At 44.7% G+C, this 72,089-nt stretch overlaps 2 protein-coding genes across 2 annotated transcripts; both read right to left on the minus strand.

Annotated features, from left to right (window-relative positions):
- Nucleotides 1–33,547: 33,547 nt before the first annotated feature.
- LOC139383872 (empty spiracles homeobox 1) lies at nucleotides 33,548–40,133 on the minus strand. Its single transcript, XM_071128462.1, has 3 exons — nucleotides 39,591–40,133; nucleotides 36,694–36,878; nucleotides 33,548–33,715 (listed from the first exon to the last, which is right to left on the minus strand). Exons 1-3 carry the CDS (start codon nucleotides 39,934–39,936, stop codon nucleotides 33,548–33,550), a joined length of 699 nt encoding a protein of 232 aa, XP_070984563.1. The 5' UTR covers nucleotides 39,937–40,133.
- A 12,681-nt stretch (nucleotides 40,134–52,814) lies between these two features.
- Nucleotides 52,815–53,822, minus strand: LOC139384219 (notochord homeobox). Its single transcript, XM_071128947.1, has 4 exons — nucleotides 53,453–53,822; nucleotides 53,354–53,375; nucleotides 53,148–53,322; nucleotides 52,815–53,024 (listed from the first exon to the last, which is right to left on the minus strand). The coding sequence occupies exons 1-4, from the start codon at nucleotides 53,820–53,822 to the stop codon at nucleotides 52,815–52,817; spliced, it is 777 nt and encodes a 258-aa protein (XP_070985048.1).
- Nucleotides 53,823–72,089: the final 18,267 nt, after the last annotated feature.

Below are 72,089 nucleotides of genomic sequence, written 5' to 3' on the forward strand. Positions count from 1 at the left end.
CTACCTAGTCCTCTTGTCTCTGTTTCTCCTACCTAGTCCTCTTGTCTCTGTCTCTCCTACCTTGTCCTCTTGTCTCTGTGTCACCTACCTAGTCCTCTTGTCTAGTCTCCTTTTCTCCTACCTAGTCCTCTTGTCTCTGTTTCTCCTACCTAGTCCTCTTGTCTCTGTCTCTCCTACCTTGTCCTCTTGTCTCTGTTTCACCTACCTAGTCCTCTTGTCTAGTCTCTGTTTCTCCAACCTAGTCCTCTTGTCTCTGTTTCTCCTACCTAGTCCTCTTGTCTCTGTTTCTCCAACCTACTCCTTCCTCTTGTCTAGTCTCTGTTTTTCCAATCTACTCCTTCCTCTTCTCTAGTCTCTGTTTCTCCAACCTTCTCCTTCCTCGTGTCAAGTCTCTGTTTCTCCAACCTACTCCTTCCTCTTGTCTAGTCTCTGTTTCTCCAACCTAGTCCTCTTATCTCTGTTCCTCCTACCTAGTCCTCTTGTCTCTGTTTCTCCTACCTAGTCCTCTAGTCTCTGTTTCTCCAACCTACTCCTTCCTCTTGTCTAGTCTCTGTTTCTCCAACCTACTCCTTCCTCGTGTCTAGTCTCTGTTTCTCCAATCTACTCCTTCCTCTTGTCTATTATCTTTTCTCCTATGTAGTCCTCTTGTCTCTGTTAATCCTACCTTGTCCTCTTGTCTAGTCTCTGTTTCTCCTACGTTGTCCTCTTGTCTAGTCTCTGTTTCTCCTACGTAGTCCTCTTGTCTAGTCTCTGTTTCTCCTACCTAGTCCTCTTGTCTCTGTTTCTCCTACCTAGTCCTCTTGTCTCTGTCTCTCCTACCTAGTCCTCTTGTCTCTGTTTCACCTACCTAGTCCTCTTGTGTCTGTTCCTCCTACCTAGTCCTCTTATCTTTGTTTCTCCTACCTAGTCCTCTTGTCTCTGTTTCTCCTACCTAGTCCTCTTGTCTCTGTGTATCCTACCTATTCCTCTTGTCTCTGTTTCTCCTACCTAGTCTATTCTCTGTTTTCTCCTACCTAGTCCTCTTGTCTAGTCTCTGTTTCTCCTACCTAGTCCTCTTGTCTAGTCTCTGTTTATCCTACCTAGTCCTATTGTCTCTGTCTCTCCTACCTAGTCCTCTTGTCTAGTTTCTGTTTCTCCTACCTAGTCCTCTTGTCTCTGTTTCTCCTACCTAGTACTCTTGTCTAGTCTCTGTTTCTCCTACCTAGTCCTCTTGTCTCTGTTTCTCCTACTTAGTCCTCTTGTCTAGTCTCTGTTTCTCCTATGTAGTCCTCTTGTTTAGTCTCTGTAACTCCTACCTAGTCCTCTTGTCTAGTCTCTGTTCCCCTACCTAGTCCTCTTGTCTAGTCTCAGTTTCTCCTATGTAGTCCTCTTGTTTAGTCTCTGTCTCTCCTACCTAGTCCTCTTGTCTAGTTTCTGTTTCTCCTACCTAGTCCTCTTGTCTCTGTTTCTCCAACCTAGTCCTCTTGTCTAGTCTCTGTTTCTCCTACCTAGTCCTCTTGTCTCTGTTTCTCCTACCTAGTCCTCTTGTCTAGTCTCTGTTTCTCCTACCTAGTCCTCTTGTCTATTCTCTGTTTCTCCTACGTAGTCCTCTTGTCTAGTCTCAGTTTCTCAGTCCTCTTGTCTCTGTTACTCCTACCTAGTCCTCTTGTCTAGTCTCTGTTTCTCCTACCTAGTCCTCTTGTCTATTCTCTGTTTCTCCTACCTAGTCCTCTTGTCTCTGTCTCTCCTACCTAGTCCTCTTTTCTCTGTTTCACCTACCTAGTCCTCTTGTGTCTGTTCCTCCTGCCTAGTCCTCTTATCTCTGTTTCTCCTACCTAGTCCTCTTGTCTCTGTGTATCCTACCTAGTCCTCTTGTCTCTGTTTCTCCTACCTAGTCTATTCTCTCGTTCTCCTACCTAGTCCTCTTGTCTAGTCTCTGTTTCTCCTACCTAGTCCTCTTGTCTAGTCTCTGTTTATCCTACCTAGTCCTATTGTCTCTGTCTCTCCTACCTAGTCCTCTTGTCTAGTCTCTGTTTCTCCTACCTAGTCCTCTTGTCTCTGTGTCTCCTACCTAGTCCTCTTGTCTCTGTTTCACCTACCTAGTCCTCGTGTGTCTGTTCCTCCTACCTAGTCCTCTTATCTCTGTTTCTCCCACCTAGTCCTCTTGTCTCTGTTTCTCCTACCTAGTCTATTCTCTGTTTCTCCTACCTAGTCCTCTTGTCTAGTCTCTGTTTCTCCTACCTAGTCCTCTTGTCTAGTCTCTGTTTATCCTACCTAGTCCTATTGTCTCTGTCTCTCCTACCTAGTCCTCTTGTCTAGTCTCTGTTTCTCCTACCTAGTCATCTTGTCTCTGTTTCTCCTACCTAGTCCTCTTGTCTAGTCTCTGTTTCTCCTACCTAGTCCTCTTGTCTCTGTTTCTCCTATGTAGTCATCTTGTTTAGTCTCTGTAACTCCTACCTAGTCCTCTTGTCTAGTCTCTGTTCCCCTACCTAGTCCTCTTGTCTAGTCTCAGTTTCTCCTACCTAGACCTCTTGTCTCTGTTTCTTCTTCCTAGTCCTATTGTCTCTGTTTCTCCTACCTAGTCCTCTTGTCTAGTCTCTGTTTCTCCTACCTAGTCCTCTTGTCTCTGTTTCTCCTACCTAGTCCTCTTGTCTAGTCTCTGTTTCTCCTACCTAGTCCTCTTGTCTATTCTCTGTTTCTCCTACGTAGTCCTCTTGTCTAGTCTCTGTTTCTCCTACCTAGTCCTCTTGTCTCTGTTGCTCCTACCTAGTCCTCTTGTCTTTTCTCTGTTCCTCCTATGTAGTCGTCTTGTCTAGTCTCTGTTTCTCCTATCTAGTCCTCTTGTCTATTCTCTGTGTCTCCTACCTAGTCCTCTTGTCTAGTCTCTGTTTCTCCTACCTAGTCCTCTTGTCTAGTCTCTGTTTCTCCTACGTAGTCCTCTTGTCTCCCAATCTCTCCTCCATCTCTCCCCATCTCTCCTCCATCTCTCCCCATCTCTCCTCCATCTCTCCTCTGTCCTGTCTCCTCCATCTCTCCTCCATCTCTCCCCATCTCTCCTCCATCTCTCCTCCATCTCTCCCCATCTCTCCCCATCTCTCCTCCGTCTCTCATCCATCTCTCCCCATCTCTCCTCTGTGCTGTCTCCTCCATCTCTCCTCCATTTCTCCCCATCTCTACCAATCTCTCCTCCATCTCCCCCCATATCTCCTCCATCTCTCCCCATCTCTCCTCCGTCTCTCCTCCATCTCTCCCCATCTCTCCTCTGTGCTGTCTCCTCCATCTCTCCCCATCTCTACCAATCTCTCCTCCATCTCTCCCCATCTCTCCCCATCTCTCCTCCATTTCTCCCCCATATCTCCTACATCTCTACACCATCTCTCCTCCATCTCTCCCCATCTCTCTTCTGTGCTGTCTCCTCCATCTCTCCTCTATCTCTCCCGATCTCTCCCCATCTCTCCCATCTCTCCTCCATCCCTCCTCCATCTCCCATCCATCTCTCCTCCATCTCTCCTCCATCTCTCATCATCTCTCCTCCATCTCTCCTCTTTCACTCGCCATCTCTCCTCCATCTCTCCCCATCTCTCCTCTGTGCTCTCTCCTCCATCTCTCCTCCATCTCTCCCCATCTCTCCTCTGCTCTCTCCTCCATCTCTCCCAATCTCTCCTCCATCTCTCCTCTGTGCTGTTTCCTCCATCTCTCCTCCATCTCTCCTCCATCTCTCCCCATCTCTCCTCCATCTCTCCTCTGTGCTGTCTCCTCCATCTCTCCCCCATCTCTTCCCATCTCTCCTCCATCTCTCCTTCATATCTCTCCATCTCTCCCCATCTCTCCTCTTTGCTCTCTCCTCCATCTCTAATCCATCTCTCCTCCATCTCTCCCCATCTCTCCTCCATATCTCCTCTGTGATGTCTCCTCCATCTCCCCTCCATCTCCCCTCCATCTCTCTTCCATCTCCCCTCTGTGTTGTCTCCTTCATCTTTCCTCTGTGCTGTCTCCTCCATCTCTCCTCTGTGCTGTCTCCTCCATCTCTCCATCTTTCCCCATCGCTCCTCCATCTCTCCCCCATATCTCCTACATCTCTCCCCCATCTCTCCCCATCTCTCCTCCATCTCTCCTCCATCTCCATGTTTCTCCTATGTAGTCCTCTTATCTGGTCTCTTTTTCTCCGACCCAGTCCTCTTGTATATTCTCTGTTTCTCCTACATAGTCCTCTTGTCCAGTCTCTGTTTCTCCTACCTAGTCCTTTTGTGCTATCTAGGCCTCTGTGCTGTCTCCTCCATCTCTCCTCCATCTCTCCTCCATCTCACCTCCATCTCACCACCATCTCTCCTCCATCTCTCCTCTCTCCTCCATCTCTCCATCTCTCCTCCATCTCTCCATCTCTCCCCATCTCTCCTCCATCTCTCCATCTCTCCTCCATCTCTCCATCTCTCCTCCATCTCTCCATCTCTCCTCTGTTCTGACTACTCCCTCAATAGTATCCCTCATTATCTGCTATTCGATAGGGAAGATCTCAATTGCATATTCCTCGCATCTCTCCCCCATCTCTCCCCATCTCTCCTCCATCTCTCCTTCATATCTCTCCATCTCTCCCCATCTCTCCTCTTTGCTAATCCATATCTAATCCATCTCTCCTTCCTTCTCAAAATCCATTGGATGAGAAAGCCAGAGGACCCTCCCCTCTGACCTTCTCCAATGGGTTCTGTTCTCTCTGCTCTCTGCTCTCTCTGTCCTCTCTGTCTCTCTGTCTCTCTGTTTTCTTTGCCAATCAATTCAATTCAATTCAAGGGCTTTATTGGCATGGGAAACATGTGTTAACATTGCCAAAGCAAGTGAGGTAGATAATATATAAAGTGAAAAACAATAAAAATTAACAGTAAACATTACACATACATAAGTTTCAAAACAATAAAGACATTACACATGTCATATTATATATATACAGTGTTTTAACAATGTACAAATGGTTAAAGGACACAAGATAAAATAAATAAGCATAAATATGGGTTGTATTTACAATGGTGTGTGTTCTTCACTGGTTGCCCTTTTCTTGTGGCAACAGGTCCCAAATCTTGCTGCTGTGATGGCACACTGTGGAATTTCACCCAGTAGATATTGGATTGCATTATTTGTTGTTCTACGTTGTACACGGAGGATATTTTTGCAGAATTCTGCATGCAGAGTCTCAATTTGGTGTTTCTCCCATTTTGTGAAGTCTTGGTTGGTGAGCGGACCCCAGACCTCACAACCATAAAGGGCAATGGGCTCTATGATTGATTCAAGTATTTTTAGCCAGATCCTAATTGGTATGTTGAAATGTATGTTATTTTTGATGGCATAGAATGCCCTTCTTGCCTTGTCTCTCAGATCGTTCACAGCTTTGTGGAAGTTACCTGTGGCGCTGATGTTTCGCTCTCTCTATTCTCTTTGCTCTCTCTGTTCTCTCTGTTCTCTCTGCTCTCTCTGTCCTCTCTGCTCTCTGCTCTCTCTGTCCTCTCTGCTCTCTCTGTTCTCTCTCCTCTCTCTGTTCTCTCTGTCCTCTGTCCTCTCTGCTCTCTCTGTCCTCTCTGTCTCTCTGTCTCTCTGTTTTCTTTGCTCTCTCTTTGCTCACTCTGCTCTCTCTGTTCTCTCTGTTCTCTCTCCTTTCTCTGCTCTCTCTGTCCTCTCTGTCTCTCTGTTTTATTTTCTCTCTCTTTGCTCACTCTGCTCTCTCTGTCCTCTCTGTTCTCTCTGTCCTCTCTGCTCTCTCTGTTCTCTCTGCTCTCTGCTCTCTCTGCTCTCTCTGTCCTCTCTGCTCTCTCTGTCATCTCTGCTCTCTCTGTTCTCTCTGCTCTCTCTGTCCTCTCTGCTCTCTCTGTCTTCTCTGCTCTCTCTGTTCTCTCTGTCCTCTCTATTCTCTTTGCTCTCTCTGCTCTCTCTGTTCTCTCTGTCCTCTCTATTCTCTTTGCTCTCTCTGCTCTCTCTGTTCTCTCTGTTCTCTCTGCTCTCTTTGCTCTCTCTGCTCTCTCTGCTCTCTCTGTTCTCTCTGCTCCCTCTGCTCTCTCTGTCCTCTCTTCTCTCTCTGTTCTCTCTGTCTCTCGTTCACTACTGCCCATCTCTCCTCCACTCCTCCCTAGTCCTCTTATCATCTCTCTATTAGTCTCCCTGGTCTCTCTGTACCCCCACTCTCTCCTTTATTTGTCCCCATCTAAATCTCTCCTCTATGCTGGCTGCACTCCCTACAGGCTCTCTAGACGTCTCCCTAGTCTATTTCCCCGTATACAGTCCCTCTCTCCTCTCTAGCCTGTCTGTTCTCTCCTCTGTGCTAACGCGGGTGCCGGGGGACCCAGAATGCAGGGTACGAAGTGTGAGTGTGGTGCTGGGGGAGGGGGATCCTACATGCAGGGTGCAGAGTGTGATTGTGGGTAATTGTTTTTAACCGAGCTACTCCGAAAGGTGTGGCTCTCGTTAGGCTTGTTGCCAAGTTGCCAAGCACGCTCTTATAACTGCTAGTGGAGGTGTCAGGAGGGTCTCAGTGCTGCTGTGGGGACTGGCTGCCTCTTACCTGGTATCATCTGGCTGCCTCTTACCTGGTATCATCTGGGGTGTCGGGGTAGGCTAGTGGAGGTGTCGGAGGATCTCAGTGCTGCTGTGGGGACTGGCTGCCTCTTACCTGGTATCATCTGGCTGCCTCTTACCTGGTATCATCTGGGGTAGCAGGGTAGGCTAGTGGAGGTGTCAGGAGGGTCTCAGTGCTGCTGTGGGGACTGGATGCCTCTTACCTGGTATCATCTGGGGTGGCGGGGTAGGCTAGCGGAGGTGTCAGGAGGGTCTCAGTGCTGCTGTGGGTACTGGCTGCCTCTTACCTGGTATCATCTGGCTGCCTCTCACCTGGTATCATCTGGCTACCTCTTACCTGGTATCATCTGGTTTCCTCTTACCTGGTATCATCTGGTTTCCTCTTACCTGGTATCATCTGGCTACCTCTTACCTGGTATCATCTGGTTTCCTCTTACCTGGTATCATCTGGTTTCCTCTTACCTGTTATCATCTGGCTACCTCTTAGCTGGTATCATCTGGTTTCCTCTTACCTGGTATCATCTGGTTTCCTCTTACCTGGTATCATCTGGTTTCCTCTTACCTGTTATCATCTGGCTACCTCTTAGCTGGTATCATCTGGTTTCCTCTTACCTGGTATCATCTGGTTTCCTCTTACCTGGTATCATCTGGCTACCTCTTACCTGGTATCATCTGGCTACCTCTTACCTGGTATCATCTGGTTTCCTCTTACCTGGTATCATCTGGCTACCTCTTACCTGGTATCATTTGGCTACCTCTTACCTGGTATCATCTGGCAGCCTCTTACCTGGTATCATCTGGCTGCCTCTTACCTGGTATCATCTGGTTTCCTCTTACCTGGTATCATCTAGCTACCTCTTACCTGGTATCATTTGGGGTGGCGGGGTAGTCTAGTGGTTAGAGCGTTGGACTAGGATCTGGTCTGTCCAGATCCTGGCTAGTACCTACACTATCACGCATGTCTGTCCAGATCCTGGCTAGTACCTACACTTTCACGCATGTCAGTCCAGATCCTGGCTAGTACCTACACTATCACACCTGTGTGTCCAGATCCTGGCTAGTACCTACACTGTCACACCTGTCTGTCTAGATCCTGGCTAGTACCTACACTATCACACCTGTCTGTCCAGATCCTGGCTAGTACCTACACTATCACACCTGTCTGTCCTGATCCTGGCTAGTCCTTACACTATCATACCTGTCTGTCCAGATCCTGGCTAGTACCTACACTATCACACCTGTCTGTCCAGATCCAGGCTAGTACCTACACCATTACACCTGTCTGTCTAGAGACTGGTTAGTCCCTACACTATCATACCTGTCTGTCCAGATCCTGGCAAGTCCCTACACTATCACACATGTCTGTAAAGATCCTGGCTCGTCCCTACACTATCACACCTGTCTGTCCAGAGACTGGCTAGTCCCTACACTATCACACCTGTCTGTCCAGATCCTGGATAGTACCTACACTATCACACCTGTCTGTCCAGATCCTGGCTAGTACCTACACTGTCACGCCTGTCTGTCCAGATCCTGGATAGTACCTACACTATCACAACTGTCTGTCCAGATCCTGGCTAGTACCTACACTATCACACCTGTCTGTCCAGATCCAGGCTAGTACCTACAACATCACAACTGTCTGTCTAGAGACTGGCTAGTCTCTACACTATCATACCTGTCTGTCCAGATCCTGGCTAGTCCCAACACTATCACACCTGTCTGTCCAGATCCTGGCTTGTACCTACACTACCACACCTGTTTGTCCAGATCATGGCTAGTCCCTACACTATCACACCTGTCTGTCCAGATCCTGGCTAGTACCTACACTATCACACCTGTCTGTCCTGATCCTGGCTAGTACCTACACTATCATACCTGTCTGTCCAGATCCTGGCTAGTACCTACACTATCACACCTGTCTGTCCAGATCCAGGCTAGTACCTACACCATTACACCTGTCTGTCTTGAGACTGGTTAGTCCCTACACTATCACACCTGTCTGTCCAGAGACTGGCTAGTCCCTACACTATCACACCTGTCTGTCCAGATCCTGGATAGTACCTACACTTTCACGCATGTCAGTCCAGATCCTGGCTAGTACCTACACTGTCACACCTGTCTGTGCAGATCCTGGCTAGTACCTACACTATCACGCATGTCTGTCCAGATCCTGGCTAGTACCTACACTATCACGCATGTCAGTCCAGATCCTGGCTAGTACCTACACTGTCACACCTGTCTGTCCTGATCCTGGCTAGTCCTTACACTATCATACCTGTCTGTCCAGATCCTGGCTAGTACCTACACTATCACACCTGTCTGTCCAGATCCAGGCTAGTACCTACACCATCACAACTGTCTGTCTAGAGACTGGCTAGTCCCAACACTATCACACCTGTCTGTCCAGATCCTGGCTTGTACCTACACTACCACACCTGTTTGTCCAGATCATGGCTAGTCCCTACACTATCACACCTGTCTGTCCAGATCCTGGCTAGTACCTACACTGTCACACCTGTCTGTGCAGATCCTGGCTAGTACCTACACTATCACGCATGTCTGTCCAGATCCTGGCTAGTACCTACACTATCACGCATGTCAGTCCAGATCCTGGCTAGTACCTACACTGTCACACCTGTCTGTCCAGATCCTGGCTAGCACCTACACTATCACACCTGTCTGTCCAGATCCTGGCTAGTACCTACACTATCACACCTGTCTGTCCTGATCCTGGCTAGTCCTTACACTATCATACCTGTCTGTCCAGATCCTGGCTAGTACCTACACTATCACACCTGTCTGTCCAGATCCAGGCTAGTACCTACACCATTACACCTGTCTGTCCAGATCCTGGCTAGTCCCTACACTATCACACATGTCTGTCCAGATCCTGGCTCGTCCCTACACTATCACACCTGTCTGTCCAGAGACTGGCTAGTCCCTACACTATCACACCTGTCTGTCCAGATCCTGGATAGTACCTACACTGTCACGCCTGTCTGTCCAGATCCTGGATAGTACCTACACTATCACAACTGTCTGTCCAGATCCTGGCTAGTACCTACACTATCACACATGTCTGTCCAGATCCAGGCTAGTACCTACACCATCACAACTGTCTGTCTAGAGACTGGCTAGTCCCTACACTATCACACCTGTCTGTCCAGATCCTGGCTAGTACCTACACTATCACACCTGTCTGTCCAGATCCTGGCTAGTACCTACACTATCACACCTGTCTGTCCAGATCCTGGCTAGTACCTACACTATCACACCTGTCTGTCCAGATCCTGGCTAGTACCTACACTATCACACCTGTCTGTCCAGATCCTGGCTAGTACCTACACTATCACACCTGTCTGTCCTGATCCTGGCTAGTCCTTACACTATCATACCTGTCTGTCCAGATCCTGGCTAGTACCTACACTATCACACCTGTCTGTCCAGATCCTGGCTAGTACCTACACTATCACACCTGTCTGTCCAGATCCAGGCTAGTACCTACACCACTACACCTGTCTGTCTAGAGACTGGTTAGTCCCTACACTATCATACCTGTCTCTCCAGATCCTGGCTAGTCCCTACACTATCACACATGTCTGTCCAGATCCTGGCTCGTCCCTACACTATCACATATGTCTGTCCAGAGACTGGCTAGTACCTACACTATCACACCTGTCTGTCCAGATCCTGGCTAGTACCTACACTATCACACCTGTCTGTCCAGATCCAGGCTAGTACCTACACTATCACGCATGTCTGTCCTGATCCAGGCTAGTATCTACACCATCACACCTGTCTGTCTAGAGACTGGCTAGTCCCTACACTATCACACCTGTCTGTCCAGATCCTGGCTAGTACCTACACTATCACACCTGTCTGTCCAGATCCAGGCTAGTACCTACACTATCACGCATGTCTGTCCTGATCCTGGCTAGTACCTACACTGTCACGCCTGTCTGTCCAGATCCTGGCTAGTACCTACACTATCACACCTGTCTGTCCAGATCCTGGCTAGTACCTACACTATCACACCTGTCTGTCCTGATCCTGGCTAGTCCTTACACTATCATACCTGTCTGTCCAGATCCTGGCTAGTACCTACACTATCACACCTGTCTGTCCAGATCCAGGCTAGTACCTACACCATTACACCTGTCTGTCTAGAGACTGGTTAGTCCCTACACTATCATACCATGTCTGTCCAGATCCTGGCTCGTCCCTACACTATCACACCTGTCTGTCCAGAGACTGGCTAGTCCCTACACTATCACACCTGTCTGTCCAGATCCTGGATAGTACCTACACTGTCACGCCTGTCTGTCCAGATCCTGGCTAGTCCCTACACTATCACACCTGTCTGTCCAGATCCTGGATAGTACCTACACTATCACACCTGTCTGTCCAGATCCTGGCTAGTACCTACACTATCACACCTGTCTGTCCAGATCCTGGCTAGTACCTACACTATCACACCTGTTTGTCCAGATCCAGGCTAGTACCTACACCATCACAACTGTCTGTCTAGAGACTGGCTAGTCCCTACACTATCATACCTGTCTGTCCAGATCCTGGCTAGTCCCAACACTATCACACCTGTCTGTCCAGATCCTGGCTTGTACCTACACTACCACACCTGTTTGTCCAGATCATGGCTAGTCCCTACACTATCACACCTGTCTGTCCAGATCCTGGCTAGTACCTACACTGTCACACCTGTCTGTGCAGATCCTGGCTAGTACCTACACTATCACGCATGTCTGTCCAGATCCTGGCTAGTACCTACACTATCACGCATGTCAGTCCAGATCCTGGCTAGTACCTACACTACCACACCTGTTTGTCCAGATCATGGCTAGTACCTACATTGTCACACCTGTCTGTCCAGATCCTGGCTAGCACCTACACTATCACACCTGTCTGTCCAGATCCTGGCTAGTACCTACACTATCACACCTGTCTGTCCTGATCCTGGCTAGTCCTTACACTATCATACCTGTCTGTCCAGATCCTGGCTAGTACCTACACTATCACACCTGTCTGTCCAGATCCAGGCTAGTACCTACACTATCACACCTGTCTGTCCAGATCCAGGCTAGTACCTACACCATTACACCTGTCTGTCTAGAGACTGGTTAGTCCCTACACTATCATACCTGTCTGTCCAGATCCTGGCAAGTCCCTACACTATCACACATGTCTGTCCAGATCCTGGCTCGTCCCTACACTATCACACCTGTCTGTCCAGAGACTGGCTAGTCCCTACACTATCACACCTGTCTGTCCAGATCCTGGATAGTACCTACACTATCACACCTGTCTGTCCAGATCCTGGCTAGTACCTACACTATCACACCTGTCTGTCCAGATCCAGGCTAGTATCTACACCATCACACCTGTCTGTCTAGAGACTGGCTAGTCCCTACACTATCATACCTGTCTGTCCAGATCCTGGCTAGTCCCAACACTATCATACCTGTCTGTCCAGATCCTAGCTAGTACCTACACTATCACGCATGTCAGTCCAGATCCTGGCTAGTACCTACACTGTCACACCTGTCTGTCCAGATCCTGGCTAGCACCTACACTGTCACACCTGTCTGTCCAGATCCTGGCTAGTACCTACACTATCACACCTGTCTGTCCTGATCCTGGCTAGTCCTTACACTATCATACCTGTCTGTCCAGATCCTGGCTAGTACCTACACTATCAAACCTGTCTGTCCAGATCCAGGCTAGTACCTACACCATTACACCTGTCTGTCTAGAGACTGGTTAGTCCCTACACTATCATACCTGTCTGTCCAGATCCTGGCTCGTCCCTACACTATCACACCTGTCTGTCCAGAGACTGGCTAGTCCCTACACTATCACACCTGTCTGTCCAGATCCTGGATAGTACCTACACTATCACACCTGTCTGTCCAGAGACTGGCTAGTCCCTACACTATCACACCTGTCTGTCCAGATCCTGGATAGTACCTACACTATCACACCTGTCTGTCCAGATCCTGGCTAGTACCTACACTATCACACCTGTCTGTCCAGATCCAGGCTAGTACCTACACTATCACGCATGTCAGTCCAGATCCAGGCTAGTAACTACACCATCACAACTGTCTGTCTAGAGACTGGCTAGTCCCTACACTATCATACCTGTCTGTCCAGATCCTGGCTAGTCCCAACACTATCACACCTGTCTGTCCAGATCCTGGCTTGTACCTACACTACCACACCTGTTTGTCCAGATCATGGCTAGTCCCTACACTATCACACCTGTCTGTCCAGATCCTGGCTAGTACCTACACTGTCACACCTGTCTGTGCAGATCCTGGCTAGTACCTACACTATCACGCATGTCTGTCCAGATCCTGGCTAGTACCTACACTATCACGCATGTCAGTCCAGATCCTGGCTAGTACCTACACTACCACACCTGTTTGTCCAGATCATGGCTAGTACCTACATTGTCACACCTGTCTGTCCAGATCCTGGCTAGCACCTACACTATCACACCTGTCCGTCCAGATCCTGGCTAGTACCTACACTATCACACCTGTCTGTCCTGATCCTGGCTAGTCCTTACACTATCATACCTGTCTGTCCAGATCCTGGCTAGTACCTACACTATCACACCTGTCTGTCCAGATCCAGGCTAGTACCTACACTATCACACCTGTCTGTCCAGATCCAGGCTAGTACCTACACCATTACACCTGTCTGTCTAGAGACTGGTTAGTCCCTACACTATCATACCTGTCTGTCCAGATCCTGGCAAGTACCTACACTATCACACATGTCTGTCCAGATCCTGGCTCGTCCCTACACTATCACACCTGTCTGTCCAGAGACTGGCTAGTCCCTACACTATCACACCTGTCTGTCCAGATCCTGGATAGTACCTACACTATCACACCTGTCTGTCCAGATCCTGGCTAGTACCTACACTATCACACCTGTCTGTCCAGATCCAGGCTAGTATCTACACCATCACACCTGTCTGTCTAGAGACTGGCTAGTCCCTACACTATCATACCTGTCTGTCCAGATCCTGGCTAGTCCCAACACTATCATACCTGTCTGTCCAGATCCTAGCTAGTACCTACACTATCACGCATGTCAGTCCAGATCCTGGCTAGTACCTACACTGTCACACCTGTCTGTCCAGATCCTGGCTAGCACCTACACTGTCACACCTGTCTGTCCAGATCCTGGCTAGTACCTACACTATCACACCTGTCTGTCCTGATCCTGGCTAGTCCTTACACTATCATACCTGTCTGTCCAGATCCTGGCTAGTACCTACACTATCACACCTGTCTGTCCAGATCCAGGCTAGTACCTACACCATTACACCTGTCTGTCTAGAGACTGGTTAGTCCCTACACTATCATACCTGTCTGTCCAGATCCTGGCTCGTCCCTACACTATCACACCTGTCTGTCCAGAGACTGGCTAGTCCCTACACTATCACACCTGTCTGTCCAGATCCTGGATAGTACCTACACTATCACACCTGTCTGTCCAGAGACTGGCTAGTCCCTACACTATCACACCTGTCTGTCCAGATCCTGGATAGTACCTACACTATCACACCTGTCTGTCCAGATCCTGGCTAGTACCTACACTATCACACCTGTCTGTCCAGATCCAGGCTAGTACCTACACTATCACGCATGTCAGTCCAGATCCAGGCTAGTAACTACACCATCACAACTGTCTGTCTAGAGACTGGCTAGTCCCTACACTATCATACCTGTCTGTCCAGATCCTGGCTAGTCCCAACACTATCACACCTGTCTGTCCAGATCCTGGCTTGTACCTACACTACCACACCTGTTTGTCCAGATCATGGCTAGTCCCTACACTATCACACCTGTCTGTCCAGATCCTGGCTAGTACCTACACTGTCACACCTGTCTGTGCAGATCCTGGCTAGTACCTACACTATCACGCATGTCTGTCCAGATCCTGGCTAGTACCTACACTATCACGCATGTCAGTCCAGATCCTGGCTAGTACCTACACTGTCACACCTGTTTGTCCAGATCCTGGCTAGCACCTACACTATCACACCTGTCTGTCCAGATCCTGGCTAGTACCTACACTATCACACCTGTCTGTCCTGATCCAGGCTAGTACCTACACCATTACACCTGTCTGTCTTGAGACTGGTTAGTCCCTACACTATCATACCTGTCTGTCCAGATCCTAGCTAGTCCCTACACTATCACACCTGTCTGTCCAGATCCTGGCTAGTACCTACACTATCACACCTGTCTGTCCTGATCCTGGCTAGTCCTTACACTATCATACCTGTCTGTCCAGATCCTGGCTAGTACCTACACTATCACACCTGTCTGTCCAGATCCAGGCTAGTACCTACACCATTACACCTGTCTGTCTAGAGACTGGTTAGTCCCTACACTATCATACCTGTCTGTCCAGATCCTGGCTCGTCCCTACACTATCACAACTGTCTGTCCAGAGACTGGCTAGTCCCTACACTATCACACCTGCCTGTCCAGATCCTGGATAGTACCTACACTATCACACCTGTCTGTCCAGAGACTGGCTAGTCCCTACACTATCACACCTGTCTGTCCAGATCCTGGATAGTACCTACACTATCACACCTGTCTGTCCAGATCCTGGCTAGTACCTACACTATCACACCTGTCTGTCCAGATCCAGGCTAGTACCTACACTATCACGCATGTCAGTCCAGATCCAGGCTAGTAACTTCACCATCACAACTGTCTGTCTAGAGACTGGCTAGTCCCTACACTATCATACCTGTCTGTCCAGATCCTGGCTAGTCCCAACACTATCACACCTGTCTGTCCAGATCCTGGCTTGTACCTACACTACCACACCTGTTTGTCCAGATCATGGCTAGTCCCTACACTATCACACCTGTCTGTCCAGATCCTGGCTAGTACCTACACTGTCACACCTGTCTGTGCAGATCCTGGCTAGTACCTACACTATCACGCATGTCTGTCCAGATCCTGGCTAGTACCTACACTATCACGCATGTCAGTCCAGATCCTGGCTAGTACCTACACTGTCACACCTGTTTGTCCAGATCCTGGCTAGCACCTACACTATCACACCTGTCTGTCCAGATCCTGGCTAGTACCTACACTATCACACCTGTCTGTCCTGATCCAGGCTAGTACCTACACCATTACACCTGTCTGTCTTGAGACTGGTTAGTCCCTACACTATCATACCTGTCTGTCCAGATCCTAGCTAGTCCCTACACTATCACACATGTCTGTCCAGATCCTGGCTCGTCCCTACACTATCACACCTGTCTGTCCAGAGACTGGCTAGTCCCTACACTATCACACCTGTCTGTCCAGATCCTGGATAGTACCTACACTGTCACGCCTGTCTGTCCAGATCCTGGATAGTACCTACACTATCACAACTGTCTGTCCAGATCCTGGCTAGTACCTACACTATCACACCTGTCTGTCCAGATCCAGGCTAGTACCTACACCATCACAACTGTCTGTCTAGAGACTGGCTAGTCTCTACACTATCATACCTGTCTGTCCAGATCCTGGCTAGTACCTACACTATCATACCTGTCTGTCCAGATCCTGGCTAGTACCTACACTATCACACCTGTCTGTCCAGATCCAGGCTAGTACCTACACCATTACACCTGTCTGTCTTGAGACTGGTTAGTCCCTACACTATCATACCTGTCTGTCCAGATCCTGGCTAGTCCCTACACTATCACACATGTCTGTCCAGATCCTGGCTCGTCCCTACACTATCACACCTGTCTGTCCAGAGACTGGCTAGTCCCTACACTATCACACCTGTCTGTCCAGATCCTGGATAGTACCTACACTATCACGCCTGTCTGTCCAGATCCTGGATAGTACCTACACTATCACAACTGTCTGTCCAGATCCTGGCTAGTACCTATACTATCACACCTGTCTGTCCAGATCCAGGCTAGTACCTACACCATCACAACTGTCTGTCTAGAGACTGGCTAGTCTCTACACTATCATACCTGTCTGTCCAGATCCTGGCTAGTCCCAACACTATCACACCTGTCTGTCCAGATCCTGGCTTGTACCTACACTACCACACCTGTTTGTCCAGATCATGGCTAGTCCCTACACTATCACACCTGTCTGTCCAGATCCTGGCTAGTACCTACACTGTCACACCTGTCTGTGCAGATCCTGGCTAGTACCTACACTATCACACCTGTCTGTCCAGATCCTGGATAGTACCTACACTATCACACCTGTCTGTCCAGATCCAGGCTAGTCCCTACACAATCACACCTGTCTGTCCAGAGACTGGCTAGTCCCTACACTATCACACCTGCCTGTCCAGAGACTGGCTAGTCCCTACACTATCACACCTGTCTGTCTATCCAGACCCGTATCTTCCCTCCGACTTGTCTTGTCCTTAATTGTGGAGATTAACCGTGTAGCCTCCGATGCTACTGTGACAAAGACCAAAGTCGGTGGAAGGACAGTGGTCTCTCTATCACAGGTGAAGGATCTTTTAAATTAACAAAAAGACCTATAAGCAGTTGTTACAACAACAACAAAATAATTTTAAGTGTTTTGTCCAGATACTGGTGTATTCAACTAATAAAAGAATGGATGGACCTGACCAGAGAGGTCCAGGACCTGAAGAACAGTTTGCAGTTCTCCCAGGGTTAGCTCGACGAGGTGAAACAGAAGAACGGCAGGATGACAGCAATCTATAAGACATTGAGAGAAGACATCAGTTCTGTGTGTGAATTCATGATAACAATGACGAAGAAATCAGATTATCTCGAGGGACAATCAAGGCGGAACAACATTGTTGTACACAGAATTACAAAATCTCCACATGAGACCTGGACGGACTCTGAGGAGAAAGTGAGGGAAATGATCTCTGAGAAAATGAAGATAGACCACAGGAAGATTGAGTTGGAGCGTGCCCACAGGACTGGAAAACCCTCCACTGGCATAGAAAAAAGAATAATGAATGAATGAATGATGAAATTAAGCATTGTAAGTTTGAATTTTGTAAAGTTAGTGAGGGACAGGTGGAAAAAATATTTTTATTGATCTATAATGGGCTTCCCAGTGTCATCCGGGTTTGGTCGGGGTAGGCCGTCTTTGTAAATAAGAATTTGTTCCTAATGTATCTAATAGAACTGAGAGGGTTTTATTTAATGGAAGATTTTCTAACGTCAAAAATATAGGATGTGGTGTACCACAGGGCAGTTCTCTAGGCCCTCTACTCTTTTATATTTTTAACCAATGACATTCCAATGGCATTAAACACAGCATGTGTGTCCATGTATGCTGAAGATTCAACCATATACCCATCAGCAACCACAGCTAATGAAGTCACTGAAACCTTTAACAAGGAGTTGCAGTCAGTTTTGTAATGGGTGGTCAGTAATAAACTGGTCCTCAACATCTCTAAAACTACGAGCATTGTATTTGGTACAAATCATTCCCTAAGCTCTAGACATCAGCTGAATCTGGTAATGAATGGTGTGGCTGTTGAACAAGTTTAGGAGACTGAATTACTTTATGTTAAACTGTCATGGTCAAAACATATAGATTGAATGGTTGTAAAGATGGGAACATGTCTGTCCATAATAAAGAGATGTTCTGCTTTTTTGACACCACACTCCACAAAGCAAGTCCTGCAGGCTCTAGTTTTGTCATATCTTGATTATTGTCCAGCCGTGTGGTCAAATGCTGCTAAGAAAGACCTAGTTAAGTTGCAGCTGGCCCAGAACAGAGGAATATTTTGCTCTTCATTGTAATCAGAGGGCTGATATAAATACTATACATGCCAGTGTCTCTTGGCTAAGAGTTGAGGAGAGACTGACTGCATCACAGCTAGCCTACATCTGGTATGCATCCTGGCTGTAGTCCCCTCATAGAGACCTGGTATGAATCCTGGCTGTAGTCCCCTCATAGAGACCTGGTATGAATCCTGGTTGTAGTCCCATCATAGAGACCTGGTATGAATCCTGGTTGTAGTCCCCTCATGGAGACCTGGTATGAATCCTGGTTTTAGTCCCCTCATAGAGACCTGGTATGCATCCCAAATGGCACCCTATTGCCTGTGTGTTCTGTGAAGAATAGGGAGTAGGCTGCCATTTGAGACACAGATGCTAAGGCCTTCTCTGTACCGCTCTGTTGAAACGTTAAGCTGTAGGGGTCGGAACGTAGTCAAACAGTTAAGATCATTGGTCCAGTAACCTCCCTCTATATGGCTCTAACAGCCAGCTATCCTACACCTCCCTCTATATGGCTCTAACAGCCAGCTAGCCTACACCTCCCTCTATATGGCTCTAACAGTCAGCTAGCCTCCCTCTATATGGCTCTAACAGCCAGCTAGCCTACACCTCCCTCTATATGGCTCTAACAGTCAGCTAGCCTCCCTCTATATGGCTCTAACAGCCAGCTAGCCTACACCTCCCTCTATATGGCTCTAACAGCCAGCTAGACTCCCTCTATATGGCTCTAACAGCCAGCTAGCCTACACCTCCCTCCATATGGCTCTAACAGCCAGCTAGCCTATGCCTCACTCTATATGGCTCTAACAGCCAGCTAGACTCCCTCTATATGTCTCTAACAGCCAGCTAGCCTACACCTCTCTCTATATGGCTCTAACAGTCAGCTAGCCTCCCTCTATATGGCTCTAACAGTCAGCTAGCCTACACCTCCCTCTATATGGCTCTAACAGCCAGCTAGCCTACACCTCCCTCTATATGGCTCTAACAGTCAGCTAGCCTCCCTCTATATGGCTCTAACAGTCAGCTAGCCTCCCGCTATATGGCTCTAACAGTCAGCTAGCCTCCCTCTATATGGCTCTAACAGTCAGCTAGCCTCCCTCTATATTGCTCTAACAGTCAGCTAGCCTACACCTCCCTCTATATGGCTCTAACAGTCAGCTAGCCTCCCTCTATATGGCTCTAACAGCCAGCTAGCCTACACCTCCCTCTATATGGCTCTAACAGCCAGCTAGACTCCCTCTATATGGCTCTAACAGCCAGCTAGCCTACACCTCCCTCTATATGGCTCTAACAGCCAGCTAGCCTATACCTCACTCTATATGGCTCTAACAGCCAGCTAGACTCCCTCTATATGGCTCTAACAGCCAGCTAGCCTACACCTCCCTCTATATGTCTCTAACAGCCAGCTAGCCTACACCTCCCTCTATATGGCTCTAACAGTCAGCTAGCCTCCCTCTATATGGCTCTAACAGTAAAGCTAGCCTACACCTCCCTCTATATGGCTCTAACAGCCAGCTAGCCTACAACTCCCTCTATATGGCTCTAACTGTCAGCTAGCCTCCCTCTATATGGCTCTAACAGTCAGCTAGCCTCCCGCTATATGGCTCTAACAGTCAGCTAGCCTCCCTCTATATGGCTCTAACAGTCAGCTAGCCTCCCTCTATATTGCTCTAACAGTCAGCTAGCCTACACCTCCCTCTATATGGCTCTAACAGTCAGCTAGCCTACACCTCCCTCTATATGGCTCTAACAGCCAGCTAGCCTACACCTCCCTCTATATGGCTCTAACAGCCAGCTAGCCTACACCTCCCTCTATATGGCTCTAACAGTCAGCTAGCCTCCCTCTATATGGCTCTAACAGTCAGCTAGCCTCCCACTATATGGCTCTAACAGTCAGCTAGCCTCCCTCTATATGGCTCTAACAGTCAGCTAGCCTCCCTCTATATTGCTCGAACAGTCAGCTAGCCTACACCTCCCTCTATATGGCTCTAACAGTCAGCTAGCCTACACCTCCCTCTATATGGCTCTAACAGTCAGCTAGCCTCCCTCTATATTGCTCTAACAGTCAGCTAGCCTACACCTCCCTCTATATGGCTCTAACAGTCAGCTAGCCTCCCTCTATATTGCTCTAACAGTCAGCTAGCCTACACCTCCCTCTATATGGCTCTAACAGTCAGCTAGCCTCCCTGTATATTTCTCTAACAGTCAGCTAGCCTACACCTCCCTCTATATTGCTCTAACAGTCAGCTAGCCTACACCTCCCTCTATATGGCTCTAACAGCCAGCTAGCCTCCCTCTATATGGCTCTAACAGTCAGCTAGCCTCCCTCTATATGGCTCTAACAGCCAGCTAGCCTACACCTCCCTCTATAAGGCTCTAACAGCCAGCTAGCCTCCCTCTATAAGGCTCTAACAGTCAGCTAGCCTCCCGCTATATGGCTCTAACAGTCAGCTAGCCTCCCTCTATATGGCTCTAACAGTCAGCTAACCTCCCTCTATATTGCTCTAACAGTCAGCTAGCCTACACCTCCCTCTATATGGCTCTAACAGTCAGCTAGCCTCCCTCTATATTGCTCTAACAGTCAGCTAGCCTACACCTCCCTCTATATGGCTCTAACAGCCAGCTAGCCCCCCTCTATATGGCTCTAACAGTCAGCTAGCCTACACCTCCCTCTATAAGGCTCTAACAGCCAGCTAGCCTACACCTCCCTCTATATGGCTCTAACAGCCAGCTAGCCTCCCTCTATAAGGCTCTAACAGTCAGCTAGCCTACACCTCCCTCTATATGGCTCTAACAGTCAGCTAGCCTCCCTCTATATGGCTCTAACAGCCAGCTAGCCTCCCTCTATAAGGCTCTAACAGTCAGCTAGCCTACACCTCCCTCTATATGGCTCTAACAGCCAGCTAGCCTACAACTCCCTCTATATGGCTCTAACTGTCAGCTAGCCTCCCTCTATATGGCTCTAACAGTCAGCTAGCCTCCCGCTATATGGCTCTAACAGTCAGCTAGCCTCCCTCTATATGGCTCTAACAGTCAGCTAGCCTCCCTCTATATTGCTCTAACAGTCAGCTAGCCTACACCTCCCTCTATATGGCTCTAACAGTCAGCTAGCCTACACCTCCCTCTATATGGCTCTAACAGCCAGCTAGCCTACACCTCCCTCTATATGGCTCTAACAGCCAGCTAGCCTACACCTCCCTCTATATGGCTCTAACAGTCAGCTAGCCTCCCTCTATATGGCTCTAACAGTCAGCTAGCCTCCCACTATATGGCTCTAACAGTCAGCTAGCCTCCCTCTATATGGCTCTAACAGTCAGCTAGCCTCCCTCTATATTGCTCGAACAGTCAGCTAGCCTACACCTCCCTCTATATGGCTCTAACAGTCAGCTAGCCTACACCTCCCTCTATATGGCTCTAACAGTCAGCTAGCCTCCCTCTATATTGCTCTAACAGTCAGCTAGCCTACACCTCCCTCTATATGGCTCTAACAGTCAGCTAGCCTCCCTGTATATTTCTCTAACAGTCAGCTAGCCTACACCTCCCTCTATATTGCTCTAACAGTCAGCTAGCCTACACCTCCCTCTATATGGCTCTAACAGCCAGCTAGCCTCCCTCTATATGGCTCTAACAGTCAGCTAGCCTCCCTCTATATGGCTCTAACAGCCAGCTAGCCTACACCTCCCTCTATAAGGCTCTAACAGCCAGCTAGCCTCCCTCTATAAGGCTCTAACAGTCAGCTAGCCTCCCGCTATATGGCTCTAACAGTCAGCTAGCCTCCCTCTATATGGCTCTAACAGTCAGCTAACCTCCCTCTATATTGCTCTAGCAGTCAGCTAGCCTACGCCTCCCTCTATATGGCTCTAACAGTCAGCTAGCCTCCCTCTATATTGCTCTAACAGTCAGCTAGCCTACACCTCCCTCTATATGGCTCTAACAGCCAGCTAGCCCCCCTCTATATGGCTCTAACAGTCAGCTAGCCTACACCTCCCTCTATAAGGCTCTAACAGCCAGCTAGCCTACACCTCCCTCTATATGGCTCTAACTGTCAGCTAGCCTCCCTCTATATGGCTCTAACAGTCAGCTAGCCTCCCGCTATATGGCTCTAACAGTCAGCTAGCCTCCCTCTATATGGCTCTAACAGTCAGCTAGCCTCCCTCTATATTGCTCTAACAGTCAGCTAGCCTACACCTCCCTCTATATGGCTCTAACAGTCAGCTAGCCTACACCTCCCTCTATATGGCTCTAACAGCCAGCTAGCCTACACCTCCCTCTATATGGCTCTAACAGCCAGCTAGCCTACACCTCCCTCTATATGGCTCTAACAGTCAGCTAGCCTCCCTCTATATGGCTCTAACAGTCAGCTAGCCTCCCACTATATGGCTCTAACAGTCAGCTAGCCTCCCTCTATATGGCTCTAACAGTCAGCTAGCCTCCCTCTATATTGCTCGAACAGTCAGCTAGCCTACACCTCCCTCTATATGGCTCTAACAGTCAGCTAGCCTACACCTCCCTCTATATGGCTCTAACAGTCAGCTAGCCTCCCTCTATATTGCTCTAACAGTCAGCTAGCCTACACCTCCCTCTATATGGCTCTAACAGTCAGCTAGCCTCCCTGTATATTTCTCTAACAGTCAGCTAGCCTACACCTCCCTCTATATTGCTCTAACAGTCAGCTAGCCTACACCTCCCTCTATATGGCTCTAACAGCCAGCTAGCCTCCCTCTATATGGCTCTAACAGTCAGCTAGCCTCCCTCTATATGGCTCTAACAGCCAGCTAGCCTACACCTCCCTCTATAAGGCTCTAACAGCCAGCTAGCCTCCCTCTATAAGGCTCTAACAGTCAGCTAGCCTCCCGCTATATGGCTCTAACAGTCAGCTAGCCTACACCTCCCTCTATATGGCTCTAACAGTCAGCTAGCCTCCCTCTATATTGCTCTAACAGTCAGCTAGCCTACACCTCCCTCTATATGGCTCTAACAGCCAGCTAGCCCCCCTCTATATGGCTCTAACAGTCAGCTAGCCTACACCTCCCTCTATAAGGCTCTAACAGCCAGCTAGCCTACACCTCCCTCTATATGGCTCTAACAGCCAGCTAGCCTCCCTCTATAAGGCTCTAACAGTCAGCTAGCCTACACCTCCCTCTATATGGCTCTAACAGTCAGCTAGCCTCCCTCTATATGGCTCTAACAGCCAGCTAGCCTCCCTCTATAAGGCTCTAACAGTCAGCTAGCCTACACCTCCCTCTATATGGCTCTAACAGCCAGCTAGCCTACAACTCCCTCTATATGGCTCTAACTGTCAGCTAGCCTCCCTCTATATGGCTCTAACAGTCAGCTAGCCTCCCTCTATATTGCTCTAACAGTCAGCTAGCCTACACCTCCCTCTATATGGCTCTAACAGTCAGCTAGCCTACACCTCCCTCTATATGGCTCTAACAGCCAGCTAGCCTACACCTCCCTCTATATGGCTCTAACAGCCAGCTAGCCTACACCTCCCTCTATATGGCTCTAACAGTCAGCTAGCCTACACCTCCCTCTATATTGCTCTAACAGTCAGCTAGCCTACACCTCCCTCTATATGGCTCTAACAGCCAGCTAGCCTCCCTCTATATGGCTCTAACAGTCAGCTAGCCTCCCTCTATATGGCTCTAACAGCCAGCTAGCCTACACCTCCCTCTATAAGGCTCTAACAGCCAGCTAGCCTCCCTCTATAAGGCTCTAACAGTCAGCTAGCCTCCCGCTATATGGCTCTAACAGTCAGCTAGCCTCCCTCTATATGGCTCTAACAGTCAGCTAACCTCCCTCTATATTGCTCTAGCAGTCAGCTAGCCTACGCCTCCCTCTATATGGCTCTAACAGTCAGCTAGCCTCCCTCTATATTGCTCTAACAGTCAGCTAGCCTACACCTCCCTCTATATGGCTCTAACAGCCAGCTAGCCCCCCTCTATATGGCTCTAACAGTCAGCTAGCCTACACCTCCCTCTATAAGGCTCTAACAGCCAGCTAGCCTACACCTCCCTCTATATGGCTCTAACTGTCAGCTAGCCTCCCTCTATATGGCTCTAACAGTCAGCTAGCCTCCCGCTATATGGCTCTAACAGTCAGCTAGCCTCCCTCTATATGGCTCTAACAGTCAGCTAGCCTCCCTCTATATTGCTCTAACAGTCAGCTAGCCTACACCTCCCTCTATATGGCTCTAACAGTCAGCTAGCCTACACCTCCCTCTATATGGCTCTAACAGCCAGCTAGCCTACACCTCCCTCTATATGGCTCTAACAGCCAGCTAGCCTACACCTCCCTCTATATGGCTCTAACAGTCAGCTAGCCTCCCTCTATATGGCTCTAACAGTCAGCTAGCCTCCCACTATATGGCTCTAACAGTCAGCTAGCCTCCCTCTATATGGCTCTAACAGTCAGCTAGCCTCCCTCTATATTGCTCGAACAGTCAGCTAGCCTACACCTCCCTCTATATGGCTCTAACAGTCAGCTAGCCTACACCTCCCTCTATATGGCTCTAACAGTCAGCTAGCCTCCCTCTATATTGCTCTAACAGTCAGCTAGCCTACACCTCCCTCTATATGGCTCTAACAGTCAGCTAGCCTCCCTGTATATTTCTCTAACAGTCAGCTAGCCTACACCTCCCTCTATATTGCTCTAACAGTCAGCTAGCCTACACCTCCCTCTATATGGCTCTAACAGCCAGCTAGCCTCCCTCTATATGGCTCTAACAGTCAGCTAGCCTCCCTCTATATGGCTCTAACAGCCAGCTAGCCTACACCTCCCTCTATAAGGCTCTAACAGCCAGCTAGCCTCCCTCTATAAGGCTCTAACAGTCAGCTAGCCTCCCGCTATATGGCTCTAACAGTCAGCTAGCCTACACCTCCCTCTATATGGCTCTAACAGTCAGCTAGCCTCCCTCTATATTGCTCTAACAGTCAGCTAGCCTACACCTCCCTCTATATGGCTCTAACAGCCAGCTAGCCCCCCTCTATATGGCTCTAACAGTCAGCTAGCCTACACCTCCCTCTATAAGGCTCTAACAGCCAGCTAGCCTACACCTCCCTCTATATGGCTCTAACAGCCAGCTAGCCTCCCTCTATAAGGCTCTAACAGTCAGCTAGCCTACACCTCCCTCTATATGGCTCTAACAGTCAGCTAGCCTCCCTCTATATGGCTCTAACAGCCAGCTAGCCTCCCTCTATAAGGCTCTAACAGTCAGCTAGCCTACACCTCCCTCTATATGGCTCTAACAGCCAGCTAGCCTACAACTCCCTCTATATGGCTCTAACTGTCAGCTAGCCTCCCTCTATATGGCTCTAACAGTCAGCTAGCCTCCCGCTATATGGCTCTAACAGTCAGCTAGCCTCCCTCTATATGGCTCTAACAGTCAGCTAGCCTCCCTCTATATTGCTCTAACAGTCAGCTAGCCTACACCTCCCTCTATATGGCTCTAACAGTCAGCTAGCCTACACCTCCCTCTATATGGCTCTAACAGCCAGCTAGCCTACACCTCCCTCTATATGGCTCTAACAGCCAGCTAGCCTACACCTCCCTCTATATGGCTCTAACAGTCAGCTAGCCTCCCTCTATATGGCTCTAACAGTCAGCTAGCCTCCCACTATATGGCTCTAACAGTCAGCTAGCCTCCCTCTATATGGCTCTAACAGTCAGCTAGCCTCCCTCTATATTGCTCTATATGGCTCTAACAGTCAGCTAGCCTACACCTCCCTCTATATGGCTCTAACAGTCAGCTAGCTAACTACACCTCCCTCTATATGGCTCTAACAGTCAGCTAGCCTCCCTCTATATTGCTCTAACAGTCAGCTAGCCTACACCTCCCTCTATATGGCTCTAACAGTCAGCTAGCCTCCCTGTATATTTCTCTAACAGTCAGCTAGCCTACACCTCCCTCTATATTGCTCTAACAGTCAGCTAGCCTACACCTCCCTCTATATGGCTCTAACAGCCAGCTAGCCTCCCTCTATATGGCTCTAACAGTCAGCTAGCCTCCCTCTATATGGCTCTAACAGCCAGCTAGCCTACACCTCCCTCTATAAGGCTCTAACAGCCAGCTAGCCTCCCTCTATAAGGCTCTAACAGTCAGCTAGCCTCCCGCTATATGGCTCTAACAGTCAGCTAGCCTCCCTCTATATGGCTCTAACAGTCAGCTAACCTCCCTCTATATTGCTCTAGCAGTCAGCTAGCCTACGCCTCCCTCTATATGGCTCTAACAGTCAGCTAGCCTCCCTCTATATTGCTCTAACAGTCAGCTAGCCTACACCTCCCTCTATATGGCTCTAACAGCCAGCTAGCCCCCCTCTATATGGCTCTAACAGTCAGCTAGCCTACACCTCCCTCTATAAGGCTCTAACAGCCAGCTAGCCTACACCTCCCTCTATATGGCTCTAACAGCCAGCTAGCCTCCCTCTATATGGCTCTAACAGTCAGCTAGCCTCCCGCTATATGGCTCTAACAGTCAGCTAGCCTCCCTCTATATGGCTCTAACAGTCAGCTAGCCTCCCTCTATATTGCTCTAACAGTCAGCTAGCCTACACCTCCCTCTATATGGCTCTAACAGTCAGCTAGCCTACACCTCCCTCTATATGGCTCTAACAGCCAGCTAGCCTACACCTCCCTCTATATGGCTCTAACAGCCAGCTAGCCTACACCTCCCTCTATATGGCTCTAACAGTCAGCTAGCCTCCCTCTATATGGCTCTAACAGTCAGCTAGCCTACACCTCCCTCTATATGGCTCTAACAGTCAGCTAGCCTACACCTCCCTCTATATGGCTCTAACTGTCAGCTAGCCTCCCTCTATATGGCTCTAACAGTCAGCTAGCCTCCCGCTATATGGCTCTAACAGTCAGCTAGCCTCCCTCTATATGGCTCTAACAGTCAGCTAGCCTCCCTCTATATTGCTCTAACAGTCAGCTAGCCTACACCTCCCTCTATATGGCTCTAACAGTCAGCTAGCCTACACCTCCCTCTATATGGCTCTAACAGCCAGCTAGCCTACACCTCCCTCTATATGGCTCTAACAGCCAGCTAGCCTACACCTCCCTCTATATGGCTCTAACAGTCAGCTAGCCTCCCTCTATATGGCTCTAACAGTCAGCTAGCCTCCCACTATATGGCTCTAACAGTCAGCTAGCCTCCCTCTATATGGCTCTAACAGTCAGCTAGCCTCCCTCTATATTGCTCGAACAGTCAGCTAGCCTACACCTCCCTCTATATGGCTCTAACAGTCAGCTAGCCTACACCTCCCTCTATATGGCTCTAACAGTCAGCTAGCCTCCCTCTATATTGCTCTAACAGTCAGCTAGCCTACACCTCCCTCTATATGGCTCTAACAGTCAGCTAGCCTCCCTGTATATTTCTCTAACAGTCAGCTAGCCTACACCTCCCTCTATATTGCTCTAACAGTCAGCTAGCCTACACCTCCCTCTATATGGCTCTAACAGCCAGCTAGCCTCCCTCTATATGGCTCTAACAGTCAGCTAGCCTCCCTCTATATGGCTCTAACAGCCAGCTAGCCTACACCTCCCTCTATAAGGCTCTAACAGCCAGCTAGCCTCCCTCTATAAGGCTCTAACAGTCAGCTAGCCTCCCGCTATATGGCTCTAACAGTCAGCTAGCCTCCCTCTATATGGCTCTAACAGTCAGCTAACCTCCCTCTATATTGCTCTAACAGTCAGCTAGCCTACACCTCCCTCTATATGGCTCTAACAGTCAGCTAGCCTCCCTCTATATTGCTCTAACAGTCAGCTAGCCTACACCTCCCTCTATATGGCTCTAACAGCCAGCTAGCCCCCCTCTATATGGCTCTAACAGTCAGCTAGCCTACACCTCCCTCTATAAGGCTCTAACAGCCAGCTAGCCTACACCTCCCTCTATATGGCTCTAACTGTCAGCTAGCCTCCCTCTATATGGCTCTAACAGTCAGCTAGCCTCCCGCTATATGGCTCTAACAGTCAGCTAGCAGTCAGCTAGCCTCCCTCTATATGGCTCTAACAGTCAGCTAGCCTCCCTCTATATTGCTCTAACAGTCAGCTAGCCTACACCTCCCTCTATATGGCTCTAACAGTCAGCTAGCCTACACCTCCCTCTATATGGCTCTAACAGCCAGCTAGCCTACACCTCCCTCTATATGGCTCTAACAGCCAGCTAGCCTACACCTCCCTCTATATGGCTCTAACAGTCAGCTAGCCTCCCTCTATATGGCTCTAACAGTCAGCTAGCCTCCCACTATATGGCTCTAACAGTCAGCTAGCCTCCCTCTATATGGCTCTAACAGTCAGCTAGCCTCCCTCTATATTGCTCGAACAGTCAGCTAGCCTACACCTCCCTCTATATGGCTCTAACAGTCAGCTAGCCTACACCTCCCTCTATATGGCTCTAACAGTCAGCTAGCCTCCCTCTATATTGCTCTAACAGTCAGCTAGCCTACACCTCCCTCTATATGGCTCTAACAGTCAGCTAGCCTCCCTGTATATTTCTCTAACAGTCAGCTAGCCTACACCTCCCTCTATATTGCTCTAACAGTCAGCTAGCCTACACCTCCCTCTATATGGCTCTAACAGCCAGCTAGCCTCCCTCTATATGGCTCTAACAGTCAGCTAGCCTCCCTCTATATGGCTCTAACAGCCAGCTAGCCTACACCTCCCTCTATAAGGCTCTAACAGCCAGCTAGCCTCCCTCTATAAGGCTCTAACAGTCAGCTAGCCTCCCGCTATATGGCTCTAACAGTCAGCTAGCCTCCCTCTATATGGCTCTAACAGTCAGCTAGCCTACACCTCCCTCTATATGGCTCTAACAGTCAGCTAGCCTCCCTCTATATTGCTCTAACAGTCAGCTAGCCTACACCTCCCTCTATATGGCTCTAACAGCCAGCTAGCCCCCCTCTATATGGCTCTAACAGTCAGCTAGCCTACACCTCCCTCTATAAGGCTCTAACAGCCAGCTAGCCTACACCTCCCTATATATGGCTCTAACAGCCAGCTAGCCTCCCTCTATAAGGCTCTAACAGCCAGCTAGCCTCCCTCTATAAGGCTCTAACAGCCAGCTAGCCTACACCTCCCTCTATATGGCTCTAACCATCAGCTAGCCTACACCTCCCTCTATAAGGCTCTAACAGCCAGCTAGCCTCCCTCTATAAGGCTCTAACAGCCAGCTAGCCTACACCTCCCTCTATATGGCTCTAACAGCCAGCTAGCCTACACCTCCCTCTATATGGCTCTAACAGCCAGCTAGCCTACACCTCCCTCTGTATGGCTCTAACAGCCTGCTAGCCTACACCTCCCTCTATATGGCTCTAACAGCCAGCTAGCCTCCCTCTATATGGCTCTAACAGCCAGCTAGCCTACACCTCCCTCTATATTGCTCTAACAGTCAGCTAGCCTACACCTCCCTCTATATTGCTCTAACAGCCAGCTAGCCTACACCTCCCTCTATATGGCTCTAACAGTCAGCTAGCCTACACCTCCCTCTATATGGCTCTAACAGCCAGCTAGCCTACACCTCCCTCTATATGGCTCTAACAGCCTGCTAGCCTACACCTCCCTCTATATGGCTCTAACAGCCAGCTAGCCTACACCTCCCTCTATATGGCTCTAACAGCCAGCTAGCCTCCCTCTATATGGCTCTAACAGCCAGCTAGCCTACACCTCCCTCTATATGGCTCTAACAGCCAGCTAGCCTCCCTCTATATGGCTCTAACAGCCAGCTAGCCTACACCTCCCTCTATATGGCTCTAACAATCAGCTAGCCTACACCTCCCTCTATATGGCTTGCCATCCAGCTAGCCTCATTCCAATCATTCAAACAAACAGCTCTCTTTCTTTCCTTACATACCTGCACCTGCGCTGAGGATAGAATGTCCTTAAAACTCAACTCAACGCTCTGCCTTCAGATGCTCCTTGTATTGTGTGCCTGATGTGCTGTCTCTAACAGAATGATAATACTGTCATCTTTGATGCCTGGTCTCTTCTCCCAGCGTTCCACACGCCACCCTATTCCCTCTAACAGAATGACAATACTGTCATCTATCCCCTCTATATAGTGGTAGTAGTGCACTAGATCGGTAATAGCGTTGCCATTTGGGATTCAGCCTTTCTCTCTGCCTCTGTGTGTCTCCCCCTCTCCCTCCTCTCGCCCTCCCTGTTTACCAAACACCAGACGGCAGGGTCAACCACGACACTGTAGGATCATTAAACATGGATTCCTTCTTTTGTACAGGTGATTCGTGGAGAGTTATGAGAAGGTGGGGCGGGTAACAGTAGTAGGCCTATCAAAGTGCCAGTTAAGAGGGATGTGGTGGTAGTAGTATCTACTGTTACTCTGTTTATAGAGGTGAGGGGGATGTGGTAGTAGTATCTACTGTTCCTCTGTTTATAGAGGTGAGAGGGATGTGGTAGTAGTATCTACTGTTCCTCTGTTTATAGAGGTGAGAGGGATGTGGTAGTAGTATCTACTGTTCCTCTGTTTATAGAGGTGAGAGGGATGTGGTAGTAGTATCTACTGTTCCTCTGTTTATAGAGGTGAGAGGGATGGGGTGGTAGTATCTACTGTTCCTCTGTTTATAGAGGTGAGAGGGATGTGGTAGTAGTATCTACTGTTCCTCTGTTTATAGAGGTGAGAGGGGTGGGGTAGTAGTATCTACTGTTACTCTGTTTATAGAGGTGAGAGGGGTGGGGTGGTAGTAGTATCTACTGTTCCTCTGTTTATAGAGGTGAGAGGGATGTGGTGGTAGTAGTATCTACTGTTCCTCTGTTTATAGAGGTGAGAGGGATGGGGTAGTAGTATCTACTATTACTCTGTTTATAGAGGTGAGAGGGATGGGGTGGTAGTATCTACTGTTCCTCTGTTTATAGAGGTGAGAGGGAGGGGGTGGTAGTATCTACTATTACTCTGTTTATAGAGGTGAGAGTAATGGGGTGGTAGTACAGACTTTAGGGGATTATGTTCTGTCTGTTGGAGGATAAAGGAGGCTGTTGAGGGTAACACGCCTGATACCTGTTAACTAAACTAACGGTGCTCTTGTCTAGTCCCTCCAGCATAACTGACTTACCTGCCTTATCTGCCTTACCTGCCTACATGCCTTATCTGCCAAATCTGCCTCACCCTGCCTTACCTGCTTACCTGCCTTACCTGCCTTATCTGCCATACCTGCCTTACCTGCCTTACCTGCCTTACCTGCCATACCTGCCTTATCTGCCTTACCTGCCAAATCTGCCATACCTGCCTTATCTGCCATACCTGCCTTACCTGCCTTACCTGCCTGACCTGCCTAACTTGCCTGACCTGCCTACATGCCTTATCTGCCTTACCTGCCATACCTGCCTACATGCCTTATCTGCCATACCTGCCTTATCTGCCTTACCTACCTTATCTGCCATACCCGCCTTACCTGCCTTATCTGCCTTACCTTCCTACATGCCTTATCTGCCATACCTGCCTTATCTGCCATACCTGCCTTACCTGCTTACCTGCCTTACCTGCCTGACCTGCCTACATGTGTTACCTGCCTTACCTGCCTTACCTGCCTGACCTGCCTAACTTGCCTGACCTGCATACATGCCTTATCTGCCTACATGCCTTATCTGCCATACCTGCCTTACCTGCCATCCCTGCCTTATCTGCCTTACCTGCTTACCTGCCTTACCTGCCTTATCTGCCATACCTGCCTTATCTCCTTACCTGCCTTATCTGCCTTACCTGCCTTATCTGCCTTACCTGCATTACCAGCCTTACCTGCCTTACCTTTCTTACCAGCCTACCTGCCATACCTTTCTGACCTGCCTTATCTTTCTGACCTGCCTTACCTGGTCATTCTCTAGACCATTAGGAGACTATGAGCATGCTAGCATAGCTCAGAAATAATGTTCACCAGACAAACTCTTAATTAGTTTTTTATGTTCTTGTTTCTAAAACATCTTTATTTATTGTTACATTTTATTGTTACATTTTTATATGTTTGATATTTAAATTGATGTCAATATGTCTGTCGGTAAACATTCCAGTAATGACAAGAGTCTACCGTTAGATTGATCCTATTCTACCCCAGCCAGCATTGAGTCCTGATGACCTTAATCCACATCCATACTGCAGTCCACCGACAGTGAGTAGTGAACGTGTGGATACCTGTGTTGTACGCACACCAGAGACGAGTTCAGCAGGAACGTTCACGTAGAAATATGCTCTGTAGAACAATGAGGCGAGTTCAGCAGGAACGTTCACGTAGAAATATGCTCTGTAGAACAAACATGTCGGTTCTGTTCATGGCATTTCTATCTGCAACGTTCAACAACTGAACCGTGGCCCGGTTATGAAACTGAAGAAAAAATATCTTAGAATTTTATATGTTTGTATATGTTTCCTCAAAATGCAGAACAGAAGCAGCCTTTAGTGTGAACGAGCTATCATGTAATAATATCCTGACATTATGTCAAAATAAAAACACAAACAAAAACCTTTCTCAGCTCCGGCTGTTGTAAGTCATGCACCAAAGAACATTAGATAGATGAGACATTATGAGATCAGAGAAGCCGTATATGATGCAAGATGGAACACCACCGATACAAGTCAAGTGTCATAAAATCTGTTTTTTCCCTGCATCACCGACCGTCGACTCAAAACACTCCTCTCTTGCTGTTGTTGAAGAAACTTATCAAATACTTTTAGTCCTTTAGGGCGGGGGGGGGGGGGGTGTTTTTCTTCTTGTAACATGTCATTATACTTCATAACTTGACATAATAAATAGGGTATTGACTTTGGTCCTCAGAAAGTGGACACAGGGTATGGGGAGTAGAAGGGTATGAGGGTGTAGGAGGCCAGGGAATGTGGGGGGAGTAGGGGGCCAGGGGAGTAGGAGGATAGAAGGGTGTAGGAGGCCAGGGAATGTGGGGGGAGTAGGGGGCCAGGGGAGTAGGAGGATAGAAGGGTGTAGGAGGCCAGGGAATGTGGAAGGGGGGGGGGGGGGGCAGGGGAGTAGAAGGGTATGAGGGTGTAGGAGGCCAGGGAATGGGTGGGGGGGTGTAGGAGGCCAGGGGATGTGGGGGAGGGGGGGGCAGGGGAGTAGGAGGGTAGAAGGGTGTAGGAGGCCAGGGAATGTGGGGAGGGGGGGGCAGGGGAGTAGGAGGGTAGAAGGGTGTAGGAGGCCATGGGAGTAGGAGGAAGGGGACATAAGGAGGAGTGGGGGAGGAGGAGGAGTGGGGGTATTCTCAGTCCTCAGAGGTGACATCAATGTCCTCTGAGCTGCCCTGCTTGGTGGCAAGCCTCCATCTGTTGATGTGGTGGTTTCCTTTCTTCTTCTGATGACAGTCAGGCCCCTCCTCCTCCAGCTTCTGTCTCTTGTATTTAGTCCTCCTGTTCTGGAACCACACCTTCACCTGGGGAGGAAGACGGGGACATTAGAGACATCTATATTCTGGACCACACCTTCACCTGGGGAGGAAGACGGGGACATTAGAGACATTTACATTCTGGACCACACCTTCACCTGGGGGGGAAGACAGGGACATTAGAGACATCTATATTCTGGACCACACCTTCACCTGGGGAGGAAGACAGGGACATTAGAGACATCTATATTCTGGAACCACACCTTCACCTGGGGAGGAAGACAGGGACATTAGAGACATCTATATTCTGGACCACACCTTCACCTGGGGAGGAAGACGGGGACATTAGAGACATCTATATTCTGGAACCACACCTTCACCTGGGGAGGAAGACGGGGACATTAGAGACATCTCTATTCTGGACCACACCTTCACCTGGGGAGGAAGACAGGGACATTAGAGACATCTATATTCTGGACCACACCTTCACCTGGGGAGGAAAACGGGGACATTAGAGACATCTATATTCTGGAACCACACCTTCACCTGGGGAGGAAGACGGGGACATTAGAGACATCTATATTCTGGAACCACACCTTCACCTGGGGAGGACGACGGGGACATTAGAGACATCTATATTCTGGAACCACACCTTCACCTGGGGAGGAAGACGGGGACATTAGAGACATCTATATTCTGGACCACACCTTCACCTGGGGAGGAAGACGGGGACATTAGAGACATCTATATTCTGGAACCACACCTTCACCTGGGGAGGAAGACAGGGACATTAGAGACATCTATATTCTGGACCACACCTTCACCTGGGGAGGAAGACGGGGACATTAGGGACATCTATATTCTGGACAACACCTTCACCTGGGGAGGAAGACGGGGACATTAGAGACATCTATATTCTGGACCACACCTTCACCTGGGGAGGAAGACGGGGACATTAGAGACATCTATATTCTGGACCACACCTTCACCTGGGGAGGAAGACGGGGACATTAGAGACATCTATATTCTGGACCACACCTTCACCTGGGGAGGAAGACGGGGACATTAGAGACATCTATATTCTGGACCACACCTTCACCTGGGGAGGAAGACGGGGACATTAGAGACATCTATATTCTGGACCACACCTTCACCTGGGGAGGAAGACGGGGACATTAGAGACATCTATATTCTGGACCACACCTTCACCTGGGGAGGAAGACGGGGACATTAGAGACATCTATATTCTGGACCACACCTTCACCTGGGGAGGAAGACGGGGACATTAGAGACATCTATATTCTGGACCACACCTTCACCTGGGGAGGAAGACGGGGACATTAGAGACTTCTATCTAATTAAGGACTTATATTTCATTTTATTGGATGGGTTCTCTAGGCTCCTCTATTCTGGGAAGATCCCAATTGCATACTCCTCCTCTCAGTCCTCTCTCCTCTTCAACTTCTCAACAACAACAAAAAAACATTGGAGAAGAAGGTCAGAGGGGAACTCTGTCTTTCTCTCCGTGGATGCTATGTTTCACTATTGTTTTGTCGTGAAATTTACCCCACAAAATATGCATTTAGTACGTTAAACAACCATATCATGATCATTACAAGTGAAATCTTCATAAATAGCTACTATTTGCAAAAAAAAATAGCGCTAGAAAAGAAAACAAAACTGGTTGAATAGCTACACTCAACACCAAAAACTGTTCGCTGCATATTATAATTTGCATATCAACACCAAGGTAACCAAGTCAATTGATATAACGATGTTTGGTCATGATGTCATTCTAATGTATTAGTTGTCGTTATAAGCAACTTTCAAGGCTGCCAAAGAGAGGGTAAGGGTATCCTATTGTAATTAATTAGAGTCCTAATGATGCTGGTGGCGATGCGTTTCACGGTGATATCCTCTGGAAGTTATGTCGATGGCAGTCAGACGATTTACCATTATTGAAGAGAGGTTATAAAGATTTTTTTCCCCGCGATTATTTGCATTCAACAACCAGCGCCTATTTAATTTCAACAACATTATGTCATAGAGGCCTTCTTTTTTTATAGTATATAGGCCTTTTTTTTATAGTAGATACATAGATTATTTTAATAATAAATTATATCCTGGAAAAACTAGCGAGAATAATGCAGGAGAGTGTTTGCATTTATTATGGATCCCCATTAGCGCTACTCTTCATGGGCAGTGAAAGAGTTTGTATCAAAATGTCGAGTTATTCATTTGGATTTGACTAATATGTGTCATTATTTCACTGTAGGCTACGTTATGTTGGCGCTTTATGCTCTGCCTAAAGAATATCGTATTTTTTTGTTCATCGGGCTAGATCAACTATTTTTCCCAATAAGAACGTATTGGAAATGGAGCTCACATTACCTGTTTTTAACTGATTGTTAGAGGACTCAGTGAACTTGACAATACATTTCTACAATCGCCTAGTCAGAATTATTTTCTTATAATAGGCCTTTCGCTAACAGGTAATTCCAGCGTAAAAATGTGTCGATATTGGTTCTGTGTGAACTATAGTCCTAATTATACCTGCAGGAAAGAGCGAAAGTTTCCCAGACATACTAATGGATAGCCTAATAGCCTAATACCGTTTTATACAACGTCAATAATAATTACAATTGAATATTAATGAAAATAATAATTACATTTTAGTTGAAATAATATTTGAAATCATGTGTATGGAGCCGGTTTAAAATGTTTATTTCACGGAATATAACGGAATAAGGACCCCTCCATCGAACTAATACATAATACACTGAAATTGTTGTATTTATTAATAACAACTAAATATTAATAATTTGCTGATTTATATGCTTGTTATTAAGGCTTATTACAAACTTGTATTAAAAAAAATATATATGTTGTTGAATATATTTTATTTCGATGAAGAAGCAGGCTTCATAACCAACGCAGTTTGCAGAATGCGTTTGGGCTGTATTACTAATGATTTATATATTCCCGAACTGTGTTCAATACAATTCAATACTGGGTAGAGATCTCACCTGTGTTTCAGACAGACTCAGACTGTTGGCCAGCTGTTTCCTCTCCGCTCCTACTACGTAATGATTCTTCTCGAACGCCCGTTCAAGCCGCAGGAGCTGCGACGGGGAGAAGGCGGTGCGGATCCGCTTGGGTTTCCGGGCGAACGGGCCGTGAAGGAGCATGCTATCTTGGGAAACATCATTTCCTGGGGGCAGAGAGAGGGAGAGAGAGGGAGAGGGAAATCACAGTGGGATTTAGATCGAAGCAATGAACACACTGAGCAACACGAGGCGCGTTTTGATGTGCAGTGAGGTGGAAGAGAACAGCACACGCCCTGTTGGTTTCAAAGGCGAGTTTATAAACTCTTGGTGTAGTTTGAAGTATAGTCTATTCAGCGTTGTAATGTCTATACAGCGTCAATGTAGGCCTCAATTTAAACAGTAGACCTAGATGTTATAGCCTTAATTGTTGCGATATAAAAATCTAGGTCTACTGTTTAAATTGAGGCCTACATTGACGCTGTATAGACATATATATAAGTCAGTGTTTAACTCATCAACAACGTCATGTGCCTTCTTTAAATTGAGAACACTATGAAACCTGTGTTCAAATATTGAGAATACTTGATCGTATGTGTCCAAATAGCCTATATTGTATAGGAGACCTATTAAATGAAGTCACACAGGAACATTAGGGAGAGTTAGCCTAAATATAACCTCTCGTAAAATGTTAGATTAATCGACTGTAGTGCATATAGGTCCCTGTGTGTATTAAAAAAGCGGTTGAGACAAAAACATTTACAAGTGATGTGAGACATATAAATTGGCAGTAAAAAGTTGGCATAAAAATCCCAAATTTGAGAGAACATTTGGGAATAAAATCGTTGTGCACGATCGGCCCACTCACTCAGATAGTGGTTTCGTGTGATTAGGGATAAATTCACAGTGGGAGTAACCGCGTGACAAAGACAATATTTCCTTTGGCTGTGGCCCGATGTGTGGGGAAACCAGCCATGGTGCCGTGGGAAAATAGACTGGTTAGCTATGCACTCCGTTAACCTGGACTTCAGATGCACTCCGTTAACTTGGACTTTAGATGCACTCCGTTAACCTGGACTTCAGATCTAAAGGAAAACAGATTCCTACATATTTTATCATCTGTATCACTGACTTCACGTATACCTTTATTATAACAGGTGATATAACATGTTAGCTTGCTGTGCTATATATTTAGTTTAGAGGTTATTATAACAGGTGATATAACATGTTAGCTTGCTGTGCTATATATTTAGTTTAGAGGTTATTATAACAGGTGATATAACATGTTAGCTTGCTGTGCTATATATTTAGTTTACTGTTATTATAACAGGGAGACAAAGGTCTGTTTCACAAGGAAACCCTGCACGCACACAATTCACAAAATAAATTACAATACAAATATACACAAATAAAATGGATTAATTAAAACACACTAATGGAAAACAATCAGCAAATATGTCCTCAATGAAACAATTACAGCTGCCGGAGAGGCACCCGGAAGTGATAGAGAAGATGGGATGCATAGAAACTATAAGCTGATTTACCTACTAACTTTGTAGAGACTGAAGGAATTTGTTCACTGATATGAAAATTATAATGCAGATGGATATTTTAGCATGCAATAGCATGAGCTATCTTATCAATGTTGAAGAATTTTGGTGTGCATTTCTGGTTTGGTGAATTTTAGTGTGCATTTTTGGTTTGGTGAATTTTAGTGTGCGTTCTCCTCAACTTAATGTTGTTGTTGTTGTTGTTGTTTATTTCGTTTTTTTATCGACATGTCTTCACCTCATGGGAATAGTAAAACATGTACTACTCTGCGTTGAGATGTTTTAATTTCAAAACTCATTGACGTTTTCCTTTTTACCAAAGCGTGTTGTAGATAAGTACACTCTATCTCACATCCACTATAGATACTTATTTCCAGTGGTGGAAAAAGTACCCAATTGTCCCACTTGAGTAAAAAAGTAAAAATACCTTAATAGAAATAGACTCCAGTAAAAGAGAAAGTCACTCAGTAAAATACTACTTGAGTAAAAGTCTCAAAGTATTCGGTTTTAAATATACTTAAGTATCTAAAGTGAACGTAATTGCTCAAATATACTTAAGTATCTAAAGTATAAAAGTATAAATAAGTATAAATCATTTAAAAATCCATATATTAAGTAAACCAGATGCCACCATTTTCTTGTTTTGTTTTAATTTACGGATAGCCAGGGGTCACGCTCCAATACTCTGGCATCACCTACTCCGCCAGATCAGAGGCAGTAGGACCCGAGATGTTCTCTTGATAACTGCGTGAATTTGACCATTGTCCTGTACTGCTAAGCATTTAAAATGTAAGGAGTACTTTTGGGTGTCAGGGAAATGTAAAAATGTTTTTTTTTTTTATTACAATTTTCTTGAATAAAGTAAAAGTAAAAGTTGTCCACATATAAATTGTAAAGTAAAGTACAGATACCAACAACAACAAAAAATACTGAAGTAGTATTTCAAATATTTTTAACTTAGTACTTTATACCACTGACTATTTGTTATGTTCACCTGCGGCTGAAAAGCAAGGTTAACTATAAAGCCCATCCCTCGTTGTCAATAATATTGCAATAAAAACAAATATTAACTGATAATGTTTAACATAGATGAAAATGAATGATTAACATCATCATTATCGTAGCCTAATTGTTGTCAATCATTAATCTGTGAAATGGACATTTCTGAGCGCATGCAGTGTAGGTCACATAGTTTAGTCCTTTATTCTAAAAACACAAGCAACTCAAGAGGCATTATTTTTCTTTAGTTAACCTGTAACTTGGGCTGCTTGACATTGGCTATTGAGATTGAGAAAACACGACACACAATCAATCAATCAATCATTTTACCTTGAAATCTGTGTCCGAAGAACCTGTTCCGTAAAACCCATGGGTAGAAGTTAAGAGGGTCTCGGTGTTGCGTCCCAAAGAAGTGTGCAGGGTGTTGTAGGTGGCCCCCTCCTAGCTGGTGGGGGTTCATGGTCAGCCCTGGGTGGTTGACTGACTCAGGGAACACCAGCTCCGGGTTCTGATACAGAGACCTGCCGGTGGGACTCTGGTACCCGTTCATGAAAGCGTCAGTGGGGTTGGAATACGTCAAAGCCGTCGGTCGGATGGGATCTTCCGTAGTTAGAGGGTTTTCTTTGGCCACCAATGATTCTATCGTAAAACAGCGTTTACCCGCGGACGAAAACATCTTCCTCACTTCACGTATAGAAATCCAGAAAAAAAACAGAATATATCTTGTAACTTACTCTTTAAGCCAGTCACAATGGTACCCCTTCAAAAAGGCATAGTGAGCACCAACGGTTAACCTACGGTAGTGCCCCCTCCTGGACCGATGTTCTGAGCGGGAACCTTGAGCACCTTTTGAGTTAGTGACGCGACGCCTGATCCGCGGAGCTGCGTTTCGTGTCAGGAAGAATATGAGGCGAAATGTGTGCGTCAACGTTCTGGAACCCAGAGGACTGGGATGTGGTGCAGGCAAGGGGCAACGGGGCTGAAACTAAATGGTGCTGATTGGACGAGTACACCTGCCAATGAGTTCTCACAACTACCTGGCGCCTGGATTTAGGACAGAGGCAGGATTGGAGTTGGAGATGACGTACAGCAACTTCAAAAACAACAATAGGTTCATGTCAAAAGAATAGTATAGTGACCCATAGTCTATTTTTTTTTTCATCGGGTGACATTTTGCTCATTGTATAAAGACAACACCAGCAAAAATATCCAGGTTGAATATCCATGAACACATTTGTTATCACGTTGAAATGAAATCAGTGTTTACAAGGTTGACAATGACAGTTCTCTCTCCATTAAAGCGAAGCCTATAATACCAATAATATGCTCATGGGAAAATACGTCAAAGCCTCCCGGTCATAAGTGACTTCAGTGCGCCATCCCGATGTTTCTATTTTTCCTCCTGTCTCCTCAGACCAAACCGCTTGGAAACACTGCCTGTGCCCCGCGCCAAGACCGCTTGTGGTTTCTGAAGAGAGCTCCGTCAAAATGACGTTTTCATGAGGTTGTTATTACTTCTAATTACTATGGCTGTTTGTTTATGTGATATTAGATAGCCTCTCAGTTTAATATAGAGGAAATACGCGTTTTAAAATCAAAGTCCAACCCACTGGTTTAAGTTAACACTCATTTTGGATATCACAACCCCGTGATAATGAAGCGTAATGATTGACTAAACGGCTTCATCAGCAGAAATTGGAAATCTCATCCTTACAGCAGAGATATATATACTGACTCTTAGGCCTATATTATAATTAGTCCTTGCAATATGGCACCTCTTTTAAATAGCCCTCTTTCAGTTAATAACATGACCTAACAGCCTACTAATGTGAATTCTAACCTCGATCAGAAAGATAATAGTAGTTGGTTATTTAGGGCTAAAAGCGATCCTATAGGAATATTAGATTTTTTAGTTCGTTTTGGATTTTCATAGTTAATAGACATAGGCCTATAGCTGATAATTATAATGTAATTGTAATGCAGTGTACTTGTGAAACCTCTTACGATCAAAAACGAATAGGCGAATAAGACAATAAAATAAAAACAAGTTTTACAAATATATTGTTACACCCTTTATTGTCATTATTGCTTGGCATGTACATCTCGTGTACCTTATAGAACTAGCGTTAACCCCGTTTTCTCTAAATGTTATACCTTCAGAATAGTTGGGTTATAATTTAATATAATTTCAGATGGCGATTTATTGTGGATGCCAGGACACAGATTAAAATAGGCCTTCAATTAACTTTTGATTTTTTTGTCGAACGAGATTCATGCCCCGGTGAACAAAGACTCTCAGTCACGACGGCACATTATAGTGTGGGTTAGACTTCTCTAAACCTGTATCGCCGCTCCGCTGATAATATTAACTATATCAATGTTGTTTCCATGGAGACATTTCCACCCGTGAGGTTTGAGGAGACCTGTGATCCATCTCTACTGCAGTAGTCTATGACTCGGTTAGCTGTAGTCACAAGTCCTGGATGTCCGTCTATTGCTACAGCTGTTGAACCCCGCACTGCGCACAGCCTGACAATTTATTAGCGTTCTGATGATGAATAATCGAATCATTTGTCAAAATATTACAGAATATAAAAAGTAAGTTCGCGGGCAGCTTGTAGTGTAGGCTATTCCTCCAAGGACCTATGTAGCCTATGGCTTGTGTTTGGCTTTCATCGTGTTGCACTCTAATTCACGTTGGAAAGTTAATAATTGTCCCCCTAATATGCTCTAATGCTCAGAGTGGAGCATTAGAAAATAATTACCCATGGAATTATGCGGTAGAACAACATGTTGATTGGCTGTTTAAAGGCTAAAGGCTCTTAAACGCAGCCATTGGGTTATAACACAGCCGTTGGGTTTAAACAACACAGCCATGGGGTTATAACACAGCCATTGGGTTATAACATAGCCGTTGGGTTTAAACAATACAGCCGTTGGGTTTAAACAACACAGCCGTTGGGTTTAAACAACACAGCCATTGGGTTATAACACAGCCGTTGGGTTTAAACAACACAGCCGTTGGGTTTAAACAACACAGCCATTGGGTTTACAACACAGCCGTTGGGTTTAAACAACACAGCCGTTGGGTTTAAACAACACAGCCGTTGGGTTTAAACAACACAGCCATGGGGTTATAACATAGCCGTTGGGTTTAAACAACACAGCCGTTGGGTTTAAACAACACAGCCATGGGGTTATAACCATGGGATTATAAACAACACAGCCTGTTAAACAACACAGCCAAGGGGTTATAACACAGCCATTGGGTTATAACACAGCCGTTGGGTTATAACACAGCCATTGGGTTATAACACAGCCGTTGGGTTTAAACAACACAGCCATGGGGTTATAACACAGCCGTTGGGTTTAAACAACACAGCCGTTGGGTTTAAACAACACAGCCATTGGGTTATAACACAGCCGTTGGGTTTAAACAACACAGCCGTTGTGTTTAAACAACACAGCCGTTGGGTTTAAACAACACAGCCGTTGGGTTTAAACAACACAGCTATGGGGTTATAACATAGCCGTTGGGTTTAAACAACACAGCCGTTGGGTTTAAACAACACAGCCATGGGGTTATAACACAGCTGTTGGGTTTAAATAATACAGCCGTTGGGTTTAAACAACACAGCCGTTGGGTTTAAACAACACAGCCAAGGGGTTATAACACAGCCATTGGGTTATAACACAGCCGTTGGGTTATAACACAGCCATTGGGTTATAACACAGCCGTTGGGTTTAAACAACGCAGCCGTTGGGTTTAAACAACACAGCCATGGGGTTATAACACAGCCATTGGGTTATAACACAGCCGTTGGGTTTAAACAACACAGCCGTTGGGTTTAAACAACACAGCCATGGGGTTTACAGGGGTCTTATTGCATGGTAAATGGGTTTACATGGTAAATGGGGGGTCTTATTGCATGGTAAATGGGTTTACAGGGGTCTTATTGCATGGTAAATGGGTTTACAGGGGTCTTATTGCATGGTAAATGGGTTTACAGGGGTCTTATTGCATGGTAAATGGGTTTACAGGGGTCTTAATTCACGGGGGTCTCAATTCATTTAAAAACACACATAGGGCCTGCCTATCGTTTTTTTTTTCATCTTTATTTAACCAGGTAGGCTAGTTGAGAACAAGTTCTAATTTGCAACTGGGACCTGGCCAAGATAAAGCATAGCAGTGTGAACAGACAACACAGAGTTACACATGTAGTAAACAATTAACAAGTCAATAACACAGTAGAAAAAAAGAAAAAAAAATAGTCTATATACATTGTGTGCAAAAGGCATGAGGAGGTAGGCGAATAATTACAATTATGCAGATTAACACTGGAGTGAGAAATGATCAGATGGTCATGTACAGGTAGAGATACTGGTGTGCAAAAGAGCAGAAAAGTAAATAAATAAAAACAGTATGGGGATGAGGTAGGTAAAATTGGGTGGGCTATTTACCGATGGACTATGTACAGCAGTTAAATGAATCGAACAAGTAAATACAGTTGATTTGATTGAATCGTTATAACAAAGCAGAAATATAAAGCCAATTAACCCTCAAGCTACCGACTGGGGTCAAAATTATTCTAATATTTGATTACTTTGTTAATCAACTTGTTCTTAAAACAAATCAAAATTATTTGTTTAATGTTTCTCTATCAATGTGGACTTAAGTCCTTTGGTGTCATTTAGACCCCAACCCCCAAAAAACACCTAATTTGTCCCTCTGCTAATTTGACAGATAGGACCTTTATTTGAATCTATGTTTCTCTGGAGACACAATATCAAGTTATCCATACCACCAGAGAGTGGAGGGGGGGGGGGGGCTGTGTCACTGCAGAGATGGAGCACCTTATATCCACATGCTTATGGTTTTATTTACCATGCATTAATAACTAGTTATGACAACAGTGTATAACATCCAAATGATCTTAGATATGTGCTTAGTTGCAGTACAAACAGCTGATAAAAGCCTGTCAGTGGTATGAATACTTGTTAGAACTGTAGTCCAGACACCAGATACTCTTTGAATAGATGCATAGTGCCCAAAAAAAAGTGTTATTCTACTGAAAATGCTATATAAATACCAGAATTCCTATAATATCTTCCAATATTTTTTTATGTGCAACTTGTTATGAGATTTGGGGTGCCATAGCATTTGGTTTAAAGTAACTGCCAGGATGTGGGCGTGTTTTTTTTGAAGCATATCCCTTACCATTCCCATTGGTTCACTAACAGCTATGCTAATGCTGGCTGTGTGGGTCGGGGTAAGTACATAAAGAAAACGAAACCATATTTGTTGGTCAACGTCTATCAAGATTTGAAATGAATTGAATAACTTATTGTCAATAAAATTAAGTCTGTTTCAAATGTTTGTGTACTGCACCTTTAAATGGTAGAATTTACCACATAAATATGACAAAATTAATATTTTCTTCATAGTTCTGAAAATGTATTGATACTGTAATCAAATAATGGCAAATGAACTTGTCAGTACTAATGTGGACTGTACTTTGGGGAAAAAACTGCACGTTATATAAAATAAACGGTTATTATTTTGTTTTACAGAATATGCCAATTAACTGTAATTTTGCTAATATATAACAGTCTGTTTTGGTCATGTTTTATTTCAGATAACATTAATTACAGGATTATTGATCTTTAGATTAGAAATCAGTTGATATTTTGCTGTGATTGTTGCTTTTTCCAATAGTTTCTCCTTGGGGTCAAAATTACCCCAGTTGGTTATCGATGAATCGGAAATATGTTCGTAGCTTAGAGGGTTAACAAATACATATTTTTGTGAAATAATAAAAATTAGCTTACTAAATCCAATCTATAATTGCATAAATATCCTAGTGCTAGCCAATGACTGAATTTGTCGCCATATTTTTGTTGACTGGATTCAGAAACTATTGGGAGTCCACGTTACCATTAGTAGGTATATATATCTTTATATTTAGTTCGCCAGAAATCATTAGATTATATTTGAATCAGAACGACTATACAGATTGTATGTCGTCAACAATGGTCTAAACTATATTTTATATTATAGCTATATTAAACTAATATTTAATATATCGACATTACGTTGTCTTGATTCTAGAATTGAAGAGATAATGGCTTTCACTCTGTTTTGTAGGCCTTCAATAGGTTTTTATATAAGGCATAGCCTAATTGGCCTAGCGGGAAACGAAAGCATACAGCGAAACGTGAGAAGAAAAACACACACGCACGCACGCACTTACACACACACACACACACACACGCATACACGCACAGGCACACACAAATGCTACGTGCAAGGGCATGCCTCAATGCGGTTCTTAGTCCTGTAGGCCTAGACGTCATTACTTTAACTGGCTCAGCCAATGAGAGACGAATATGATACCTATAATCTATCCCTTTATCTTTAATAAAACATTTGAAATATATGTTTTTTTATAAACAAGAGATAGAAATAAAGCATAGACGGATTCATGGTCAGTTTAATCGCGGCTAAGGTTAAATGATTAAGAAACGGTGTTGTGTTCGGTCTACTCACCCGGAGCAGCTTAGTTGACAGGACTGCGCGTCATTAGAGAAACAAGCTCCACACATTAACATGGGAAAACCTAACAGACTTCCATCTACAGTCAGTGACAAGCTAACAGGGATTCACTGTTTCTTCGTGTGAAATATGAAGACATCGTCTTCTGGAATAGACTCGATACTATCCAAGTAGCCTACGTAAATATATGCTAACCTTACTTGGCATGTTAAGGTGAAACGTGATCATTTGTTCTTAATTGACCTGCCTGGTAAAATAAAGAATAAAGCAAAAATAAATAAATAAAAGGTAGGGTATGCTAATGAGACAAACACTTCAGTGACTTTAGTAGTATCCCATAGGCTTGATTGCTGCATTAGAAGGTTCCTGTTGTTCACCTAGCACTCCGATTGGAAAGGTTGAATGACACTTCGCTGTTATAGTATTGACTGCCCTCTTGTGGGGGTTATAAAGTTCGGTGGGTTATACTCTAGCCCCCTCCACCCCCCCCCCCCCCCCCCCCCCCCCCCCCCGTGAACGTTTAAAGCTTTTTTCCCCCCCAGCTCTACACAGCTGACTCAAATATTCAACTCTTGACGATGAGTTGGTTATTTGAATCAGCTGTGTAGTGCTTAAGGCAATAACTAAAACGTTCATACCCACGTGGGTCCCCAGGACAGATTTTGAGGAAACCCTACTCTATGGTAGGTTCCACTCCTTTCCACAGGACGGAAGGAAAACGGATTCTTTGAGCTGTGAAGGCATTTCATGACGTAGGCTATGCTGCCATCCTGTGGATCTCAGAGGAACTGATCACCTATGAGGAGGGTCGTCAGATCAATAACGTTCATCAGTACCATAGAATGTAGAACATAAATATTTGGACTTATGAACATGAGATACCGTAGGACCATGAGATAGCCTTTTGTAGACAATGAGATGCGAGGAAAGAGGCATTTTTATTAGACAATTGAGAGGAAAGCTACATATTTAAATTCCAAAGTTCCAAACCTCTCTACCAGTATCAAATCAAATCAAATGTGATTTGTCACATACACCGAATACTACAGGTGTAAACCTTTACAGTGAAATGCTTACTTTACAAGCCCTTAACCACAACACTGCAGTTTTAAGAGCAATGCAGGTGACCTGGGGTAGCCACTTGTTTAGAAGCTCAGGAGTCTTATGGCAGAAGCTGTTTAGAAGCCTCTTGGTCCTAGACTTGGCGTTCCGGTACTGCTTGCCGTGCAGTAGCAGAGAGAACAGTCTATGTCTAGGGTGGCTGGGGTCTATGACAATTTTTATGGCCTTCCTCTGACACCGCCTGGTACTTCCTTAGATGTCGTTCACCAGCTGTTGTTAACAAATATACATAGACCGCCACCCCCTTGTCTTACCAGAGGCTGCTGTTCTATCCTGCTGATACAGTGTATAACCCGCCTGGTGTATGTTATTCATGTCGTCATTCAGCCACGACTCGGTGAAAGATAAGATATTACAGTTTTTAATGTCCTGTTGGTAGGATATACATGCTTTTAGTTCATCCACTTTATTATCCAGTGATTGTACGTTGGCCAATAGTACCGATGGCAAAGGCAGATTAGTCGCCGGATCCTTAGAAGGCACCCCGATCTCCTTCCGCCAGACCTCTGTCTCTTGGTCCTGTGAGTGACAGGGATGAGGGCCTGTTCGGAGTCTGGAGTAAATCCCTCTCGTTTGACTCGTTAAAGAAAAATTATTTTTCTAATTCAAGGCGAGTAATCGCTGTTCTGATGTCCAGAAGCTCTTTTTGGTTATAAGAGACGGTAACCGCAACATTATGTACAAAATAAGTTACAAACAATGCGATACATTTTAAATAGCACGGTTGGCCAGTAAAACAGCAGCCATTTTATTTCAATCTGATAAAAGTTTTCAGTTTTCCTCTCTCCACTCAGACCCCTCCCAGACAGTCCTAGCAACAAAATCTTGGTAGAGAAATTGCCCTTTGCTAAGAAGCTATTTTTGTTTCTTTTTTTTAAACCATTTTTATTGAAAACAATCACAGTAAGGTACTTAAAAGAAACCATGCCAAAACCGTAGTCTTTACCCATCCAATCACATCCAAACAAATGAAAGGGAATTTAGGATACATTTTCACACCTCTAAAATCCTTACTTTCAAATCCTTTGAATTAGCCAAAAAACATTGGCATCCACGGTCTAGTTATTTTTAATATTTTATTTGACCTTTATTTGACCAGGTTAGTCTCATTGAGATTAAAAAAAAACATTTATGTTGCAGGGTCCTGTGTCGGCCTATGTATTAGACAAAACATTACAATACATTTTGTTAGGCCTACAAAGAAAATGTTTTCGAAAACGTCCTTAAATAGTGTTTGGACATACAAGTTTATTCGCTGGAGAAGCACCCATGCATGGATTGAGTAGGCACTTATTTTAATTTGTATCTCAATTATCATGTCAAATTCACCTTCATTTTTTTTTAATTAGCTTTAATATTGGTCTTAGGACAGTATCAGTCAAAATGTTTATATTTTGGTAAATTAACATAATTTCAAAACGTCAATTTAAACGAACACTAATTGCCTCAAAATCTGTTGTTCATGATGCATACGCCTACTAAATAGAACGAAATCATCACTAGTTTGTCACTTGCCATCTTCAATTAGCTCCCGTCGCGCTGATTAATTTGAATAGAAGTTGTGAATGGCAGCAAACATAGAACTCTCTGGTGAAAGAGCCGCGCAGCATTCGGTAGCCATGGCGAGAGGACGCGACCAAAGCCCCGGTCCCAGGCAGTGTGGGACTCGCTCACACCTCCACTCATTAATAAACTAATTGACCGGTTCGTTTCACATTAGTTTGGTGTGTTCAGATAATCTATTCTACTTAAATTCCTGGATATTTTCACCCCGTGATAACGAAACGGGAGAAGTAGCACGGTCCTGTGTTTGTGCCACCTGCACGAGAAACGAGACGTGTGTACCGCCACCAGCTTCGTCACCACATCACCACCTCCCCTACATCCCCCGGACAAACAAACATCTCCCCGATCCAGGTGGGGCCTGAATACAGCAGGGTAATGGATATGCTTCATGTTTGTAATGCTGTAAAATCTTGAGCAGTTAAGAAGGGCAGTTCCCATTGGCTAAAATTACAAGTTTGCATGTACTAATCAATAGTATTATTTATTTATTATTGAGTGTTTTCTGAAAGTGAAAATGAAAATGTAAAAAAAAAGTCAGCCAGACAACAACCCCTAACCCTAACTTTCTAACCCTAACTGTCTAACACTAACCCTTACTGTCTAACACTAACTGTCTAACCCTAACCCTTACTGTCTAACCCTAACTTTCTAACCCTAACTGTCTAACACTAACCCTTACTGTCTAACACTAACCCTTACTGTCTAACCCTAACCCTTACTGTCTAACCCTAACTTTCTAACCCTAACTGTCTAACACTAACCCTAACTGTCTAACACTAACCCTTACTGTCTAACACTAACTGTCTAACACTAACCCTAACTTTCTAACCCTAACTGTCTAACACTAACCCTTACTGTCTAACCCTAACTTTCTAACCCTAACTGTCTAACACTAACCCTTACTGTCTAACCCTAACTTTCTATTCCATTAAATCTGTCCCAACCCTTAATTAATACCACAAGGTTAGACAGTAAAGGTTAGGGTTAGAAAGTTAGGGTTAGACAGTAAGGGTTAGGGTTAGACAGTTAGTGTTAGACAGTAAGGGTTAGACAGTAAGGGTTAGTGTTAGACAGTAAGGGTTAGACAGTAAGGGTTAGTGTTAGACAGTAAGGGTTAGTGTTAGACAGTAAGGGTTAGACAGTAAGGGTTAGTGTTAGACAGTAAGGGTTAGTGTTAGACAGTAAGGGTTAGACAGTAAGGGTTAGTGTTAGACAGTAAGGGTTAGACAGTAAGGGTTAGGGTTAGACAGTAAGGGTTATACAGTAAGGGTTAGGGTTATACAGTAAGGGTTAGACGGTAAGGGTTAGACCATAAGGGTTATGGTTATACAGTTAGGGTTGGACAGTAAGGGTTATACAGTAAGGGTCATACAGTAAGGGTCATACAGTAAGGGTTGGACAGTAAGAGTTGGCCAGTAAGGGTTGGACAGTAAGGGTTACGGTTATACAGTTAGGGTTGGACAGTAAGTGTTGGACAGTTAGGGTTGGACAGTTAGGGTTGGACAGTTAGGGTTGGACAGTAAGGGTTATACAGTAAGGGTTATACAGTAAGGGTTACGGTTATACAGTAAGGGTTAGACAGTAAGGGTTAGACAGTAAGTGTTACGGTTATACAGTTAGGGTTGGACAGTAAGGGTTATACAGTTAGGGTTGGACAGTAAGGGTTAGACAGTAAGGGTTGGACAGTTATGGTTAGACAGTAAGGGTTACGGTTATACAGTTAGGGTTGGACAGTAAGGGTTATACAGTAAGGGTTGGACAGTTAGGGTTAGGCAGTAAGGGTTATACAGTAAGGGTTGGACAGTAAGGGTTATACAGTAAGGGTTATACAGTAAGGGTTACGGTTATACAGTAAGGGTTGGACAGTTAGGGTTATACAGTAAGGGTTGGACAGTAAGGGTTGGACAGTAGGGGTTACGGTTATACAGTAAGGGTTATACAGTAAGGATTAGGGTTATACAGTAAGGGTTGGACAGTTAGGGTTATACAGTAAGGGTTGGACAGTAAGGGTTATACAGTAAGGGTTATGGATATACAGTTAGGGTTATACAGTAAGGGTTGGACAGTAAGGGTTGGAGAGTAAGGGTTGGACAGTAAGGGTTATACAGTAAGGGTTGGACGAAAGGGTTAGGGTTGGACAGTAAGGGTTGGACAGTAAGGTTTAGACAGTAAGGGTTATGGTTATACAGTTAGGGTTTGGACAGTAAGGGTTAGGGTTGGACAGTAAGGGTTGGACGGTAAAGTTTAGGGTTATACAGTAAGGGTTGGACGGTAAGGGTTAGACAGTAAGGGTTACGGTTAGACAGTAATGGTTACGGTTGGACAGTGAGGGTTACGGTTATACAGTAAGGGTTATACAGTAAGGGTTGGACAGTAAGGGTTACGGTTATACAGTAAGGGTTATACAGTAAGGATTAGGGTTATACAGTAAGGGTTGGACAGTTAGAGTTATACAGTAAGGGTTGGACAGTAAGGGTTATACAGTAAGGGTTATGGATATACAGTTAGGGTTATACAGTAAGGGTTGGACAGTAAGGGTTGGACAGTAAGGGTTATACAGTAAGGGTTGGATGAAAGGGTTAGGGTTGGACAGTAAGGGTTGGACAGTAAGGGTTGGACAGTAAGGTTTAGACAGTAAGGGTTATGGTTATACAGTAAGGGTTTGGACAGTAAGGGTTAGGGTTGGACAGTAAGGGTTGGACGGTAAGGTTTAGGGTTATACAGTAAGGGTTGGACGGTAAGGGTTAGACAGTAAGGGTTTACAGTAAGGGTTGGACAGTAAGGGTTATATAGTAAGGGTTAGGGTTATACAGTAAGGGTTAGACGGTAAGGGTTAGACCATAAGGGTTATGGTTATACAGTTAGGGTTGGACAGTAAGGGTCATACAGTAAGGGTCATACAGTAAGGGTCATACAGTAAGGGTCATACAGTAAGGGTTGGACAGTAAGGTTTGGCCATAAGGGTTATGGTTATACAGTTAGGGTTGGACAGTAAGGGTTACAGTAAGGGTCATACAGTTATACAGGGTCATTAAGGGTTGGACAGTAACAGTAAGGGTGGAAGTAAGGGTTGGTTATACAGGGTTTAGTGTTGGGTTAGGGTTGGACAGTTAGGGTTGGACAGTTAGGGTTGGACAGTAAGGGTTATACAGTAAGGGTTATACAGTAAGGGTTACGGTTATACAGTAAGGGTTAGACAGTAAGCGTTAGACAGTAAGTGTTATGGTTATACAGTTAGGGTTGGACAGTAAGGGTTATACAGTTAGGGTTGGACAGTAAGGGTTAGACAGTAAGGGTTGGACAGTAAGGGTTGGACAGTTAGGGTTAGACAGTAAGGGTTACGGTTATACAGTTAGGGTTGGACAGTAAGGGTTATACAGTAAGGGTTGGACAGTTAGGGTTAGGCAGTAAGGGTTATACAGTAAGGGTTGGACAGTAAGGGTTATACAGTAAGGGTTATACAGTAAGGGTTACGGTTATACAGTAAGGGTTAGACAGTAAGGGTTAGACAGTAAGGGTTACGGTTATACAGTTAGGGTTGGACAGTAAGGGTTATACAGTAAGGGTTGGACAGTAAGGGTTGGACAGTAAGGGTTACGGTTATACAGTAAGGGTTTGGACAGTAAGGGTTAGGGTTGGACAGTAAGGGTTGGACGTTAAAGGTTACGGTTCTACAGTAAGGGTTGGACAGTAAGGATTGGACGGTAAGGGTTACGGTTATACAGTAAGGGTTGGACGGTAAGGGTTAGGGTTGGACAGTAAGGGTTATACAGTAAGGGGTTGGACAGTAAGGGTTAGTGTTATGAATTGCGCTGCATTTCAAGGGTTTACGTTGTCTAGAGACATTGTTTCCTAAAATAAGAAAGACACTGATTTTATTTCATGAATGTCTCTGAAATTCCACCAAACCAAAAAATAGAAGTAATTTATTATTCTGCCAACTCAATTTTCCATATGCATCGGTTTATTCCGACATGATTCAAGATCAATTAATTAGACTCAGTAAAGGTTTCTCTTTAAGTTTTCTTCAATTCGTTTTTTTAGTGATATCATTATTTAAGAACTACTGATAAAGAAATGGACACACAAGTGGATATAGATTTAGAAAATATATTTCTTGCATATGTCAATCAGAATATACAAACATTGATTTCATAAAAAGAGACTGAAAGTCTTAAAAGCAATAAACATGTTTAAATAGAGCCTCATATCTATTAATTAAATATTTATACAGTAATGGGTAGTGATGTCCTCGTACCCCAGTGGCATATAGGACTGTCTGGTTTAGTTCATGTTCTGTGGTCCAAGACCGGTCAGCAGTGGTCAGGGAGCCCATCTATATCCACTTCTGATCCTGTGTCTGAGGACTCGATCTCCTCCTCCTCATCTCCCTCCTCCAGACCCTGAGAACCAGGACTCTTCACTGGGATTACGACCAGGCCCAGTTTAACCAGCTTGGCCTGCTGCTGCTCCAGACTCTGCTTGCGCCATTTAATGCGTCGATTCTGGAACCACACCTTGACCTGAGAACAACATTTATTTCGTTAAATTCTATTTTTTGTTGTTGATTTGAAAAATAAAAATAACAATTAAGTTGGAACTTTGCTTTGGTTCAAAGAAAGTTGGATTTGGAATCTGATTTGTACCTGAGCCTCTGTGAGCTGCAGACCCGACGCCAGTAGGAACCTCTCCGAGCCGACCATGTACTGCTGCCGGGCAAACTCCTTCTCCAGCCGATCCAACTGCTCGTTGGTGAAGCTGGTGCGTATCCGCTTGGATTTCCCTCCCTTGAGTTTGAATGAGTGGGACTTTGACAGACCTCTTTCTGTGAAAGGAGACAGACGGACAACACTTTAAAACCGTATCGTGTTTTTCTTGTAGGCGATTGTGTTTAGATTGCGTCATGGAATAGGCTAGAATGGAACGTTGGATTAACGCTTACCTTGTATACGAAAGGCCCCACGGCATGACGCGTGGTAAGAGAACGGCAGGCAACAATAGATAGAGTATCCGGGTTGTGTGTGACTGTGTACCGGCGTGTGCTGCATCTTGGGTGAGTAGAGGTACTGTGACAGCGCAGAGCTCATCTGGGTCTGGAAGGGAAGTAGTGGCGGTGCGGTTTGGTTTTTGGGACTCGTCCAGTCTCTGTGCGTCTCCACCGGCTTGGCGAGCAGAGCATCGATGGTGAAGGACTTCCCGCTGGCAGGCTTGGTCGCCACTGCGCACTGGCTGCCGGTGGGCTGTGCATAGAGCGATGCGTAATGGCGCATGGCGGAGTACCCGTACGCGTCCACTCTTGTTGGTCTGTTTGGAACTTGCATGATGTCAGTCTCGATGTTTAAGGAAAAAGCGAGAAAAATAAAATGATCTTAGGTCCAAGGTAGGTTGTGTCTCCTGGTGCAGCGAGGAGAGGAGTACTGCTCCCCACTGAAACACGTCCCTTTTATCCACTCCCCGGACCTTGAGGTGTCAACAGCCCCCCAGCGGGCCTTTGTCTTTCTAAGTAGTCAGATGAGAGGAAGGCGCATCCCGACAACCTATCCAATTCGTTGATGGATGGTACAAATACCTTAATAGAACAAGACTGTTGAGGCAGAAGCAGTTTGGGGGTGGGTAGGGGATCGCAAAGGGTTTAGTGGGATACAAATTATTTGCGTGGATCTGAACCCCGAATGTAATTACAGCGGAGAAGCCCTTGATGTCCCTTTTTAAATCAAAGCTCGCCGACAGACGTTGCAAGCAGCAGAACAAATAGCTTCACCAATGGACTGGGACTTAAACAAGGAGTAACATTAAAATCACATTGTAGACAAGTCTACTGCTCAGTTAGATGCACAGCTAACAATGTCAGTAGTCTCAGAACTTAATTCAGGGATTCGTTTTGATTGAAGAAAATTTTGTTTTCCCTAAGAGTCCGGAGAAAATTATCCGTTTTATTTTGTAGGTGCGTTATATAGGTGTGTGATTCAAACGACCACGCGTCTTCAGGCTTGTATATACATTCTACTGAATAAAATAAAAGCCTACTAAAATAAAGAATGATGTATTTTTTTTATTTTTTATTAATAGCCATTTTCTGTATGAAACTAAGTGTTGGCTATCTAAGTAAACAAACTATTCACTCTTCCTCCTGAAACTCGTTATAATTATATGACGATAGGTCGTTGTCCAAAGTGTGTGTTTTTACACTTGTAGTGTCACCCGAAATGGAATAACGAGTAGGGGAATCGAACGAGGCGTCAGATTCAGCAGGTCGGGTGCGCAGAAAGAGAGCCGCTAATGGCTGACTAGCTGCTCACCTATCCCAGTCAACGCATTAATCCACACCTTGATCTCTTCATTACAACACAGAGAGGTGCTGACAGAGAGGCTTCTCTGGGCTGTGCATAAAACAGTTTAACTTGTATACTCTCGTCATTAATTAATGACTTCTTTATTGCACGTTTTGAAATCTATTGTAGTGATGAAAGAGTGCATTATATTCCACAACCGTTAAATGAGATATTTGGGCATTGGGTTGACATGAAATCTTCATAAAGAAAGCGGCTTGCCAAGTATTGTTTTTTTCATGCTTTTCAACAAAGCATCGCGGCTTCTTCAAAGTAAGTGATTTGCTTTCTTACACTACTTTAGGACAAAGCCTCCTCTTTCAATCTGCGATTATGACCAGCTCTGCAAACTCTACCAGCTAATTTTCCTCATTTGGAAGCGCCGGAGAGTTTTAACGCAAGCTTTAATTGTTTGAACACATTTGAACAGTGAAAAGAATCGTCAGTCACTTTGACTTCAGAGCCTTGAATGTATTCTCTGTAGCTGACACTGTGATGCCTAATGAACAAGGCAAACAGAGGGGTTCTCGACTCGGCCTGAACAATGACAAAAGTCTTCTGATGCATCGCCGGCCAGACCACACACCCCAGCCGCTCGTGTTTGCTGTCAGTGTGTTTCACAACTGGAGTAAAGAGGACGATGCTGTTACTTGAGCCATCCATAGTGCTGCCCAGCCCATCCCCTCCCCCTAGTATAGCCCGGAACATCTGGGTCACTGTTTACTTAACCTTCACGGACCTGAGAAAGTAGCATCAACTCATCACACAGGCTTTTTTTTTAACAAATCACAATGATCTCAATGTCAGAATTGATCTGACACTCCAGTCAACTGATGTCCAGTCAACTGATGGACTACTAGACTCACTGCAGTGGGGAGTCTGGGGACAGTGATGATAACAGTTTGGGATTATGGTCACATGAGGAAAATCATCTCACTGATCCCTTAGGTTATGATTCCTAAATGCTGCCAACGGAGAGAGGATGGAAGTGGTGGGCAAAGTCAAGAGCAACCCTCTCCTCTCCTTGTGTATTGGAGCCAGACAGGGAATACACTCTGGCCCATTGTCCAATAGGCCTCTTTTTATAAGGGGGGAGTGGGGTCCACTGACCAGCCCATCCTGTCCATCAAAGACCTGAAAGACACCGCCCCCCCAGGCCAGCCTAACACACTCTCTTCACTGACCCAGAGACACACAGTTTGAATTAACTCAAAACATTAGCCTTCTGACACCATCTCTACTTCAAACTAGTCTCCCTAGGCAGACGGGTCCCTCCCACATTAACAATGTTCCAGCATAGGTCTGGGATTTCCAGAGCTACCTCAAACCAAAAGTAATTTCAACAATGAGTTAGCTAATGTCAGCCTGAACTCCTCTTAACATTTTACAGATAATGAAATATGTTGCAATAATTTGATGAGTGCTAATGGCTGTTATGTTCCCTATAAATCAAATCAAATTTTATTTGTCACATACACATGGTTAGCAGATGTTAATGCGAGTGTAGCGAAATGCTTGTGCTTCTAGTTCCGACAATGCAGTAATAACCAACAAGTAATCTAACTAACAATTCCAAAACTACTGTCTTGTACACAGTGTGAGGGGATAAAGAATATTTACATAAGGATATATGAATGAGTGATGGTACAGAGCAGCATAGGCAGATACAGTAGATGGTATCGAGTACAGTATATACATATGAGATGAGTATGTAAACAAAGTGGCATAGTTAAAGTGGCTAGTGATACATGTATTACATAAGGATACAGTCGATGATATAGAGTACAGTATATACGTATGCATATGAGATGAATAATGTAGGGTAAGTAACATTATATAAGGTAGCATTGTTTAAAGTGGCTAGTGATATATTTACATCATTTCCCATCAATTCCCATTATTAAAGTGGCTGGAGTTGAGTCAGTGTCAGTGTGTTGGCAGCAGCCACTCAATGTTAGTGGTGGCTGTTTAACAGTCTGATAGCCTTGAGATAGAAGCTGTTTTTCAGTCTCTCGGTCCCAGCTTTGATGCACCTGTACTGACCTCGCCTTCTGGATGATAGCGGGGTGAACAGGCAGTGGCTCGGGTGGTTGATGTCCTTGATGATCTTTATGGCCTTCCTGTGACATCGGGTGGTGTAGGTGTCCTGGAGGGCAGGTAGTTTGCCCCCGGTGATGCGTTGTGCAGACCTCACTACCCTCTGGAGAGCCTTTCGGTTGTGGGTACTATATACAATGATATATGTATATTATACCCTGATATGTGTATATTATACCCTGATATATGTATATTATACCCTGATATATGTACTATATACCCTGATATATGTACTATATACCCTGATATATGTATATTATACCCTGATATAAGTATATTATACCCTGATATATGTACTATATACCCTGATATATGTATATTATACCCTGATATATGTATATTATACCCTGATATATGTACTATATACCCTGATATATGTACTATATACCCTGATATATGTATATTATACCCTGATATATGTACTATATACCCTGATATATGTATATTATACCCTGATATATGTACTATATACCCTGATATATGTATATTATACCCTGATATATGTATATTATACCCTGATATATGTACTATATACCCTTATATATGTACTATATACCCTGATATATGTATATTATATCCTGATATATGTACTATATACCCTGATATATGTACTATATACCCTGATATATGTACTATACACCCTGATATATGTACTATATACCCTTATATATGTATATTATATCCTGATATATGTACTATATACCCTGATATATGTACTATATACCCTGATATATGTACTATATACCCTGATATATGTATATTATACCCTGATATATGCATATTATACCCTGATATATGTACTATATACCCTGATATATGTACTTTATACCCTGATATATGTATATTATAACCTGATATATGTATATTATACCCTGATATATGTATATTATACCCTGATATATTTATATTATACCCTGATATATGTATGTTGTACCCTGATATATGTATATTATACCCTGATATATGGATGTTATACCCTTATATATGTACTATATACCCTGATATATGTATATTATATCCTGATATATGTACTATATACCATGATATATGTACAGTTGAAGTCGGAAGTTTACATACACTTAGGTTGGAGTCATTAAAACTATTTTTATTTCAACCACTCCACAAATGTCTTGTTAACAAACAATAGTTTTGGAAAGTCGGTTGGAAGTAGCCTTCCACTTGGGTCAAACGTTTCGGGTAGCATTCCACAAGCTTCCCACAAGAAGTCGGGTGAATTTTGGCCCATTCCTCCTGACAGAGCTGGTGTAACTGAGTCAGGTTTGTAGGCCTCCTTGCTCACACATGCTTTTTCAGTTCTTCCCACACATTTTCTATAGGATTGAGGTCAGGGCTTTGTGATGGCCACTCCAATACATTGACTTTGTTGTCCTTAAGCCATTTTGCCACAACTTTGGAAGTTTGCTTGGGGTCATTGTCCATTTGGAAGACCCATTTGTGACCAAGCTTTAACTTCCTGATTGATGTCTTGAGCTGTTGTTTCAATATATCCACATAATTTTCCACCCTCATGAAGCCATCTTTTGTGAAGTGCACCAGCCCCTCCTGCATCAAAGCACCCCCACAATATGATGCTGCCACCCCCGTGCTTCACGGTTGGGATGGTGTTCTTTGGCTTGCAAGCCTCCCCCTTTTTCCTCCAAACATAACAATGGTCATTATGACCAAACAGCTTTATTTTTTTCCCATCAGACCAGAGGACATTTCTCCAAAAAGTACGATATTTGTGCAGTTTGCAGTTGCAAACCGTAGTCTGGCTTTTTTATTGCGGTTTTGGAGCAGTGGCTTCTTCCTTGCTGAGCTGCCTTTCAGGTTATGTCGATATAGGACTCGTTTTACTGTGGATATAGATACTTTTGTTCCTGTTTCCTCCAGAAGGCCCTTTGCTGTTGTTCTGGGATTGATTTGCACTTTTCGCACCAAAGTACGTTCATCTCTAGGAGACAGAACTTGTCTCCTTCCTGAGCGATATGACGGCTGTGTGGTCCCATGGTGTTTATACTTGCATACCATTGTTTGTACAGAAAAACGTGGTACCTTCAGGCGCTTGGAAATTGCTCCCAACTGAACTGAACCAACTGAATCAGACTTGTGGAGGTTTACAATTTCTTTTCTGAGGTTTTGTCAGATTTTTTTTGATTTTCCCATGATGTCAAGTAGAGGCACTGAGGTTGAAGGTAGGTCTTGAAATACATCCACAGGTACACCTCCAATTGACTCAAACTATGTCATTTAGCCTATCAGAAGCTTCTAAAGCCATGACATCATTTTCTGGAATTTTCCAAGCTGTTTAAAGGCAGTCAACTTAGTGTATGTAAACTTCTGACCCACTGGAATTGTGATACAGTGAATTATAAGTGAAATAATCTGTCTGTAAACAATTGTTGGAAAAATTACTTGTGTCATGCACGAAGTAGATGTCCTAACCGACTTGCCAAAGCTATAGTTTGTTAACAAGACATTTGTGGAGTGGTTGAAAAAACGAGTTTAAACGACTCCGACCTCAGAGTATGTAAACTTCCGGCTTCAAATGTACATGTAATACTCTGATGTATGTGTATTATACTCTGATATGCCATTCCTTCAGAAAGTGTACAGGCCCCTTGACTGTTTCCACATTTTGTTAACTTTACAGCCTCATTCTAATATAGATTTTAAAATATTGTTCTCATTCTACACGCAATACCCCATCATCACAATATCAAAACAGGTTTTTAGAAATTGTAGCAAATGTATTACAAATATAAATACAATTCTTTACATTTAAAAAAGTGCTCAGACCCTTATTAAAAATAAAAAACAACTGAAATATCACATTCACGTATTCAGACCCTTTACTCAGTACTTTGTTGAAACACCTTTGGCAGCAATTACAGCCTCGAGTCTTCTTGGGTATGACGCTACAAGCTTGGCACACCTGTATTTGGGGAGTTTCTGCCATTCTTCTCTGCAGATCCTCTCAATCTCTGTCAGGTTGGATGGGGAGTGTTGCTGCACAGCTATTTTCAAGACTCTTCAGAGACGTTCTATCGGGTTCAAGTCCGGGCTCTGGCGGGGCCACTCAAGGACATTCAGTCTTGTCCTGAAGCCACTCCTGTGGTGTCTTGGTTGTGTGCTTGGGGTTGTTGTCCTGTTGGAAGGTGAACCCTCACCCAGTCTGAGGTCCTGAGTGCTCTGGAGCAGGTTTTCATCAAGGATCTCTCTGTACTTTGCTCAGTTCATCTTTCCCTCAATTCTGACTAGTCTCCCAGTCCCTGCCGCTGAAAAAACATCCTCACAGCATGATGCTGCCACCATCATGCTTCACCGTAGGGATGGTGCCAGGTTTCCTCCAGACGTGATGCTTGGCATTCAGGCCAAATCTTGGTTTCATCAGACCAGAGAATCTTGTTTCTCATTGTCTGAGAGTCCTTTAGGTGCCTTTTGGCAAACTCCAAGGTGGCTGTAATGTGCCTTTTACTTAGGAGGCCCTGATTGGTGGAGTGCTGCAGAGATGGTTGTCCTTCTGGAAGGTTCTCCCATTGCCACAGAGGAACTCTAGAGCTCTGTCAGAGTGACCATTGGGTTCTTGGTCATCTCCCTGACCAAGGACCTTCTCCCCCAATTGCTCAGTTTGGCCGGCAGGCAGCCAGCTCTAGGAAGAGTCTTGGTGATTCCGAACTTCTTCCATTTAAGAATGAGAGAGGCCACTGTGTTCTTGGGGATCTTCAATGCTGCAGAAATGTTTTAGTACCCTTCCCCAGATCTGTGCCTCGACACAATCCTGTCTTGGAGCTCTACGGATATTTCCTTCATGGCTTGGTTTTTGCTCTGACATGCACTGTCAATTGTGGGACCTTATATAGACAGATGTGTGCCTTCCCAAATCATGTCCAATCAATTGAATAATACCACAGGTGGACTCCAATCAAGTTGTCGAAACATCTCAAGGATGATCAATGGAAACAGGATCCACCTGAGCTACATTTCAAGTCTCATCGCGAAGGGTCTGAATATTTATGTAAATAAGGTTTTTCTGTTTATTTTATGAACACACACATTGAAAGACACCTGTCCTGTAAAATGTGGAGGCAAGAGGGTGAGCAGGTGACATGGTTTTACACTAATACATTGAAAGTGACAGAATACTGTCTTCTCTTGAAAGGATCTCTCTCTCTCTCTCTCTCTCTCTGTCTCTCTCTGTCTCTCTCTCTCTCTCTCTCTCTCTCTCTCTCTCTCTCTCTCTCTCTCTCTCTCTCTCTCTCTCTCTCTCTCTCTCTCTATCTGTGTCTTTCTCTCTCTCTCTCTCTCTCTCTCTCTCTCTCTCTCGTGAAAGAAGAGAAGACAGTCATATTCTGACCCTGCTCATTTTGGTTCTGGAAAGATTTAATAGACAAGTTACACCGTGAATGATCTGAATGATCCCTGTTTTTCCCATACACCCCAGTCAGTGTCCATAACTAGTCTGTAGTCCAAGTGCACATAAACTGCTGCATCCGGCTGACAGACCATTGAGCCACTTGGGAAAACTCTGAACGCTGGGAAGTTCAAACGTCCCGTCTCCATGGTGAAACACCAAACAAAGATTGAAATGCAGCCTTTTTATGTGGACCATGCCAGACTGTAGAGTATGAGAGGTGACTACTAGGAAGTATGTCGTCAATGCAGACAAAACAAACTACCATCATAAAAGTTCTGACAACAGAGGCCATTAGGAAGAGACAATGACTAATTAGTATTTAGGAGGAAGATGGTTGACATCAAACAGGACCACACAGGCTAAACTGGCTAAACTAAAGCTATTAGACACCTGGTGACATCTGGTGGTATAACAGGAGAGGGCAAGGAAAGTCTAGAACACATGTTCATAGAGACATTCTCAATGGCATTTATGTGAACCCTCACATCCTCTCTACTAGCCTCCTCAAAACCCATTGGACGTGAAGGTCAACCTGAAATGCCCACAGCAGTAATTAAAAGGATAATTTAGTTGCTACCGGCAGTCGGGCAGCACCCCGGTCAGGCTGACGCAACGATAGCAAGGTTAAACCGACTTCCTGAGCTTCAAACGCACCATTGAGTCATCGCAGGAATGAATGGTGTGATGTTATCGATGGCTTTTGTCGCAAACGGTCTAATGGACTCAAGGCAACAGTCTCCTGTCTCCATCAGTCCTCTGGTGACATCTAGTGGCCATGGTGGGAGAAGACTATGAAAGTCAACCAGTAGCTTCCTCCCCTTGTATACTTTCTACAATTCATTCTCAAACAGATTCCTGATAGCGAGGCATCCATCACATTCTCTTTCACCTAGTCTGGGGTTTTTTTTTCGTCAAATGAGTAAATAGTTTTTTTCTGTATGTTTTATTTGATAGCCATTCATTTAAATTTGAATTTCAAAATAAAATACAATTTTATTCTCATGCTTTTTCATGCTATATACACAGGATACCAGTACTGAGTAATGATAACTAGGTTATATACACAGGATACCAGTACTGAGTAATGATAACTAGGTTATATACACAGGGTACCAGTACTGAGTAATGATAACTAGGCTATATACACAGGATACCAGTACTGAGTAATGATAACTAGGTTATATACACAGGGTACCAGTACTGAGTAATGATAACTAGGTTATATACACAGGGTACCAGTACTGAGTAATGATAACTAGGCTATATACACAGGGTACCAGTACTGAGTAATGATAACTAGGCTATATACACAGGGTACCAGTACTGAGTAATGATAACTAGGCTATATACACAGGGTACCAGTACTGAGTAATGATAACTAGGTTATATACACAGGATACCAGTACTGAGTAATGATAACTAGGTTATATACATAGGGTACCAGTACTGAGTAATGATAACTAGGCTGTATACACAGGGTACCAGTACTGAGTAATGATAACTAGGTTATATACACAGGATACCAGTACCGAGTAATGATAACTAGGTTATATACACAGGGTACCAGTACTGAGTAATGATAACTAGGCTATATACACAGGGTACCAGTACTGAGTAATGATAACTAGGCTATATACACAGGGTACCAGTACTGAGTAATGATAACTAGGCTATATACACAGGGTACCAGTACTGAGTCATTATAACTAGGCTATATACACAGGGTACCAGTACTGAGTAATGATAACTAGGCTATATACACAGGGTACCAGTACTGAGTAATGATAACTAGGCTATATACACAGGGTACCAGTACTGAGTAATGATAACTAGGCTATATACACAGGGTACCAGTACTGAGTAATGATAACTAGGTTATATACACAGGATACCAGTACTGAGTAATGATAACTAGGTTATATACACAGGGTACCAGTACTGAGTAATGATAACTAGGCTATATACACAGGGTACCAGTACTGAGTCATTATAACTAGGCTATATACACAGGGTACCAGTACTGAGTAATGATAACTAGGCTATATACACAGGGTACCAGTACTGAGTAATGATAACTAGGCTATATACACAGGGTACCAGTACTGAGTAATGATAACTAGGCTATATACACAGGGTACCAGTACTGAGTAATGATAACTAGGCTATATACACAGGGTACCAGTACTGAGTAATGATAACTAGGTTATATACACAGGGTACCAGTACTGAGTAATGATAACTAGGTTATATACACAGGGTACCAGTACTGAGTAATGATAACTAGGTTATATACACAGGGTACCAGTACTGAGTAATGATAACTAGGTTATATACACAGGGTACCAGTACTGAGTAATGATAACTAGGTTATATACACAGGGTACCAATACTGAGTAATGATAACCAGGTTATATACACAGGATACCAGTACTGATTAATGATAACTAGGCTATATACACAGGGTACCAGTACTGAGTAATGATAACTAGGTTATATACACAGGGTACCAGTACTGAGTAATGATAACTAGGCTATATACACAGGGTACCAGTACTGAGAAATGATAACTAGGCTATATACACATGGTACCAGTACTGAGTAATGATAACTAGGCTATATACACAGGGTACCAGTACTGAGTAATGATAACTAGGTTATATACACAGGGTACCAGTACTGAGTAATGATAACTAGGCTATATACACAGGGTACCAGTACTGAGTAATGATAACTAGGCTATATACACAGGGTACCAGTACTGAGTAATGATAACTAGGCTATATACACAGGATACCAGTACTGAGTAATGATAACTAGGTTATATACACAGGGTACCAGTACTGAGTAATGATAACTAGGTTATATACACAGGGTACCAGTACTGAGTAATGATAACTAGGTAATATACACAAGATACCAGTACTGAGTAATGATAACTAGGTTATATACACAGGGTACCAGTACTGAGCAATGATAACTAGGCAATATACACAGGGTACCAGTACTGAGTAATGATAACTAGGCTATATACACAGGGTACCAGTACTGAGTAATGATAACTAGGTTATATACACAGGGTACCAGTACTGAGTAATGATAACTAGGTTATATACACAGGGTACCAGTACTGAGTCCATGTGCAGGGGTAAATATGTACATATAACAGTAGTAGCACGTGTGATGAGTCAACAGGATAGATAATTAACAGTAGTAGCAGTGACGAGTCAACAGGATAGATAATTAACAGTAGTAGCAGCGTGTGATGAGTCAACAGGATAGATAATTAACAGTAGTAGCAGATAATTAACAGTAGTAGCAGCGTGTGATGAGTCAACAGGATAGATAATTAACAGTAGTAGCAGCGTGTGATGAGTCAACAGGATAGATAATTAACAGTAGTAGCAGCGTGTGATGAGTCAACAGGATAGATAATTAACAGTAGTAGCAGCGTGTGATGAGTCAACAGGATAGATAATTAACAGTAGTAGCAGCGTGTGATGAGTCAACAGGATAGATAATTAACAGTAGTAGCAGCGTGTGATGAGTCAACAGGATAGATAATTAACAGTAGTAGCAGCGTGTGATGAGTCAACAGGATAGATAATTAACAGTAGTAGCAGCGTGTGAGTCAACAGGATAGATAATTAACAGTAGTAGCAGCGTGTGATGAGTCAACAGGATAGATAATTAACAGTAGTAGCAGCGTGTGATGAGTCAACAGGATAGATAATTAACAGTAGTAGCAGCGTGTGATGAGTCAACAGGATAGATAATTAACAGTAGTAGCAGCGTGTGATGAGTCAACAGGATAGATAATTAACAGTAGTAGCAGCGTGTGATGAGTCAACAGGATAGATAATTAACAGTAGTAGCAGCGTGTGATGAGTCAACAGGATAGATAATTAACAGTAGTAGCAGCGTGTGATGAGTCAACAGGATAGATAATTAGATAATTAACAGTAACAGTAGTAGCAGCGTGTGTGATGAGTCAACAGGATAGATAATTAACAGTAGTAGCAGCGTGTGATGAGTCAACAGGATAGATAATTAACAGTAGTAGCAGCGTGTGATGAGTCAACAGGATAGATAATTAACAGTAGTACAGCGTGTGATGTAGTAGAGTCAACAGGATAGATAATTAACAGTAGTAGCGTGTGATGAGTCAACAGGATAGATAATTAACAGTAGTAGCAGCGTGTGATGAGTCAACAGGATAGATAATTAACAGTAGTAGCAGCGTGTGATGAGTCAACAGGATAGATAATTAACAGTAGTAGCAGCGTGTGATGAGTCAACAGGATAGATAATTAACAGTAGTAGCAGCGTGTGATGAGTCAACAGGATAGATAATTAACAGTAGTAGCAGCGTGTGATGAGTCAACAGGATAGATAATTAACAGTAGTAGCAGCGTGTGATGAGTCAACAGGATAGATAATTAACAGTAGTAGCAGCGTGTGATGAGTCAACAGGATAGATAATTAACAGTAGTAGCAGCGTGTGATGAGTCAACAGGATAGATAATTAACAGTAGTAGCAGCGTGTGATGAGTCAACAGGATAGATAATTAACAGTAGTAGCAGCGTGTGATGAGTCAACAGGATAGATAATTAACAGTAGTAGCAGCGTGTGATGAGTCAACAGGATAGATAATTAAAAGTAGTAGCAGCGTGTGATGAGTCAACAGGATAGATAATTAACAGTAGTAGCAGCGTGTGATGAGTCAACAGGATAGATAATTAACAGTAGTAGCAGCGTGTGATGAGTCAACAGGATAGATAATTAACAGTAGTAGCAGCGTGTGATGAGTCAACAGGATAGATAATTAACAGTAGTAGCAGCGTGTGATGAGTCAACAGGATAGATAATTAACAGTAGTAGCAGCGTGTGATGAGTCAACAGGATAGATAGTTAACAGTAGTAGCAGCGTGTGATGAGTCAACAGGATAGATAATAAACAGTAGTAGCAGCGTGTGATGAGTCAACAGGATAGATAATTAACAGTAGTAGCAGCGTGTGATGAGTCAACAGGATAGATAATTAACAGTAGTAGCAGCGTGTGATGAGTCAACAGGATAGATAATTAACAGTAGTAGCAGTGTGTGATGAGTCAACAGGATAGATAATTAACAGTAGTAGCAGCATGTGATGAGTCAACAGGATAGATAATTAACAGTAGTAGCAGCGTGTGATGAGTCAACAGGATAGATAATTAACAGTAGTAGCAGCGTGTGATGAGTCAACAGGATAGATAATTAACAGTAGTAGCAGCGTGTGATGAGTCAACAGGATAGATAATTAACAGTAGTAGCAGCGTGTGATGAGTCAACAGGATAGATAATTAACAGTAGTAGCAGCTTGTGATGAGTCAACAGGATAGATAATTAACAGTAGTAGCAGCGTGTGATGAGTCAACAGGATAGATAATTAACAGTAGTAGCAGCGTGTGATGAGTCAACAGGATAGATAATTAACAGTAGTAGCAGCGTGTGACGAGTCAACAGGATAGATAATTAACAGTAGTAGCAGCGTGTGACGAGTCAACAGGATAGATAATTAACAGTAGTAGCAGCGTGTGATGAGTCAACAGGATAGATAATTAACAGTAGTAGCAGCGTGTGATGAGTCAACAGGATAGATAATTAACAGTAGTAGCAGCGTGTGATGAGTCAACAGGATAGATAATTAACAGTAGTAGCAGCGTGTGATGAGTCAACAGGATAGATAATTAACAGTAGTAGCAGCGTGTGACGAGTCAACAGGATAGATAATTAACAGTAGTAGCAGCGTGTGATGAGTCAGCAGGATAGATAATTAACAGTAGTAGCAGCGTGTGATGAGTCAACAGGATAGATAATTAACAGTAGTAGCAGCGTGTGATGAGTCAACAGGATAGATAATTAACAGTAGTAGCAGCGTGTGACGAGTCAACAGGATAGATAATTAACAGTAGTAGCAGCGTGTGACGAGTCAACAGGATAGATAATTAACAGTAGTAGCAGCGTGTGACGAGTCAGCAGGATAGATAATTAACAGTAGTAGCAGCGTGTGACGAGTCAACAGGATAGATAATTAACAGTAGTAGCAGCGTGTGACGAGTCAGCAGGATAGATAATTAACAGTAGTAGCAGCGTGTGATGAGTCAACAGGATAGATAATTAACAGTAGTAGCAGCGTGTGATGAGTCAACAGGATAGATAATTAACAGTAGTAGCAGCGTGTGACGAGTCAACAGGATAGATAATTAACAGTAGTAGCAGCGTGTGACGAGTCAACAGGATAGATAATTAACAGTAGTAGCAGCGTGTGACGAGTCAGCAGGATAGATAATTAACAGTAGTAGCAGCGTGTGACGAGTCAACAGGATAGATAATTAACAGTAGTAGCAGCGTGTGATGAGTCAACAGGATAGATAATTAACAGTAGTAGCAGCGTGTGATGAGTCAACAGGATAGATAATTAACAGTAGTAGCAGCGTGTGACGAGTCAAGTAAGTTCAAAAAAGGGTCATTGCAGTCCGGGTAACTATTTGGTTGATGATTTAACTAACTACTATAAAGGCACAAGGCCAGACCCAAATGCAGACACAGGAGGCAGATGGATCTCCAATGTTAATTATTACAAAGGGAGGAGGCAGATGGATCTCCAGTGTTAATTATAACAAAGGGAGGAGGCAGATGGATCTCCAATGTTAATTATAACAAAGGGAGGAGGCAGATGGATCTCCAATGTTAATTATAACAAAGGGAGGAGGCAGATGGATCTCCAATGTTAATTATAACAAAGGGAGGAGGCAGATGGATCTCCAGTGTTAATTATAACAAAGGGAGGAGGCAGATGGATCTCCAATGTTAATTATAACAAAGGGAGGAGGCAGATGGATCTCCAATGTTAATTATTACACAGTGAGGAGGCAGATGGATCTCCAATGTTAATTATAACAAAGGGAGGAGGCAGATGGATCTCCAATGTTAATTATAACAAAGGGAGGAGGCAGATGGATCTCCAATGTTAATTATAACAAAGGGAGGAGGCAGATGGATCTCCAATGTTAATTATTACACAGTGAGGAGGCAGATGGATCTCCAATGTTAATTATAACAAAGGGAGGAGGCGGATGGATCTCCAGTGTTAATTATAACAAAGGGAGGAGGCAGATGGATCTCCAGTGTTAATTATAACAAAGGGAGGAGGCAGATGGATCTCCAATGTTAATTATAACAAAGGGAGGAGGCAGATGGATCTCCAGTGTTAATTATAACAAAGGGAGGAGGCAGATGGATCTCCAGTGTTAATTATAACAAAGGGAGGAGGCAGATGGATCTCCAATGTTAATTATTACACAGTGAGGAGGCAGATGGATCTCCAATGTTAATTATAACAAAGGGAGGAGGCAGATGGATCTCCAATGTTAATTATAACAAAGGGGGGAGGCAGATGGATCTCCAATGTTAATTATAACAAAGGGAGGAGGCAGATGGATCTCCAATGTTAATTATTACACAGTGAGGAGGCAGATGGATCTCCAATGTTAATTATAACAAAGGGAGGAGGCAGATGGATCTCCAATGTTAATTATTACACAGTGAGGAGGCAGATGGATCTCCAATGTTAATTATAACAAAGGGAGGAGGCAGATGGATCTCCAATGTTAATTATTACAAAGGGAGGAGGCAGATGGATCTCCAATGTTAATTATTACAAAGGGAGGAGGCAGATGGATCTCCAATGTTAATTATAACAAAGGGAGGAGGCAGATGGATATCCAATGTTAATTATAACAAAGGGAGGAGGCAGATGGATCTCCAATGTTAATTATAACAAAGGGAGGAGGCAGATGGATCTCCAATGTTAATTATTACACAGTGAGGAGGCAGATGGATCTCCAATGTTAATTATAACAAAGGGGGGAGGCAGATGGATCTCCAATGTTAATTATAACAAAGGGGGGAGGCAGATGGATCTCCAATGTTAATTATAACAAAGGGAGGAGGCAGATGGATCTCCAATGTTAATTATAACAAAGGGAGGAGGCAGATGGATCTCCAATGTTAATTATAACAAAGGGGGGAGGCAGATGGATCTCCAATGTTAATTATAACAAAGGGAGGAGGCAGATGGATCTCCAGTGTTAATTATAACAAAGGGAGGAGGCAGATGGATCTCCAATGTTAATTATTACAAAGGGAGGAGGCAGATGGATCTCCAGTGTTAATTATAACAAAGGGAGGAGGCAGATGGATCTCCAATGTTAATTATAACAAAGGGAGGAGGCAGATGGATCTCCAGTGTTAATTATAACAAAGGGAGGAGGCAGATGGATCTCCAATGTTAATTATTACAAAGGGAGGAGGCAGATGGATCTCCAGTGTTAATTATAACAAAGGGGGGAGGCAGATGGATCTCCAATGTTAATTATTACAAAGGGAGGAGGCAGATGGATCTCCAGTGTTAATTATAACAAAGGGAGGAGGCAGATGGATCTCCAATGTTAATTATTACAAAGGGAGGAGGCAGATGGATCTCCAATGTTAATTATTACACAGTGAGGAGGCAGATGGATCTCCAATGTTAATTATAACAAAGGGAGGAGGCAGATGGATCTCCAATGTTAATTATTACAAAGGGAGGAGGCAGATGGATCTCCAATGTTAATTATAACAAAGGGAGGAGGCAGATGGATCTCCAATGTTAATTATAACAAAGGGGGAGGCAGATGGATCTCCAATGTTAATTATAACAAAGGGGGAGGCAGATGGATCTCCAATGTTAATTATAACAAAGGGAGGAGGCAGATGGATCTCCAATGTTAATTATAACAAAGGGAGGAGGCAGATGGATCTCCAGTGTTAATTATAACAAAGGGGGAGGCAGATGGATCTCCAATGTTAATTATTACAAAGTGAGGAGGCAGATGGATCTCCAGTGTTAATTATTACACAGTGAGGAGGCAGATGGATCTCCAATGTTAATTATTACAAAGTGAGGAGGCAGATGGATCTCCAATGTTAATTATTACAAAGTGAGGAGGCAGATGGATCTCCAATGTTTATTATATCAAAGGGAGGAGGCAGATGGATCTCCAATGTTAATTATAACAAAGGGGGGAGGCAGATGGATCTCCAATGTTAATTATAACAAAGGGAGGAGGCAGATGGATCTCCAATGTTAATTATTACAAAGTGAGGAGGCAGATGGATCTCCAATGTTAATTATTACAAAGTGAGGAGGCAGATGGATCTCCAATGTTAATTATTACAAAGTGAGGAGGCAGATGGATCTCCAATGTTAATTATAACAAAGGGAGGAGGCAGATGGATCTCCAATGTTAATTATAACAAAGGGAGGAGGCAGATGGATCTCCAATGTTAATTATTACACAGTGAGGAGGCAGATGGATCTCCAATGTTAATTATTACAAAGGGAGGAGGCAGATGGATCTCCAATGTTAATTATTACAAAGGGAGGAGGCAGATGGATCTCCAATGTTAATTATTACACAGTGAGGAGGCAGATGGATCTCCAATGTTAATTATTACAAAGTGAGGAGGCAGATGGATCTCCAGTGTTAATTATTACAAAGGGAGGAGGCAAAGGCTGGTTGGGGACAGGCGAGAGTTCATAAACCAGGTCAGAGTCCAAACAGTACCAGACGATAGGCAGTCTCGAGGTCAGGCCAGGGCAGGGGTGAGAAACCAGATCTGGGTTCAAAACAGTACAAGGGGATAGGCAGGCTGGTTGTCAGAACAGGCAGGCTGGTTGTCAGAACAGGCAGGCTGGTTGTCAGAACAGGCAGGCTGGTTGTCAGAACAGTCAGAAGGGTCAGGCAGGCTGGTTGTCAGAACAGGCAGGCTGGTTGTCAGAACAGGCAGGCTGGTAGTCAGAACAGGCAGGCTGGTAGTCAGAACAGGCAGGCTGGTTGTCAGAACAGGCAGAAGGGTCAGGCAGGCTGGTTGTCAGAACAGGCAGGCTGGTTGTCAGAACAGGCAGAAGGGTCAGGCAGGCTGGTGGTCAGAACAGGCAGGCTGGTTGTCAGAACAGGCAGAAGGGTCAGGCCGGCTGGTTGTCAGAACAGGCAGAAGGGTCAGGCAGGCTGGTAGTCAGAACAGGCAGGCTGGTTGTCAGAACAGGCAGAGTGGTCAGGCAGGCTGGTTGTTAGAACAGGCAGAGTGGTCAGGCAGGCTGGTTGTCAGAACAGGCAGAAGGGTCAGGCAGGCTGGTTGTCAGAAAAGGCAGAAGGGTCAGGCAGGCTGGTAGTCAGAACAGGCAGGCTGGTAGTCAGAACAGGCAGAGTGGTCAGGCAGTCTGGTTGTCAGAACAGGCAGAAGGGTCAGGCAGGCTGGTTGTCAGAACAGGCAGAAGGGTCAGGCAGGCTGGTTGTCAGAACAGGCAGGCTGGTAGTCAGAACAGGCAGGCTGGTAGTCAGAACAGGCAGAGTGGTCAGGCAGGCATGTAGTCAGAACAGGCAGAAGGGTCAGGCAGGCTGGGTAGAAGCTGTTCAGGGTCCTGTTGGTTACAGAGTTGGTGAATCGGTATTGCTTGCTGTGCGATAGCAGACAGATCTATGACTTAGTGGCAGGAGTCTTTGACATTTTTGGGGGCCTTCCTCTGACACAGCCAGGTATAAATGTCCTGGATGGCAGGGAGCTCGGCCCCAGTGATGTTCTATGTCGTACGCACTACCCTCTGTAGGGCCTTGAGATCGGATGCCAAGCAGTTGCCGTACCAAGCAGTCATGCAGCCAGTC

The sequence above is a fragment of the Oncorhynchus clarkii genome, chromosome 25 (assembly GCF_045791955.1).
Source record: "Oncorhynchus clarkii lewisi isolate Uvic-CL-2024 chromosome 25, UVic_Ocla_1.0, whole genome shotgun sequence".
NCBI lineage: Eukaryota > Metazoa > Chordata > Actinopteri > Salmoniformes > Salmonidae > Oncorhynchus > Oncorhynchus clarkii.

What these genes read in the sequence shown, in the direction of transcription:
- LOC139383872 (XM_071128462.1), bottom strand. Translation starts at nt 39,936, where the DNA reads ATGTTTTCGTCCGCGGGTAAACGCTGTTTTACGATAGAATCATTGGTG. An exon ending in CTTCGGACACAGATTTCAAG is followed by an intron (nt 36,879 to 39,590) that starts GTAAAATGATTG and finishes CTCTGCCCCCAG; the next exon opens with GAAATGATGTTTCCCAAGAT. An exon ending in TGAGTCTGTCTGAAACACAG is followed by an intron (nt 33,716 to 36,693) that starts GTGAGATCTCTA and finishes CTTCCTCCCCAG; the next exon opens with GTGAAGGTGTGGTTCCAGAA.
- LOC139384219 (XM_071128947.1), bottom strand. Translation starts at nt 53,822, where the DNA reads ATGCAAGTTCCAAACAGACCAACAAGAGTGGACGCGTACGGGTACTCC. An exon ending in AAACACGATACGGTTTTAAA is followed by an intron (nt 53,323 to 53,353) that starts GTGTTGTCCGTC and finishes TTTCACAGAAAG; the next exon opens with AGGTCTGTCAAAGTCCCACT. An exon ending in TGCAGCTCACAGAGGCTCAG is followed by an intron (nt 53,025 to 53,147) that starts GTACAAATCAGA and finishes TGTTGTTCTCAG; the next exon opens with GTCAAGGTGTGGTTCCAGAA.